Below are 56,821 nucleotides of genomic sequence, written 5' to 3' on the forward strand. Positions count from 1 at the left end.
AGCAGCACAGCCCACCAGTAGAGCCAGACTGGTTGCTCCCAGAGCATATTAATTAGGCTTGAGTCTTTGTTTGTTTATTTATTAGAGACAGTGTCTCCCTCTGTCACCCAAGCTGGAGTGCAGTGGCACAATGATAGCTCATTGTAGCCTGGAACTCCCAGCCTCAAGAGATCCTCCTGCCTCAGCGTCCCAGGTAGCTGAGATCACAGGGACATGCCATCATGTTTGGTTATTTATTTTTTGTAGAGATGGGGTCTCACCGTGTTGCCCAGGCTGGTGTCAAACTGCTGGCTTCAAACAACTCTGCCACCTGGGCCTCTTAAAGTGCAGGGATTATAGATGTGAGCCACAGAGCCTGGCCTGGCTTTAGTTCCTAGATGGCTAGCCTCCATCCCCAGCCTCAAGGCCCCTTTTAGCAAAGCTCAGGCACTAGACTTGTACATCCAGGCTTTCAAACAATGACTCAGTGCAGCCTCAAATCCTACCCTAAAGCTCTGCCCAGATGAAGAGGAAAAACTCAACCACACATTTCCACCAAGCAAGAAAAAATGTTCAACATCACTAATCATTAGGGAAATGCAAATTAAAACCACAGTGAAATATCATCTCATACCCATCGAAATGGTGATTAAATGTCTTATTAAAAAGACGAAGATTACACATGCTGTTGGTGAGAATGTAAACATAGCCATTATAGAAAACAGCATGGAAGTTCTTCAAAAAACTAACAATAGGATTACCATATAATCCAGAAACTACATTGAAGAGATATCTGCATGCCCACATTCATTGCAGCACTATTCACAATAGCCAAGTTATGGAATCAACTGAAGTGTCCATCAGCAGATGAATGGATAAAGAAAATGTGGTATATATACTGTATTAGTCCATTTTCAGGCTGCTGATAAAGACATGCCTGAGACTGGGTGATTTATAAAGGAAAGAGTTTTAATTGACTCACAGTTCCATACGGCTGGGGAGTTCCATAGTCATGGTGGAAGGCAAAGGAGAAGCAAAGTTACGCCTTACATGGCAGCAGGCAAAGAGAGAGTGAAAGCTAAGCAGAAAGGGAAACCCCTTATAAAAGTATCAAATCTCATGAGACTTATTCACTACCAAGAGAACAGTATGGGGGAAGACCCACCCCCTGCTTCAATTACCTCCCACTGGGTCCCTCCCATGAAACATGGGAATTGTGGGAGCTATAGTTCAAGATGAGATTTGGGTGGGAACATGGCCAAATCATATTATATATGCAATAGACTACTATTCAGCCACAAAAAGGAAGAAAATTCTTTCATCTGCAACAGCATGGATGGACCTGGAGAACATTATGCTAGGTAAAAAGTGAGTCTGAGAAAGACAAAAACCACATGTTCTCACTTATATGTGGAATCTGTAACAACTGAATTCATAGAAGCAGAGAGTAGAAGCGTGGTTACCAGAGGATAAGGGTGGTAGAATGGGGCAATGTCAGTCAAAGGATAGAAAGTCACAGTTAAACAGGAGGAATAAATAAGTATTTAAGATGATGGGTATATTCATTCATTTGATACAATCATTGCACAACATACATATGTCGTGACATCACTGTGTATCCCATAATTCTATACAATTACAATTTGTAAAAAACAAAATTAAAAATAATTTTAAAAATATTTTGTTTGGCCGGGTGCGGTGGCTCAAGCCTGTAATCCCAGCACTTTGGGAGGCTGAGGCGGGTGGATCACGAGGTCAGGAGATCGAGACCATCCTGGCTAACATGGTGAAACCCCGTCTCTACTAAAAATACAAAAAACTAGCCGGGCGTGGTGGCGGGCGCCTGTAGTCTCAGCTACTTGGGAGGCTGAGGCGGGAGAATGGCGTGAACCCGGGAGGCGGAGCTTGCAGTGAGCCGAGATCATGCCACTGCACTCCAGCCTGGGAGACACAGCGAGACTCTGTCTCAAAAAAAAAAAAAAAAAAAAAAAAAATATTTTGTTTGGGATTTTGCGTCTATGTTTATGAGTAAGATTGGCCTGTAGCACTCCTTTCTCATGTGTTTTTTAATCTAGTTTTAGCATCAAACGTTATGCTGACTTCATAGAATGAGTTAGATAGGAATCCTTCTTCAATTCCCTGGAAATGGACCCGAGATTGAACTAATCTGTCCCTTAAGTGTTTGCTTAGCTATAAATATACAAGGGGCTGGGCACAGTGGCTGATGCCTGTAATCTCAGCACTTTGGGAGGCCGAGGTGGGCGGATCACCTGAGGTCAGGAGTTTGAGATGAGACCAGCCTGGCCAACATGGTGAAATCCCGTCTCTACTAAAAATGCCAAAAAATTAGCTGGGCGTGGTGTAATCCTGGCTACCTGTAATCCTGGCTACTCGGGAGGCTGAGGCAGGAGAATCGCTTGAAGCCGGGAGGCGGAGGTTGTAGTGAGCCAAGATGGCGCCATTGCACTCCAGCCTGGGCAACAAGGGAGAAACTGCACCTCAAAAAAATAGATAAATAAATAAATAAACAAACAAGACACTGCATCTGGGGCCTCCTTTGTGAAATTATATCTGTCTTAGTCAGCTCAGGCTGCCAGAACAGAACAGCATAGACAGAGTGACTTAAACAATAGAAATTTATTTTCTTGCTATTCTGGAGTCTAGAAGTCCCAGGTCCTGAAACCAGCATGGTTGGCTTCTGGTTGGGGCTCCTCCCTGTCTTGTAGAAGGCAGTCTTTTCAATGTGTCTTCACGTGGCAGGAAGAGAGACAGTGCAAGGTTTCTGGTGTCATTTCTTATGGGGGCCCAGCCCATCCTGAGGACCCCACCTTCATGACTTGATCTAACCCTGACTACTTCCCAGAAGCCCCATTTCCAAATACTGTCACAATGGGGATTAGGGCTTCAACATATGACATGTAAGAGGACACATTCAGTCCACAGCAATGTTAAACAACTTGTAACGTTTCCTTAATAATTGTAAAATAATTTATTATTTCTATTCCTACTTGAATATATTTTTCATTGTGCCTATAATTTTAAATTTTTTAGCATAAAAGATGATCTCCTTAGTTTATTATTATAATCTCTTCTCAATGTGCAATTAGTTCTTCATTCTCATGCTTAATATTTTGGTATATACCTTTGCACCTTCTTTCTACTTTTCTGGATTAATTTTGCCAAAGTTCTTTTTTCAACTTCATTAATATATTTCAGATAGCCAAAAGAGGTTTGTAGATCTTTTCTATAATTTCCTTATTTTCTACTTTATTGATTTCTGCTATTGCCTTTAGTTTGTCCAATATAGTTTGTTCTAAAGAAAAGACATTATGAATTTTTTTTTTTTTTTTTTTTTTTTTTTTTTGGACAGAGTCTTGCTCTGTTGCCAGCCTGGAGTGCAGTGGCACGATCTCGGCTCGCTGCAACCTTTGCCTCCCAGGTTCAAGCGATTCTCCTGCCTCAGCCTCCTGAGTAGCTGGGACTACAGGCATGTGCCACCATGCCCAGCTAATTTTTGTATTTTTAGTAGAGACAGAGTTTCACCATGTTGGCCAGGATGGTCTTGATCTCTTGACATCGTGATCCTCCCGCCTTCACCTTCCAAAGTGCTGGGATTACAGGCGTGAGCCACCACGCCCAGCCGTAAAAATTTTTAATCATTTTATTTCTTACTTTCACACTAATTTAAAGGAAGATAAAAAGATGACGAGTCTCTTATGGGTGTCCACCTGTACCAGTTGTCAGCTTATTGCCTCTCTGCCACAAAACCACTGTTCATTGCCCTGCTGAGGATACTGGAGCTGGAGCTACTAAATAGTCTTCCTTTGCCGTTAGAGGGTCTGGAAGGGATGCTGCAGGAAGAAGATTCTTCCTGTAAGGTGCCTGCTTTTTGTTCCTGTTGTTCCTACAGTGCAAGGCTAGGCTGTGGTACACCCAGTGGAACTCACTGCCAGCTGGTTTCAATGGCGTCCCTATGGATACTTCCCAGCATCTCCTATGGGTGATTTCCCATTGAGTCCTACAGGGACCCAAACCCACTTCCCAGAGAATTTCATCTCCCTCCAAATTCCTCATAAATGTCATAGGCACTGCAGCAGGGGATTTTCTGCCCACCAGCACCCCAGAGGGAGCTTTCCAGCTTCCCAGTCCCAGTCCTTGGCCTCCACCTGCTATAATGGAGCAGCTTAAGCCTGGGGCAACTCCGCTAACTTCAGCCTCCACTGGATTTTAATTTCATCCTCTCCATTGAGATCTGAATCCCATCCTTAGAGAGGGGTCCTCTTCCAAGTTGTTGTCTCCCTTAGCATTAGGTACTTTGTAGAACTCTCTTTTGTCCCCTTTTTAGTAGCTAATCCTCTGCAAAGAGACAATAATTTTTTTTTTTTGCATGAAACCTCCCTGTTCAAATTACTTGGTTGTTTCTGTTTTCTGAGTGAACCCTGACCGATACAAAACCCCCCACAAAATATATATATATATACAAGAATATTTATAGCATCACCATTTAATAGACAAAAATGGAAAGCTACTAAAATACCTATTGTCAGGCCTCTGAGCCGAAGCCAAGCCATCCCATCCCCTGTGACTTGCACGTATACGCCCAGATGGCCTGAAGTAACTGAAGAATCACAAAAGAAGTGCAAATGCCCTGCCCCGCCTTAACTGATGACATTCCACCACAGAAGAAGTGAAAATGGCCGGTGCTTGCCTTAAGCGATGATATTATCTTGTGAAATTCCTTTTCCTGGCTCATCCTGGCTCCAAAAGCTCCCCCACTGAGCACCCTGTGACCCCCACTCCTGCCCGCCAGAGAACAACCCCCCTTTGACTGGAATTTTCCTTTACCTACCCAAATCCTATAAAACGGCCCCACCCTTATCTCCCTTCACTGACTCTCCTTTCGGACTCAGCCCGCCTGCACCCAGGTGATTAAAAAGCTTTATTGCTCACACAAAGCCTGTTTGGTGGTCTCTTCACACAGACTCGCATGACGTTTATTAATAATAGAAAGGTAAATTAATTACAGTGTATTTATACAGTATATACTTGATTTCTGTTGATGTATAACAAATTACCTCAAACAAAGTCACTTAAAATAGCACACAGTTATTTATTTCTTATTTTTTATTTTAATTTTAAGTTCTGGGGACATGTGCAGGATGTGCAGGCTTGTTACATAGGTAAACGTGTGCCATGGTGGTTTGCCGCACCTATCAACCCATCACCTAGGTATTAAGCCCTACATGCATTAGCTATTTTTCCTAATGGTTTCCCTCCTCCCACCGCACCCCCGATAGACCCCAGTGTGTGTTGTTCCCCTCTCTGTGTCCGTGTGTTCTCATGGTTCAGCTCCCACTTACAAGTGAGAACATGTGGTATTTAGTTTTCTGTTCCTGTGTTAGTTTGCTAAGGGCAATGGCTTCAAGCTCCATCCGTGTCCCTGTTATGCCCAGACCCTCTATTCCCCAAAGAAGACCACCAGAGTCCAGAGTCAAAGCCAAGCGGCAAGGATCTTTATGACAAGTTCGAACTTGTCCCTCCATTACACAGCATACAAGAGGGCCCCGAACAATGCGAGTGTTTGCTTTTTATAGCCCGAAAGTTACAGGGGAACAAAGGAATTCTTTTGGTTCCCGCGCTTTCAGTAAAACTTTGAACGGCTGCCTCCTTATCGGAGACTTTTCCAGGTGGTGTCTGTACTGGGCTCAGGAAGTTTGAGAGACATATGGCGATATGTGGTGGGATGGGAGGATGGGATGTGTTTGTACTGGGCTCAGGAAGTTTGAGAGATATATGGCGATATGTGGTGGGATGGGAGGATGGGATGTGTTTGTATTGGGCTTGTTTGTTTTGAGCCCGGGGCTGAGGAATGTGCCCGGCTCCTCTCATCCCTACAAAGAACATGATCTCATTTCTTTTTATGGCTGCATAGTATTCCATAGTGTAAATGTACTACATTTTCTTTATCCAGTCTCTCACTGATGGGCATTTGGGTTGATTCCACGTCTTTGCTATTGTGAATAGTAAAACAGCACACATTATCCATAGTTTCCCTGGGTCTGGAGTCTTAGCACAACTTAACCGGGTCCTCTGCTCAGGGTCTCACAAGATTTTAATCAAGGTGCGGGCCAGGCTGTGCTCTCATCTGAGGGCTGTATTGGGGAAGAATCTGCGTCTAAGTGCATTCAGGCTGTTGGCAAAATTCCCTTCCTGTGGCTGTGTGACTGAGGACTCTGGCTTCTTACCGGCAGCCTGCAGTTCCCTGCCACATGGCCTTCTCCTTGGGGAATTTATAGCAGACCTGGTGGCTTCTTCAAGGCCAGCAGGATGGAAATGGCACTTCATCTTCTTTGACATATTCTATTGGTTAGAGACAAGTCACAGGTCTTTCCTCACTTGAAGGAAGGGGCCATGGCTCATTGTGGGCCTTTAGGGTGTGTCTGCCACAGAGTAGAATTCTTGATTGCAATGGGAATTAACATGGATGAAAAAAAACAATGCTGAGTCAAAGAAGCCAGACACCAAAGAGCATTTACTGTAGATTTCCAGTTATGTCCAGTTCAAATTCAGGCAAACTGATCTACATTGTTAGAAATTAGTGCAGTGGTTACCCTTGGGGGTTGTGTGTCATGCGCCTCCGTGTGAAGAGACCACCAAACAGGCTTTGTGTGAGCAATAAAGCTTTTTAATCACCTGGGTGCAGGCGGGCTGAGTCCGAAAAGAGAGTCAGCGAAGGGAGATAAGGGTGGGGCCGTTTTATAGGATTTGGGTAGGTAAAGGAAAATTCCAGTCAAAGGGGGGTTGTTCTCTGGCAGGCAGGAGTGGGGGTCACAAGGTGCTCAGTGGGGGAGTTTTTGAGCCAAGATGAGCCAAGAAAAGGACTTTCACAAGGTAATGTCATCACTTAAGGCAAGCACCGGCCATTTTCACTTCTTTTGTGGTGGAATGTCATCGGTTAAAGCGGGGCAGGGCATTTGCATTTCTTTTGTGATTTTTCAGTTACTTCAGGCCATCTGGGCATATACGTGCAAGTCACAGGGGATGCGATGGCTTGGCTTGGGCTCAGAGGCCTGGCAGTGTGTATTACTTGAAATGGGGCAAGTAGGGTACTGATAATGGCTTCTTTCTTGATCTAGATGCTGTTATTTGAGCATATTCACTTTGTGAAAGTTCATGGAGTGGTACTGTCAAGCTAATTTTTGTATTTTTAGTAGAGGCGGCATTTCATCTTGTTGGCCAGGCTGGTCTTGAACTCCTGACCTCAGGTGACCTGCCTGCTTCGGCCTCCTAAAGTGCTGAGATTACAGGCATGAGCCACTGCGCCTGGCCACCACTTTAATATCTCTAAATATCTGTCTTTTATTTATTTCCACTGTCACTGCCTTCACTCGAGTTTTCATCTTTTCTTATATATATTTTTTTTATTTTTATTTATTTATTTATTTTTGAGACTGAGTCTCACTCTGTTGCCCAGGCTGGAGTGCAGTGGTGCGATCTCAGCTCACTGCAAGCTCCGCCTCCTGGGTTCACTCCATTCTCCTGCCTCAGCCTCTTGAGTGGCTGGGACTACAAGTGCCTGCCACAACTCCCTGCTAATTTTTTTGGTATTTTAGTAGAGATGGGATTTCACCACGTTAGCCAGGGTGATCTTGATCTCCTGACCTCGTGATCAGCCCACCTTGGCCTCCCAAAGTGCTGTGATTACAGGCGTGAGCCACTGCACCTGGCCTTATATTTTTATTTTTGTAATAGTTTCTCAATAGGTCTAATATACAACACTGCACCTGACACATTTTCAAAACCAGTTACCTACACTTCTTTCAAGGTGATCTAGTTTAAATTATCAGAAGATCCTCTTACCACCTTCAAAGAGCCCTAGAAACCTATGGACTCTGTCAATTAAAATAGTAACTACCGTCCTGGGTGGAGGTGTGTGGGACTATATACTACAGCTGTGCAAAAGTTGTTTCCCAATTGCCTCCACCTCTGAGACTATATTGAGTTCAGTGCCAAATGCTGTAAAATCTACAAGTTAAAGATAGCTTCAGGATACGTAATGATTTCTTCGAAAGCAAAAGAGGTTATTCATCAGCTAGGTGCTCACCTCTGGCAATAGAATGATACATAAGTCAAGTATCACTGGCCAAGCGGCTCTTTCCTTTGAAGCTGTATATTTCTCCACAGCAGTCAAGGAGTGACCACAGGCATCTTCGCACTCACCCTTTTAGTGTCTGATTTTTACAATGTGTATTTCCCCTGCAAGTTGTGTTTCAACTGACATTTTACGTTATCTTATCCTGGAGAAGTGAAGAAGTACTATTATCATCATATTTCTTTGTTCTTCTGTTTGTGTTTTGTTCCTTGGGTGTCTGGATACCAGTGGCTCTTTTATAAAATCACTGAAACTCCAGTGAGGGCTTGATGAGTGGTAAGGCCCATAGTCAGGACTCTGTTCACGTCTCCTCTCATATCACATCTTGCGATGCCTCCCGTTTTGTCTCACCCTTCCATTTAGACATTTCCTTTCTCCATGAAAACTCCTGACATGCTCTCCTAAAAGCAAAGTCCCAGCTCCAGCACCTACGCCTGCAATTATAAGACTATATTGATGATAGGATAAAGTGAATGGTGCTTTGTTTTTTGAAGAAACTGACAAACTCATTCCAAAATGAATATGGAATGCCAAAGTCCTAGACTGACCAAAACAGGATTGAAAAAGAAGGCAATGGTAGAAGACCTCTGCTACATTATTTTAAGACTTATGATAAAGCTACAGTAGCCAAAGCATTGTGGCACTGGGATTAGTATAAATAGCTAAGCCAAGAGAAGAGAACACACAGACATAAAGAGACCCACACATATACTATCCATTGATATTTTTTAAATCAAGAAGCCAAGTCAGTTAAATGAACAACATAATTTTTTTTTGAGACAGAGTCTCACTCTGTTGCCCAGGCCGGAGTGTGGGGTACAGAGTGCAATGGTACGACCTCGGCTCAATGCAACCTCCGCTTCCCAGGTTCAAGCAATTATCCTGCCTCAGTCTCCTGAGTAGCTGGGATTACAGGTGTGTGCCACCATGCCCAGCCAATTTTTGTATTTTTAGTGTAGATGGGGTTCCACCATGTAGGCCCGGCTGGTCTCGAACTCCTGACCTCAAGTGGTCCTCTCGCCTCGGCCTCCCAAAGTGCTGGGATTACAGGTGTTAGCTACCATGCCCAGCCAAGGAAAATATTTTTAACAAATATTAAGGCAACAGGATGTTCAATGGGAAAAAGCCTCAACTACTACTACTTAACTCCATTTATAAACACTAATTTGAGATCATACATTTAACTATAAATGTAGAACCATAAAACTTCTAGATGCAAACATACTCCACAACCTTGGGACAGGTGAAGATTTCTTGGGAAAAAAACACAACAAAAACTAACCATAGAATAGAAAACTAATAAATCAAAGTTGTCAAAATGGAAGTATCTCTTCATCAAAGGACAATATTAATGTTTTCTAACTCCTAACACTTATATCTTAAATTCATACTGTGGCCTTTCCATTGGGAGCTGCCTTAAATTTTATTAAGATAAAATCCTACGTTATACATTTCTATATTTATATGTCTCAGTTCCCCCATCATGGTCTCTCCTGCTTCTTTCATTTACTCTGATTTTTCAACCAGATCTTCCTCTTTCAAGCTGCTCATTACTCTTGAAAGTATAACCCTAATTTGCTGTATGCTTATTCTTAGTAATGACAGTTTTTAATGGAATTCAGGAATCATAAACTAACACCTAGACGTAAATTTGGCCCAAATACTTGGATTGTTTGGACAAAATATACTTTTAAAAAATGATATGGCTTTATATAGGAGACTCCGTCTCCAACAGATCAAAGCTTCTACCAGTCTTATGATAGAACAGTGTGCAGATTCTCTTGCATGTGTTTTAATGACCTGACTCTTGAAATCCTTTGGGTTTGACCCTCATTGTTGGAGGTCTGACTAGTGGTTTCCCTCAGACACTAGTGGGCTAGCAAGAGGTAAGCTGGAAAGAATGAATCTCTCTCTGCATAGGCTGAGGTTAAAAGGGCCTTCCTGCTGAGGGAGGACTCTGGAGGTTCATAAACTTTCCTCAGGGCATGAGAATCTGAGAGAGCTGGTCAGTCCTCTTGTATATGGGAAGGTAGCGATTCCATTCAAGTTGCTGAGGGCACTTAGGAGGCAGTAGGACTGACTTACCTAGCTCAGGGAACAGTGAGAGAGCTGGCTAGGTGAGCTGTGATCTCCACAACACCCCACTTCAAAGCCAGCCCTTCACCACTTCCACCTCTCCTAGGCTACAGAGACCCAGCAATTCAATTGTAGCTTATAAACTACATTCCCCTCTAGTCAAGAAATATGGGAAATATTGTATGTAATTCTACATTCTTGAGTAGCCTCAGAGAGTAATCAAGACAGGCAAGGGGCTTACAGTAGCTGTGGGGATCAAATTATTGCCACAATTTTCCCAACTCCTTTAAATTTTATAATCTCCTCTCTTAATGAACTACTTTCTGAAGGAAGGCTATCATAATCGTCTGAAAAGATAAACAAAGAAAGAGTTTCAACAGTAGCAGTATCCACAGAAGTGCAGTTCTAAATTCTGGTGGGTATCTGGACCAGATAACGAAGTTAAGTAACTCTTACATTATTTTATTGGAATAGGAAGTTTGGAATTTGATGAGGCTTTAGTACACTATGCTGATGAAGGGAACACTGGGTTTTGCCTTCAGTAAAGTGTATTTTAAAAATAGTTTTAACATCTTATTTTCCACATATTTTCCACAACGTTTCTTTAAGTTTTGTCCTAGTAATAATTTAAGAATTGAAATGAGTTTATTAAAATGAGATGGAGCAGGATGAATTCACATTGAGTAATCCAAATTCCAAAACAATTTTCTGTGCTCTGAATCATGGTTACAATTTGTGATCAGATTCCTTTTTATCTGAGCTGAATTCTGAATTTAACTCATGGACTTACTGGTTATTTTTCCTCAAATCTTAATCTGTGATTTCCTTGCAAGCATTTTTGGCATTATAAGTGAAAAATAGGTAAACAAATATGGCAACCGTAAGCACGGAACGGAGACCCATTGTGTGAACTCCTGTAGCTATGTTTTAGGAAAAAATAAGCACCGAGGGTCCATGTGCACTATGCTTTAGTGAATATTGACCCTTCCTGGAACCAGGAAGAGCTATTTCTGTCTCTGAGTTGATCTGTCGGTCAGATTGGTAAGCAACTGATCTTTGCAGTTTGGCGCTTGAGCAGAAATGAACTGTTGACTAAGGCTGAGGCAGGCTCTTGAGGCCATTCAACCCCCTTTAAAGGAGAGATGCTGGCCCTGTACTGGTGAATGGACCGAAGGAAAGAAAGGTCACTGAACCAAGAGAGACCAAAGGCAAACCCTGACTTGGGCAGCTCCTGGGCTACAGAGGGCCCTCGGGACAGAGTCCTGATGCAAACCAGCTACTGCTTTAATACCCTGAGTGTTTGATTCCTGGAAAAGTGAATCTTGCCTCTCAGCCGGTCTGGGACTGTAGATGTACCATGCAGTTTTTAAACACTCAATTCAATGTCCTGAAGCTGAATCATTTTTGTACCTTCCAGGCAGTGAGGCTGATGTCCCTGTGACTCCTTGATTCTGGGGGGAAAGTGAGCCTCTATTCTGTCTTGTAGTAACTCACCAACCATATCAGGCAACAATAATGTAGGTGAAACTAGGCCTCATATAAAAAAAAAAATAACACCAGGTGGCTCTGGATAGGGTCCCACCCTGCCTCGATAGGGTCCCACCCTGATAGGGTCCCACCCTGCCAATTCCGGGAAACAACCTCATGGGGTCCCACCCTGCCAATTCCGGGGGTCCCACCCTGCCTCGAAGTTCCCGGAATCAGCAACTCCAAGAAAAAACCTCATAAGGTCCTGCTCTAACCAATTAGAACAAGACACCTTGCTCAGGCCATAGCTAGACTCAATTACCACGCGCCTAAAGCTTTGTTTGAATTTCGCGCCTTAAGCTGTGTTTGAACTTGTGTTTGCCTATATAAACAACCTGTAACAAGCACTCGGGGTCCCAGGGCCAACTTAGAGCTTGGGACCCTAGCGCGCTAGTAATAAATAACTCTCTGCTGTGAATCTCGTGTCGGTGATCCTTCGCGGCGACCCCTGCCCAGGAGGGAATCGACAGTTCGGTTCCAACATAGGCATGAAAATTGCATCAGCCTATGACTTGCATGTCAACGTATGTGTGGGCACTTCGATTGCTCTGGTGTGAACCTCATCAGATTCTGTAACAGACTTGGGCTCTCAGCTCTATTCTAATGCTACATTTTTATAGTCACATACAGAGGCTTCATTTGCAAACCTGAGAATGAGTTCCTGGGTTCCCATGAGACTGCATAGTGATATTAGAAGTTATGAAAAAGGGAGGAATCTAAACCTTCATCTTCATGCTCCAAAGTCATTCAGTCACATGGGTGACCTCTCCCAGTTCTAGGAAAACCAGAGAATATTTGCATATATTCTTTATTCATCACCCATCCTTTTAGAGTCATGTTTTCTTTCTGATAATACGGACTGTTAAGAAGAGTCACGGCCGGGCACGGTGGCTCAAGCCTGTAATCTCAGCACTTTGGGAGGCCGAGACAGGTGGATCACGAGGTCAGGAGATCGAGACCATCCTGGCTAACACGGTGAAACCCCATCTCTACTAAAAAATACAAAAAACTAGGCGAGGTGGCGGGAGCCTGTAGTCCCAGCTACTTGGGAGGCTGAGGCAAGAGAATGGTGTAAACCCGGGAGGCGGAGCTTGCAGTGAGCTGAGATCTGGCCACTGCACTCCAGCCTGGGCGACAGAGCAAGACTCCGTCTCAAAAAAAAAAAAAAAAAAAAAGAAGAGTCACTAATTAGCAATTTTTCTTATTACAAATACATGATGACTAATGATATTAATATTCTAGTTCATTCAAGCTAATGGTGGACGGAAGTTTTTGGCTACCTACGTGGACAGTGTCCATTGAGAAACAGCCTCTCCTGTTTAGCCCCTGCTGTTTGTGCCCCACTGAGAGTCATGGGACAAAGAAAAGTGATATTTATACTTTGTCGTTTGTTCCAGTACATCTTTTATCATCAATACTTACTTATTACTTCCCAAAAGGAAGTGTGAACCTTGGTAGCTTGAATTACCTTTCCACCTGCAACATCACTAAATTAGTATAATCCATACAATATCACTTCATTACAAATTATTCCCATTATCATTTAGTTTCCAAACATTTTCCAATTAGAAACAAGTTGGTAGTTATGTCCCACAATTTAGTAAATAGTATTCAATTTGGGAAGTAAAATATTTCTATTTTATTTGTAAAAGTCAGTATATAGTTTCATCATAATATTTTAAAATATTATAATTATAACCTCTACATATAACCCAACTTCTACTATCATCGTTTGTTTATTTACAACTGTCCTTTACTTTTCAGGAATGTTCTCAGCCCAGCCTCTCCTATAAGCAGCTGCTCAACAAGAGCTAAGATCTTTTTTTTAAACCAAGATTCACTTCTTTTTCTTTTTTCTTTTTGTTTGTTTTTATATTTCTTTATTTTTTAAATTTAAATAGTTTTGGGGAAATTTAATTTAATTTTGGAGGGTTTTGGTTACATGGATAAGTTCCTCAGTGGTGATTTCTGAGATTGTGGTGCACCCCTCACCTGAGCTGTGTACACTGTACCCAGTGTGTAGCCTTTTATCTCTCATGCCCTCCCACCCTTTCCTCTGAGTCCCCAAAGTCCATTATATGATTCTCATGCCTGTGAGTCCTCATGAGACCTAATATCTTAAAATGGGAATTTTCTCAGTTCTCTTCCATTAGTTTTATCTTCACTACCTACACACAATTTCAGATTTACCCTTCTGTGATAAGCTCTCTTTTTTGGTATATGCCTGTTGCTCCAAATCCTTATTTCATTAATATCTACCCAAATTTATAAGGGTATAGCTAACATTTCTTTATAAGAATCAAGGTAAGGGGAAATGTCTTTGAAGAAAAATTAAGAATAATGGCATAGTAATTTCCTTAGAAGTCAACTACAAACTTACAGATAATGGCAACTTCTAGCTCAAAGATTCTATGTTTTTAAAGCAGAAAGATAAATGAAATGTAAATTGAGAAAAGTACCTTAACAAGTGTGATGCGTGTGTCTAAGATCCCATGCAAAGAAAATTTAAAAGACAAAAGGAAATCTGGAGAGATCTAGATGCATTTTCTGTCTCTGGAACAGATGAGGTTAATATGTAGGTAGGACATGAGACAGAATGAGATACCCGAGAGAATGAACCCATAACTCTATAGAGAACAGAACAGCAAAGGGGGAAGAAGCAAAATTATGAAACGAGGGCGAGTTTCCAAGGAACAAGAAAAGAAAGAGCACAATTGTGTGGGGGAAAAATGAGACAAGTTAAAGTCTGAAAGGAGATGCATCTTGCCAGAGATTTGCAATTACATAAGGCAAAAGAGAAGGACCAAGGAAATGTTTTCTCTCTAATAGTCAGGGAGAAAAAGCTGTTAACAGAGGGTTGTGAAAAGGCAGATGCTTTTCATGTATCCTTTCCCTCTTTCTCCTTTCCAAAAACTGCAGCTGTTGTCAGTTAACCAGACAGGAGACCATTTGAATGTGGAACACCAAACAAGAATAGGGAAATCAGTAATTAGAGTATATTTTTCTAAAATCTAGATCTACTCAAATGTGCAGGTCTAAGGGTCTTAGGAACTCATAGATAGGACTATGGAACTCTTACTCTCTGTCTTTGAGATATCCTGTAGGATAGTTTCTGCTTCTGAAGCCCCAAACCAGAGTGTGCATGTGTACGTGTGTGTATGTGTGTATGTTTAGTATGAATATTAATATAGAATACAATAGTATTCATAGTCATATATATTTTATCTTCTATATAAAAATGTATAGAAGAAAAGGTGTAACTTTGATTACTAGAATGGATAGATTCACCTTAATCCTTTCAGAAGTGTTAGAAAACTAAGTATTTACAATTTACCTTCCCAGGTATTGAAAATATAATCACAGTTAAGATGTCTAGAAACATTTTGAGTTTTCTTAAGTGATTATTAAAGAAAATTTGGTGTCCTTCACTAAAGAATGTAGTTTCCAACTTACAAATTCAACACCTGAAACAGTTAATATAGTATGCAATATACATTCATTCATGAATAAAATAAGCATGTATCCAGATCTCACATGAAGTACAATCTAGGGAAGGTAACATTACATTTCTGATATTTCTTTGATTGTTTTCTCCCCTCTCTTCTCCATTATCTTTTTCTGAAACTTCTATTTATCAAACCCAAGACCTCTATTGATTTTCTATGACTCATCCTTAATCTCTAATTTATCTCTAATACTTTAAGAATTTGTTTCATTTTGGCATACTTTTAAACTAAATTTTATTTTAATTTAGGCAGTTTTGAAGTCCATGAGCTTTTCTTCTCTGTTCCTGAATGTCATGGTTAATACTGAACGTCAACTCGACTGGATTGAAGGATGTAAAGCATTGTTCCTGCATATGTCTGTGAGGGTGTTGCCAAAGGAGATTAACATTTGAGTCAGTGGACTGGGAGAGGCAGACCCACCCTCAATCTGGATGGGCACCATCTAATCAGCTGCCTCAGCATGGCTAGCATAAAAGCAGACAGAGCAATGTGGAAGGACTAGACTGTCTGAGTCTTCTGGCCTTCATCTTTCTCCGGTGCTAGATGCTTCCCGCCCTTGAACATCAGACTTCAAGTTCTTCAGCATTTGGATTTTTAGGACTTACACCAGTGGCTTGTGAGGGGCCTCTTGGGCCTTTGGTCACAGACTAAATGTTGTACTGTCGGCTTCCCTACTTATGAGGTTTTGGGACTTGGACTGGCTTCCTTGCTCCTCAGCTTGCAGATGGCCGTGTGATTTCACCTGCTAATCACGTGAGTCAATACTCCTTAATAAACTCCCTTTCATATATATATATATCGTGTTAGTCCTCTCCTTCTAGAGAATCTTGATTAACACACTACATTAGGTTCTTTATTTTATTTATTTATTTATTTATTTATTTATTTATTTATTTATTTATTTTTGAGATGGAGTCTCGCTCTGTCTCCCAGGTTGGAGTGTAGTGGTGCCATCTCGGCTCACTGAAAGCTCCGCCTCCCGGGTTCACACCATTCTCCTGCCTCAGCCTCCCGAGTAGCTGGGACTACAGGTGCCCGCCACCTCGCCCGGCTAATTTTTTGTATTTTCAATAGAGATGGGATTTCATCGTGTTAGCCAGGATGGTCTCGATCTCCTTACCTTGTGATCCACTGGCCTCGGCCTCCCAAAGTGCTGGGATTACAGGCATGAGCCACCGCACCCATCCTGCATTAGGTTCTTGCTTTATATGTGCAATATTATTCATTTTCGGTTAGACTTTATCTTTTATTATCTAGCATCTATTTTCACTACATATTTAACTTTTTAAAAACTTTGGACTTTCTTCAAGTTTTCTTCAAATACCAGGAGATCCTTGGTTGTTCACTTGTAGACACCGTTTATGATAGCCCCTTCCACCATTAATTTAAAATCTCTTGGACAAAACGGAAAGGGAAAGGAAGGGAAGGGGAAGGGGAAGGAGAGGAGAGGGGAAGGCAGGTGAGGTTAGGGGAGGGGAGGGAAGGGGAGGAGGAGCTAGAAAGTCTGACTACGACATGTGGGATTTCTCCATGTGGATGAAGTTATTTGAAGGCAGGTTTCTATTTAGGCTGAGCAGGTGTAGGAAGCCAGATGTAACCAAGGAGACCCCACATGGAGAAAGGCTTAACTCTGGGTTCCACTCTCACAATTGTCATCCTAGTTCTCCCAAGGCAACTACTCCCCCGGCTCTGACCCCATTTCTTTAGAGAATGACTCTGTAATTATTTTTCTTCTGGGCATCCAGGAATTTCAGCATTCTGTAGCAGAAACAGGAGATCAATAATCTTGTATGTAAGTCTTCAATTTATGCCCCTGTATTCAGGCCCTTCCACAAGCTTGCCCTCAGTTATAGTGTTTCCAAATTCCTGACAAATATTAATTTTTGGTATTCAGGAAAGATCAATCAGAATTGGCAGGAATTCTCAGGAATTTCCAAACTTGTAAGCAGTTTTGCATTTTTCATAACACATTATTTATATATTTTAAAATAATAAAAAAAAATCAAACTGCAACCATGAAAATTTTTCTGTGATGGGATCACACTGAATGTTTCAGAGATTTTCTGTAACAAAAACAGCATAATAATAAATACATGGCTTGTTATTATATACCCATATATTGTGATGAAATATCTTTCAATAACATGTGAAAATAATTTCTTCCTGATAAAGACATTTGATAACACAAAATGTCACAAAAAGGCAACTCCACCGATCAGCGTTTCCTGCTCTTGCTTTTGACTTGACATCAATAGTGCCATGGGCTGAATTGGGTCCCCCTAAATTTTATATGTTAAAGTCCTAACCCTACAGAATGTGACCACAGAATGTGGATGTATTTGGAGATAAGGTCTTTAAAGAAGTAATTAAATTAAAATAAGGTCCTTAGGGTGAGCACACTAATTCAGTATGACTAATGCCCTTATAAGAAGAGGAAATTTGGGAACAGATTTCCTGGATTACATGGAGGGGGGACCAAGGGAAGACACAGGCCCGAAAGAGAGGCCTCAGAAGAAACCAATCCTGCTGACACCTTGATCTCAGGCTTCTAGCCTCCTTGTGAGAAAACAAATTTCTGTTGTTTAAGCTCCCCATTCAATGATTCTTTGTTATGGCAACCTTAGGCAATCAGCACAAGAAGATGCCTCCAAGTGAGCAGCGCTTTTACGTTGATTGTTAAGCTTTAATTCTTGCATTCCTGATTTTGCAACTGATTTCTCTTTGGATTCAGAACTTGTAAAAGGTTATACATTCTCCCAGAAATATCAGGAAGAAATATCCACTTGTATTTGTCAAATCTGAGCTTTCCCATAGGACAGTTTATCTGCTACAAACTGTCCACATTAGTTCAACATTGAAGTTGCCCTATCAATTTCCTGGATCCGCTCTTCAATCCACTGCCCGTCTTTCCCCAGAAATGTATTGCAATCTCTTGACCATTTATGGCTCCTTTCTCTTATTTTGATTGCATGGGATAATATTTCTTTGGCAAGGAAAGGGAGACATGTTCATGAGCTTAATATACCACATTAAACCTGAGAAACTCCAGGAATATTACGTCTCTCCTTTTTTTTTTTTTTTTTTGGTAGATTTTGTGTGTATCCACTGAAAGGAAAGGAGAAGATAGAATATTATTTTCAGATCTGTAGAGAATTATTTCTAATATAATCTTAGTCTCACTTCAAACTCATGTATGTAGCAATAAGGCTGAAATTTTATAACTGAAATTAATTTGTATCCCAAACCGCCCTTATATTAAAAAATACTAAAATAATAATTTCAGTCAATTTTATAATTATCTTAGTCAATTCAGGATTACCCTAGATAATCTAGGTTTTGACACTTCCTCTCTTCCTGGAATTAAACTCAGTGTCCCAACAAGCATTTTATTTCAGTGGTTTGCTGATGCAGCCTTCCCTAAAGCAATGGGCACTAGACTCAAGTTCTATTCTTTCTCACTTCCACCAGTCTAAATCCAGATCTGTATTATCTCACCCTTGATAAATTTAGTGGTCTACATACCATTTTTCCAAGCTGTAGGGTGGTCTCCACATGACTTCAATCGCTACATGATTCTGGAGTAGGGATCTTAAATAGCAGCTGCTGAGCACTGTGAAATTTCATGCATGGGCATGTAAGATTTGGTGAATGCTCTGAAAGTACTATATTGTGTGTGTGTGTGTGTGCATGTGTGTGTGCATGTATACACATATGTATTTCTGGAAAAAGGTCCCTAGTTTTCATTAAATTTTCAAAATAATAAAAAATATTGTACTACTTAATTTGACCCATTCTTCTAAGTTACCTCAGTCATCACTGGACTCTAAGTATAAGAAACATATTTTCCTAGTTATTTACTCTCCCACTCATCCACCAAACTCTTTTGTATTTTTCTTTTACTTTCCTCACATCTCCTCACTTATCCTTACTTTCAACTCTTTCCCTGAGAAAATAGGTGTAATCAGAAGAGGCATTCCATAAACTTCCACCACTTCATCCTTCCATTCATCCACCTTGGAGCCAACCACTCTGCCTGTTACTGTGGTTGAAGAGAGCTTGTGCCAAGCAAAGGTCAATCCCTCTATTTTTGAATCACCCACTTCCCTCTCTTCTCAAGGACATCACTCAAGTAAAACCCCACTTTACCTTCTGCATCACCAATTTTCCCTTTCTTGCATCTTTCCCCTTAGCATGCAAACATGCTTTTGATATTTCTCCCACAGAAAGCCAAAGTACTTGATGGTTTGGCTATGTCTCCACCCAAATCTTATCTTGAATTGTAGCTCCCACAATGCCCACGTGTAGTGGGAGGGGCCTGGTGGGAGGTAATTGAATCACGGGGTGGGTCTTTCCCATGCTGTTCTTGTAATAGTGCATAAATCTCATGAGATCTGATGGTTTTACAAGGGGGAGTTTCCCTGTGCAAGCTCTGTTTTTGCCTGCTGCCACCATTGTAAGACATGACTTGCTCCTTCTTGCCTTCTGCCATGATTGTGAGGCCTCCCTGGCCATATGGAACTGTGAGTCCATAATTTATCTCCTTTGCATTTATCATTTTCTAAAGCAATATATATTTTACTTAACTATGTTTTACCTGACTATTTTATTATCTGTTTCAAATCAAAGAATGCAAGCTCCATGAGGGCAGGAATTTTGGTGTATTATTCACTGCTTTATTATCAGAACTTAAAATGGTGCTGGGTAGATAGTAAGTTCCTTATAAATATTTGCAGAAGAATTAAATAAATGAATCTTAATCTACACTGTAGCAGCATTTGATTCTGTTAATTATACCCTCTTCCTTGAAAGATCTTCTTCACTTGTTTTCCAGATGACATGCTCTCCAATTTTTCTCCTATTTCAATAGCTTCTTCTTCCAGTCCGTTTTTATCCCATTTGTTCCTCAAAACTTCAAACTCTTAATGTTGGCACGCCCCAGAATTATGGGCTGAACTGTGTCCCCAAAAATTCATATGTGAAAGTCCTTAATCCTAGTCCTTCAGAATGTAAGTAACCTTATTTTCAGATAGGGTTTCTACAGAGGAAATCAACTTAAAATGAGATTATTAGCATTGGCCCTAATCCAAAATGACGGATGTCCTTATGTAAAGTGAATATTTGGAGACATGCACACACCAGGGAGAATGCTAGCTGAAGGTCATGATAGAGATAGAAGCGATACTTCTACCAGCCAAAGGTTGCTTGCAAGCGACCTGAAACCAGGGGAGAGGCATGGATCAGATTCTTCCTCACAGCTCTCAGAAGGAGCCTACCCTGTTGACACCTTGCTCTAGCACTTTTTGTCTCCAGAACTGTGAGACAATAGATTTCTTTGTTTGAGACACCTGGTCTGTGGTGCCTTCTTATGACGGCACTCAGAAATAAAAACACTCAAGGATTATGTGTTGAGGTTTCTATTTTTGCTGTGTTTTGTTTTTTAGTAACACTTCATCTCTTGCTGATCTCATCCAGTCTTGTGTTTCTGAATCCCATCTATATGCGAGGTCTCCCACTTGCCCACCTGCAGCTCAGCATCTCCTCTTCATGACATCTCCAACTCCCTACCCAACATCCGCCTTAGTGCATCCAAACTAAGCTCACCTTTCCCTGAAACCTTGCTCCTCCCAGTCTTCTCTGTCTCACTTATTAGCAACCCCATCCTTCAAGTTGCCTCAGGTGATTTACCTTTGATATCATTCTTGACTTTCCTCCTTCTTGAACTCCTGGCCTCAAGCAATCCTCCTGCCTTGGCCTTCTAAAGTGCTGGGATTGCAGGCATGACCCACCATGCTTGGCCTCTCCTCCTTGTTGTCTTCAGTCTATTTGCAGAAAACCTGCCTCTCTTTTCAAGATATATTCAGATACCCCTTCTCAATACCTCCAGTGCTTCTGCCTTGGTGGCACCATCATCTGCCACTTGATTTATAGCACTTGCCCCCTAGTTTGTCCTCCTGCTTCCACCCTTGGCACTCCTTTACTCTATTCCCATTAGAGTATCCAGAAAGATCCTGTTAAAATGCAGTTCAGAAAATATCACACCTCTGTCCAAAACTCTGCAGTATCTCATCTCACTTCACAAACAATTACAGTGGCCTGTGAGGCCCTACAAGGTCCAGTCCTTAGTAACCTCTTTGACCTCCTCTCCTACTCAGTCCCTGTCCAGCTCACCCTGCTCCAGCCACATGGGCTTCCTTGCTGTCCAGATATGCCAGGACTGTTCCCTCATTTGCACTTGCTGTTCCCTCAGCCCAGAACAATCTCTCAAATAGCTACATAGCACATCATAATCATTCAGTGAATATTTCTTCAATGAATTTCTTGAAGCAATAGGAAATACATTGAAAAGATTTATATTAATAAAATAAAATTAAAACTCTTTAGTTTCACTCAAATTATGGTTCCATTTCATCTTTACAAGTCTTACGTACACTTAATACTCAGAAATTGTCTGTTTTCACTGCAGTGCTTCTCATAAAAATGTCACTTAATAAATATGTAATAATTTGAAGAATCAGATAAGAACAAGAGATACAAGGAGCTCAATTTACTTCAATTTGTGAAAACTGCTTTGCAATTACTGGTAGTTCTAGACTAGTTCCTCCCAATGTAGCCATTTGTCCTAATTGCAGCAAACAAAACCAAGCAAAACTTTGCCTTCTGGGAATAATGCTTCTTCATTAATGGTAAGGCTCTGACTCTCACTCTCTTTATTATTTGTTTAAGCTTTTTGGATGAGAATTTAAGATCCAAGCCTGGAGTTTTTTTTAATCACTGTATAAATTTATTCTTTCCTTGTTTTATATTAATAGAGTCTTAGTTTTAAGTTGGGTACATGATTACCCAGAAAAACAAAACAAAACAAAGAAAACATACTACATTTCCCAGACTCTCTTGCAAATGACTGGCCATAAGACTATGTTCCAGTAAAGGGGATGTTAGTATAAGATATCAGTTCAAAGAGAACTGGCATATACTATTTGCTCCCTTTTTCCTGTGCCTCTTCCTATAGCCTGTTGCCTGGAATGCATACATGATGGCTGGAACACTAGCTGTAATTTTGGATCATGAGGAAAAGTGCCACACCGTTGGAGATGAGGGATGAGCTGAAAGGGGTGTATGTTATTGAGAGTTTTGCTGAGCAGAACCATCATAATAACCCTGACACCTTCTTCTTGACTTATGTGTGAAAGAAATTTCTCTTTTATTGAAGCCACCATTATTTTAGAACTTGCACACAATCAAATACCACAAAAGCTATCTAGTGCCAAGAACTTTAGAGCTAAAATGAGTTACTGCTGAACCATATAAAATAATCAAACAAAAAAATTATCTGCAGTGATAATCAAAAGTCTTTATTTTCTCTATTTGAGTTCTTAAAATTATTTTGGAAAAATAGTTATGTCTTTAGATGTACTTTCACAGAAGGAAGCTCATATGACCAAAGCAATATTCTGAGTAATTATGGCAAAAATATTTATTATTGAACAACTGTTTCATTCACTTCACATTTTACACATACTTAACACAAGCAGAAAGGGAAGGTTCAATGTCAGAAGCAGGGGTCGTTCTCCTTAACTGAAAGACTATCAGGAGAGAGCCTTTGGTGATTAGCAATCCAAATTTGAGATTTTTAAAAATACCATTAAAAATAAAGGTTGCCTATAAAATATGGGGACACATAATATTTTCTGAAAATCTTTTTGGAAGAATATATTTTTATCTTCATTGTTACTATCTTAGACATTTTGAGGTTTATTTAACACAGCATTCCATCTGCTTAACATTCAAATTTAGCCACACTGATTATCTGTTCTACTCTCCTGAATAGTTAAGTACACTCTATAAATAAACACATCAATTTTGCTCTATTACTACTCTTCCAAAAAAGTCTTATATAATTGGAATTAACCTAGCATTTACTTATCATTAAATATATTTTTTTTTGTTAGAAAGGATATACAGCATATGAAATTGCAGGCTTTTTATGAGTTAAAGACAAAATGTAGAACTCTCAAATAATATTTACAATGTAAACATCACAGTTATTACATTAGCTAGAATACGTCACAACATTCACAACACAATACATTTTATTTGGTTTGGATATTGAAGTTTTTTTCTTGAATTAGTGATGTAGAACTCAAAATTTAATTATGTTGCGTATCGTTTTCCTTCAAGAATTCTGAAAAAGAAAAAATTGTTGCTTTAGGCATAAAATATATTTTATTTCTAGCATCTTAGTTTCATTCACTGATTTACTTATCTGATAAACACTTATTTCTCTTTGTCCCTTGTTAGCAGCCCGTAGCAGGGGATCATGTCCTGGGACGTATCAAGAGAGCAGCTTCTAGAGGACTGATTATCAGAGAGGAACTGGAATGTGAAAAGACGTCTAACTAACCATTATTAATGATTCACTTGTAATTTTCACAAATGGACGACCCACATGATTTCCTCTTCAAAGAATTTGTCCAAAGTCACCCATTTAAAAAAGAAAAGGATGGAAGATGGAATCTCATAAGTGATCTTATCATTTACAAAGCACAGTGTGATTAATCAATTCTCCTTTATATTTTAGTGCCTACTCTCTTTCTTAATTTGATGGAGAAGGCTTCTCATAAACACTCTTTCAAAAAGCTGTATGTAATTAACGTTCTTCTTTGAGCAAAGGGACTTGTTTCTCTGAAATGTCTATAAAAGATAAGGAGTTTATGTGAGTCACATTCCTGCCTCTGCCTTTCTCTTAGAGGTCGAAGGGTAATTAGTGGACAAAAGCAGTCAGTTAGTCTTCCCAGACACCATGTCCACTCTTGATGACACTTGAAAACCTTAGATAACTCCATCAGGAACTGAGGTAAGGCCGTGAATTGCCTTTAGTTCGAGCATGGGTGATTTTAATCTCCTTAACCTAGTCAGGGATTGGAATCTGGCTCGCCTTCAGGCTTTATGAATAAAGTTTTATTGGAACACAGTCACTCTTATTCATTTTACATCTAACTGTGGCTGCTTTTGTGCTACGATAGCAGAGTTAAGTCATTATAACAGAAACTAGATGGCCCACAAAGCCAAACATATTTTACTCCATAGCCCTTTGAAATCCGCTAATCTTTCATATGGTGACAGCATGAAATTTCTTTAAGCACTTGCCCAGTATTATAGATTTTTTATGAGCTAATGTAGATAATAATGTGACATAACTCAGGAAAGAAATATGTCTTGAACCCACATTTATATAAAATCAATTTTGATAGCAAGCTTATTACTTCACAAAGAAAAAAGTCTATCCATGTTTTTTCTGCTAAAAAAAAATGTTTACAGAGAATGCTATTGGAGTCATGTAGGTAAAACAAACTTACAGGTAAAACAAGCTAAATTTTACTTTTGCTGTAAGAAGTTTGCCATGTTTCAAGGAATATAGTTAGACCCAGAATGCCCTGATATTTTCATGATAATGGGCCATGCTCTAATTAGGTGGTATTTCCCTGTACTTACTTAAGTGAGGTGCTAACAGTCAATTGTGGGACTAAACCTTCAATTAATAAAAGTAGCATGGGTTGATCCTCAAAAGGAAAGCCCATTTTTTTCTTGTCAGTCTGAGTCAGTCTCCTCTGTTTTTTTTTATCTTGATACAAATGTAGAAATAACCCCAGGTGAACCAGGAACACTATTCAGATCTCAAAACGTTTGCTTATTGTGAGTGTGCTCTTTTATGAGATCAAAAAATTGCATGAATCATTCTAAGCTGTTTACTGGGTTGGGGTCCACTGTTGTAGGAGTGTCTGTCTTGGATGAGGTCTCATGATGAGAAACTCTTTAACCCTAAGACGTTTCTTACTAAGCGACTCTTAGCTACTTATATAATCAGAGACTGCCATAAGAATACAGAAGGAATGAACAAATATACCCACCACTGGGAAGTTGTCATCAGCTTTGCTCCAAAGGGCTTTTTCATCATTTTTCTAGCACTTCTGGAAAGTCAGGGGATTCTCCCTCACTGCTGCAGAGCAGAAAAACATTGTGCATATTAAGGCTCTCAGATGAGAAAGGTTCTAAAGAAACTATTATGACATAATGGCTGTGCTGTTCTCTGTGCTCTGAAAGTGTATTGGGGGCTAAACAATTACCTTTGAAGTTTGTTAGTACCTATGAATTATTTATCCATCTTAAGAGTTTCTAAAATTATTCTTACAGAATTATCATCTGTAACGGACAAAGAAAGTCATCTTGTCTGATCACACCCAAACAGAATTATCCTTAATACTCATCATTTAAACAAAAACAATTGGAATAAAAAGACAGAACACTACACTGTTTATGTATTGTGTCCGATGTTTACACACCACAGAGAGATACCGATTTTACAGAATCTAAATATACAAAATACCTAATGGTTTAATTTGATTAAATAAGAGTATTGAATATGCACATGAAGTGAGTTTCACATGTTACCAAATTGCAATTGACTATGCTTTACATGTTTTAAAAATCATCACTTTTGATGAAACTTGCTCCTAGATTCAGACTAGATGTCTCTATAGTCATCATTTTTAACACTGGCAGCACAGTAACATCAACTGGGGAACTCTTAAAAGAAATGAATGCCTAGGGCCACACCACGGAGGACACTGATTTCCTGGCAATTGGTTTGGGGAAAGGCCCAGACATCGGTATTTTTAAAGTTCTGCAGGGTAGTCTAATGTCAGCCAAGGTTGAGAATCACTGCTTCATGTAGTATAGATAGTGAGATAGAGAGGTCTTCATGTGCAGCTTCTATTTTGAAAGTCAGTCATGATTTCTCATTTTAGCAAGTTCTTTTTCTTTACCTCCTCTTTCCATTCAGAATTGAGTTCAAGTATTTCTTTACAGCCATTTGTTTTCTAAGGCGGGTATAGTTGTCTGTGAAGACTGCATCTGAGTGACGTTTGACTGGTACAGGGTCTTCTGAGATGTTACTGCTAAGGAACATGAGGAAAAGGAAATCAAAGAGTTTTCACAAGAAATGATAAATACACACATGTTCCAAGTTTTTTGGAGCCACATAAAAAGGAATTCCCACGGCCAACTAATTTTCTATCATAAAAAGACTGAAAGAAAAATACAACTGAACCTAAGGATGAAGGCGAAGCAAGGAATCATCTGTCATATTTTGGCACGACCTGGGACTGTTTTATGACACATTCTGTACAGCTGAGCAAAAAATTCATCCAAAAATAAAAATTTGGGGATAGCTGAAGTTGTGCTCTGCCACTGGGAGAAAACCTTTTTAAAAAAACATAGTTACTTCTTTAGAAGCTATGCTACCCTGAGCAACGTCATCTAAATATTTGACTGTTAACCATTTGGCATTCTCCATTTAGTTTGAGCAGGAAGTAAAAGGAATATTCTATGGTTGACCTTAACATTTACCTCAGTCTATTCTATGTCTTCTTGATTGTTTTACTGAGTCTTGTTCAATTTGATTGCAGATTGGTAAACGATTGCTACTTGAGAAAAACGTGTGTCTGGAGTCAATGAGTACGATATTATGAAAAAGTCTTAATCCATGGGCTTGATAGATATTATTGAACAATACAAGTTATTTCATTTAACTAAATTAAACATTATCAATGAGTTTTCAATTTCAAACAAGGTAAATAGCTTGTTAAGAGTGAAAATACAACATTCAGGTTGAATAAGAACACATTTTATAAAAATAATAAGTTTCTTTACCTAACACGTTTTCCCATAAGAGACTCAAGGTACTTTTTGGCAGAAAGTTGACCCAAGAGTTTACTGAAGTCACTGGTGAAAACTCCATCAGCATGCCTGGCATTTCTAAAACAAGGAAGAAAAAAATAGCTATTATTTTGTAAATGGCTTTCTAGAATATTATTGTGGCTCATTAAATAACAAAAAAATTATGGGTTTATTATGAAAGCTTCTCATTAAAACTAAAGCTCAAAAGGAGATTTCTTAACTCCCTAACAAAAGAGATCTAGTCACTTATATCAAGATATACCCTGTATTTCTAGCCCAAGACACTGAAAAATTAAAGAAACAGGCATTTCTAGAAGCACATTTCAATATTCCTTCATGGTTGAATCTTTATAACTACTTTTTTCTAAGAAATATTGGTGTAAAAATATGATCTATTTAAATAGGCTGCTATTTGTACATGGTGCTTTGTGTCTGCCCCACTGAATAAAGACATACACAATGGGAAAATATTCTGATTTTGGAAAGTTCATAAACCCCAGTATAGCTTTTTTTTTTCTTTTTCCAAAATACTTGGAAACAATACCTCTTAAGATAGAGAAGGCATTAAAGCCTATCATTCTACCTTTTCTCTTTCAAATGAAGAACCTTTTATACTTTGTCTATACCAAGTCCTGTAGAGCTACTTGGTCTGTACTTGAAATGATGCTCAGACAAGCAGTTCTATCAATGAACAGCTCTAACTATCAGATACCTTTTCTTTATATAGAGACAAAACTCCTCAGCAACTCTTCATCATTGGAATGCTAAATGCTGGAGTTTTATCAGAATTGGTACAATCTGTAATGTTGTAATTATGTGCAACAGAATGGAAGTGAATGATGTGTTCATCCTGGCTTGTTACAACCTTTCAGTATGAAAATCATGTACAGCTGTAAGAGCTGCAATAAATCAGGATGAATGAAGCCATGACACATGGAAACCTCTAGTGTTTTGCTATTGGAATAGCTTCGTGGTGAGATAAAATTAGCACGTTTGTAATTCTTAAATACATTTGCTAAAATAAAACTCACTGGATAGTTTTATAAAAAATAAACTCACCTGGATACATCATAATAGGGTGTGTCATTTTCAGCTAATGCATTTTGCAAGATGTCCATGTCTTCTTTTAATGAAACTTGATCAGGTTCATTTGCTCCCTCAAAGGGTAGTCTGTCACCCAACCTGATAGGGAAGGTTACACGAGAAGTATAATACATTCCTTTTTCAGAAGACAGTGCGAGCGGTTCCGCAACCATTTAAAATAAGATACTTAAACTCTTGGGAAGTATTACCCAGTCACAATATGAGAATAACATAATTTGACTTAATGGCTCACATAGTTAATGAGAGCATAAATAGGAAATTCCTATTGTCCTACAAAGTAGATGTCATATGACTTTTATAAGCTGAATATACAAAACGTAAGAGCTACTTAATTCAATCTTATCGAAGCATTAAGCAAACTATACTTCTTTGGTGTACTTTACTATGCCAAGAATATCTTCACTTTGCAAAGTCAAATTTCACATGTAGAAAGATTTTATGCAAAATAGAAACTTGGAAAAAACTAATACTGAATGAAAACTGGTAACAATTTATGTATTTGGTGATGTTCAGTATCACCTGTTCCAAACATCTCTGAAGAATGGAATATTAATTGCTTCTCTCTCTCTCTAGACCCTCAAGCTTTGCTTCAAACATTTACCTTGGCATGATATATTTCTCTGTATTGGCAAAATTCAAAGAATGTCTCCATAGATGAATAGCTCATCTATGAAGATGAATTTGAATTCAATAAATTTTATGGGACCTTCCGGTTTCTAATCTTATGTATTAACACAACTTTAATAAGGGATGTACAATGTTACACTGAAGGACTAAGAATAGTCATATGCATACATGGAATACGACTATATTTGTAGATGCCTGCATATTTCAATTACTGACAACTCTTATACTTTTGTGTGTACAGATTTTCACTGTTAGGGCAAACCTCCAAGAAGTGTGTCAGCTCCTGGACACTGCGTATCTTTCAGTGATTTGGGAGTTGGGAGTCACTAGCAAGTAGTCCTCTGTGGGTCTGAAGCTTAGCAATCAACAGAAATGTCAGCATTCTTATGATTGTTCATCTGCTGTGATAGAACTTCAGATGAAACCATTTTATTTAGTTATCGAAGCAACACAGGAGCTGTATTTAAACAAATTTCACAGAGAACACTAATAGCTAAGAGGTTATTCTCTCTATTGAGCATAAGTCTACCTTAATCAAAAAATCAAGAATGAGCAAATAAGCAAAAAAAAAAAAAAAAAAAGCCAACTGAATTATTATTTTTCCTTTGGAGATATAGCGGTGCCCGTAAACCGAAAAGAAAAATTCAAGCTAATGTAGTTTTCATTTACTGTTTAGTTCTTTAGCATACATTAATAAAGTTTTAAATATGAGTTATATTATACTTTCTAGATTTGAAATACATAATATAACATATAGAACAATAAAACTAAGGATTTATGGTTCAAAGTATATCAAAATTTACCCATTGGGGGAGTGTATCTCAATAGATCAATTACCTCATATTTAATATTGGCAAATTGACTCTGCCTAGATAGATTTCTGTGCAACATGATTTTATACATGTTTCACTAATCAACTGCTAATCTTATGATTATTTACTGATTAATCTTGAAAAATAAACTAAAATGTGGTTGGCAACTAAACTGCTTTTTCTCCACCAGAAATTGAACTGACTTAACAATGGATAAAAGCTTATTATTCATCTAAAATTGGTGTTGAATAAAAAGAAAGTCAGAGCCTCCTTTCACCATGTTTGGGAATGTGATCCACTCAGCCCATAAAACTAATCACTGACAGTGTCTCTCATGCCCTGAAAGTGAATTCCAGGATTCAGAATGACCTGACGTTGACCTCTCACTCAACACATCAAGCAAAAATGTAAATTAATAATACATAATTTATACTATTCAGTTGTCCAACAAAACATATAGGAAATTCCCATTTAGATTAAGAAGGAATGCTCAGATGTCTGAATTGAAAGGGAGCTTACCCGAGAGCAGAAGGTGCCCTGTAAAGAGGCCACGCCGACGTCTGTGAGAACAGCACACTGAGAAGGGTCAGAAGCACAAGGAGCTGGGCCTTATTTCTGGTGTCCATTTCTGTGCCTCTAAAGAGAGAATCACCTTAGTTCTTCCAACCACAGATGTCACCAGCAAGGTAATTCTGAGTGCCTAGCAGTAATTTTCAATGGCTCTTGAAGAGTTTGTAAAGAGTAATTTTCCTCTTGTAGAAAGAGATAAATTGCAAGATGATACATTCAAAAATCAATATTTCTCTCAGTGACAGGTACTTGAATAAAAAGTAGAATCCTTTTCACCTGCTGTCTGGGCACATGGTTGGCCCCAGTATCTATTGAATGCCATACTTCTATAGTGCTGGAAATAACCCTGGGGACAATCTTTTCATAACAGGGCTGTACCACCCAGGCTTAGTGTATTTTTTGACGAAGGAAACAGCTTCAAGACATTGATTTTCTTCTCTTTAAGATTTCAGTATCTGATTAATATAAGACTGGGGTATCATCTATTTAATAATTCTTCTGCTCGTGTTTGTACAAATGTATAAATATAATATGTATATATACATATAATTTTTTAAAAGATTTTGGATCTACATTACTTTTTCCTCTTTCAATTGTAGATATTACTGGAAACTTATTTCCTTACACCTGAATTTGAACATCTTAACTCAGTAGTGAATATTAATACTCAAAATATCACTGAATCATATATTGTCACTGAAATGAATTTTTCCATCAAAGGAAAATATATGTTAAAAGCAAAACTTGCATTTCTTGCATTTAATCAACTTACACATTTCATTTCTAGTTTCTAGATTAAAAATTTAGGAGTTCAAGGTCTGTTTCTCTTGCTGCCTATAAAAATTACAAAATTTAAACTTAAGGCAAAAATTAAATGCATCTTAGATTCACTTAACCAACATATGAAATAGGAAAAAAAAAGCACTGTAAAAATAAGTTGAAAATTTCAAAAGCAAATGTGCCCACTGAAATTTTCAGTCAAAAATCTACATACAAGTAAACTTGATTTGAATGAATTATTTTTGAAAATCAGTATTCAGTAAAAGAGCAAGCAGAGTAAAGCATCTTACAAACAAAAGAATTCAGAAAATCTATCTATATGAGAGAAATTGAAGTATTTCTATCCTTACCAGGTGACTTGAGAAACTTGTCTAAGCAGAGCACTATCAAATTCTTTTCAATAGAGAGAAAAATTCAGTATGTTGTAAGAAAAGTTTCAGAGGCAGGAGGGAAAAAGAAGAGGAAAGGTAAAGTTTTCACTTACCTTGCCCACTCGTGCTCCCCCGGAGCTGCCTGTTCTGGTTTGTTTTGGAGCTGTCTTAGGTGCTGAAGTCCTGGGAGTAAGAGGAAGGCTCCACCAGTTCTCTGCCCTTAGCAATGGCTAAGGGTTGGCTGTTACTGCCTGCTGGTGCTTCTCACTCTACCCTGACCAGCATTTCAAAGCCCATCATTTTATAGGGCTTATACTTGGGACTGAGCAATCACAAAGCGCTCTGAAAGACGTCACAGTATGACGGCCATGGGATGAATAGTGCTTGAAGTTCTTACTTAATTGTCATTATGTCTAATTTATATAAGTTTATAGTGAGTAACTTCAAGATGTAAGATAAGAGGAAATTTACTTTTGTTTAAACAAACAAAGTAGCAAGCTCAATGTGAAATGTTTTAACCTTTACTTAATTGTAGTGAAATAAGAAAATGATTGTAGTGTTATAGCCATGGCCACTGGGATTCCTTCAGAAAATAAAGACTTCATGTGTAGAAACAAATGCAGAAAGCAACAAACACTTATGTTCATTATGCTTATAAATGTGTAATTATACTTTATTACCTAATATCAATTCTGTTAATATTTTTAATTTGTATGCTATTCATATAGATCCAGATTTAATCTTTCTTGAAATCTATCCTAACTTTAAAAGCTCTAGAGATAACTTTCACCTTTCTATTATTACATTTCCTTTTTGTTGAAACTAATCCCAAGATAAATGTTTCAGAAAGTCTCTAAGATAGTAAGATATACACGCTGTTGTACAAAGCAGTAGAAGTAGTGCTATTTCATATTTGTATAGAAAGCAGTAGAAGTAGTGCTATTTCGTATTTGTATAAAAAGGCACAATTCCCAATGCACTTTTACATACACTGTGTCAAATGATCCAAAAAATAAATTGTTGTCAGACTATATACCTCAAGGAATTTAATTATCTTTTCTTTTTAAAGGTTTTCCTCATCACTTTTATAAGTCTTTGCATAATGTAGAATTAGTTTTCTACCCTCACCCCCAATGCACACACACATACTCAAACCAGTTTGGAACATCTCTGATTCAATCACTTGACAGGTGGCTTCAAATAATTAGTTGAAAAACATTTATGTAGTACTTTGATAAATACTTCACTTCTATTTGTGGATTTGTAACTAAAGGTAGCTTAGTACGCATTCAATCAGAGTTTAAGGTAAAAAATGCAGCCGCATGAAAAATTTCCTAAACAACAGAGTAAAATGTCATTTTTCCTTTTGTGTTAAAGAATTTCTGCCATGTGTATTATTTTTACATTTTGTTTGTAAGTTTCATTAGAAAGAATGACTTTACAGTCCTCTTTCTTCTACTTTAAGATTTTAGTATCTATTTGCTTCATTCAAAGTCAGACTGATCCAGTAAAAGACTATCCTGCTATGCTTAATCATATTTTCTAATCCAGTTACCAGAAAAATTAAATGAATTAAATTTCAAAATGTCTGGAAATTTGTTTCCCAGTTGACAGCTCTGACTTAAGCCAGAGTTCCTGTGGCTTAATTCCAGGAAATCTTTTTTTACCTGATTATTACAAACTAGAGGTTGAAATGGCTCTCATATGGAATTTTTTTATCCTTAGCTCTTCATCACCCAATTCTTAGTGAATCAATTTTATTTAAGAGCAGCAACGGCAAAGTAACTTAATTGAGGGTCACAGACAAATTACTGCTGAATGATAAGAAGAAAAATTTTAAACATAAAAGATGTAAAGCTGATTATTATTTGGCCTAGGCAAGCACTTAGCATTTACAAAGAGTAACTATAGTGGCTTTTTTCAATAGAAAAGACAGTTGCTTCTATTATAATAATAATAAACTAAAATAAAAAGAAATAATTCAATTTTATTACCTCTGAATAAAAGTAAACTTAATCAAAGAACTGCATTTTCTCTTACAAATTTAAACTAGAAAGCAAAACAATTTGAAAATGGAACCATAGCACCATCTGCAGGTTCAAAGTTTTAATTCACAGATTTTATAAAATTGTGTTTATTTTTTTCTTTTCTTTCAAGGAAATGAATTGTAAACCAGAGGTCCTTTAACCGGCTTAACTTATGGATGCTTACAGAAAAAATAAACATAAAAAAAAGTACTGCAGTTGAATTTATCCTGAATTCTCGGTTACCATAAAACTTAGTAAATAAATACAAAAATACAAATGTGAATTTACTCTTTAAATCTGTCTTTTCCGTACTTTGACATATTCTTCCATAATTTGCCTACATTTCTGGCAACGTTTATTTTTGCCTTACGCCTTCTTAGTAAAGTGGTGTTTGTAATAAGGGGAACTATAATTCATTTGTATGGGTAGAAAAATCTTCAAGATCCTTCTTTTACAGATAAGTAAACTGATCTCCAGAAAGTTTCAGTAATTTTTGCCACTCAGGTGGTTAATAATAAATACGAGACTGGAAGATAGACTGTCTGATTTTGAGTCAGCACTCCTTCAGTTTAGAATTGGTAATATTCTGTAATTGTTACTATCACCATTTTGATGCTAGCAGGTCAGATATGGACATTGACAGCTCATAAAAATACTGGCATCTCCTCTCCTCTTTTTCACCAACAGAACCAAGAGCAGGGAAATAAAACTGGCATTCTAAATTCAAACGTAGTGGATGCAAGGGAATTAGATGGAAGGGATTTTTAAGCTCAGGATATTAGCAGAAATCCAAATTTGCCTTTTTTTCTTTAGTGCAATATGCTAATAGAGGGTCCATATTCTTCTTATGGATTAAATGCCTAAGCTTATGCTCTTCTGCCTCTTTGTATGATGGTTTTATCTGCCTAATTTCCCCTGTTTCACCTCCAGTCCTGAGACCTAGCCAGTGTCTACCATGGTAATCCTGAGTGGGTGAGTCTAGATCAGAGGTCTGGAAACTACAGGCTGTGAGCTAAATAGACTGACCCCTCTGGGTTTTGTTTGTTTGTTTCTTCATTAATTTGTTTTTGTTTGTTTATGTCTTTCAAGCTAAGAAGGGTGTTTATATTTTTAAATGGTTAAAAAAATTAAATGAACTTTTTGTGACACATGACAATTATATTTTATGATTTTATTTTATTTTGAGATGGAGTCTCATGTACTCTGCCATCCAGGCTAGAGTACAGCAGTGCAATCTTGGTGCACTGCAACCTCTGCCTCCTGGATTCAAGCGATTCTTGTGCCTCAGCCCCCAGAGTAGCTGGGATCACTGGTGCGCACCATGTTGGCCAAGTTTTGGTCTGGAACTCCTGAGCTCAAGTGATCTGCCCGCCTCAGACTCCCAAAGTGCTGGGATTACAGGTGTGAGCCACCTTACCTGGCCAAAACTTATATATAATTTAAACATCAGTGTCCACAAATAAAGTTTTATTGGAACATAAAACATTTCATCATATATGTATTCTCTATAGTTGCTTTTGTGCTACAACGGCAAGGTTGGATAGTTGCAACAAACTGCACAGCTCTCAAAGGTTAAAATAAGTACTATTTGGTCTTTCACAAAAAAAGTTTTTCAATCCTCTAGATCCTCTTCTTTGGTAGATATTTAAGATGACATGTTTGCTTTAATATTCTTAAATCCAGTATCTTTCAATAACTTGTATTAGGAAATACACATTAGTGTATATATATATTTTATATACCTAATGTATAATGTATTATGTGCTGTATATATGTATATATACATAAATATATCCTATACAATATATTATACATGTATGTATGTATAACATACAGAATGTATACATACATTTAATATACATGTATACTTTTACTAAAAGTATACATTTGCATAAGATGTATATACATACGTATATTTGTATAGCATATTAAAAGTTTATATATTTAAAGCATATATATTAGAGTATATATAAACACTTTCAATTCTTTTAACTTAGAAAATTTGAATTTATTTTCAGGATTTTGTATTCTTGTCATATTAGTGATTTGATGAAAATAATGTTACAAAAAAGGTCAATTTTCCCTTTAAAGTTACCTATTAGAATTCATTCTGGAATCTAAAATTATATCAGCAAATATAAAGAAAAACAAGTAATGATCTAAATATGATTGAGGACAACTTCTCCCTTAACTCCAGAACCTTGTTATCTGTCCCACTTACTGATGCTGAGAAGTTTAGAGAAAATTATTCCTTTGTCTCAGAATTTTCTTGCTTCAAATCGAATTAGATGTAGAAAGAATAATGTGTAAGTGCTGCAAGTCATTTGAACTTTATTAGGGTTGTATTTATCAGATGATTTCCTGAAAATAGATTTCAAAAAGAAGGCTGTAGAGAAATCACAAGAACACAAAATACTAGGATGTGGAAGTTGAAAAATAGAGTATTAAAGATTTTAAAACCAATTTTATCTACTTCACAATGTCATCTCTTACATATGTGTTCCCCCACCACGTAGAGTAGTTCTCCCTTATCTATAGTTTCTCTTTCCGTGATTTCAGTTACCCATGGTCAACAGCAGTCTGAAAATATTAATGGAAAATTCCAGAAATAAACCATGTATTCGTTTTAAATTGCGTGCCATTCCAAATAGCATGATGAAATCTTCTGCCATCCTGCCCATTCCAGTCTGGGATGTGAATCATCCCTTTGTCCAGCATATCTATGTTGTCTATGCTACCTCCCAGGTAGTCACTTAGCCAGTTTGTTGACAGATGGAAAATATATGGTTTATATAGGGTTAGGTGCTATCACCGGTTTCAGGCATCTGTCGGAGTGTTCGGAGATGATTGTACACATTTCATGTAACCAACCTTTAACTTAATCACACCCTCTGTTTACTGTATGGATCAAATGAAAAACAACTATGTCTAATTTCTGGCTTTTAACCTTAAGAAAGGTGCAGTCTAGATGTTAGAATGAAGATTTGGCAAGAATATTTTCTGAGTGAGTTCTTATGGCCCCTCTACCACTACATCTTTTCTCCATAGGCCAGGGAAGCACCTCTGAGATGGGGAAGCTGGTGTGAGTTTATGGTAGAGTGGAAGGGGTGGATGACAGAACCCTGTGTTATCAAGTGTAGGGACTGAACAATAGAGGTTAACTTGGCTTCATTTCACATCTGGTTGACATAAGACAAAGCAAATCATGGAGAAACACTCTGGATAATGGTACAGGAGACAAACCTGGATGACAGTTGCACACCCTGCTTGGGAAAACCTGAAATGCCATCCAGGGAACAAAGAGTGGAAAGGGCTTAGCAAGGGACAGGTTTTAAACACCCTACCAAGAGCCAGTGTGGGTGTCCACACCCAGGGACCAGATGTCACTGAATATTTCAATCAATGACAGCCAGCCCTAGATCATCTCCGAAGTGACCAGAGGAAGCCTCCCAGGTTTCATAGTGCTCTGTCCTCCCTCAGAACCTTAGATGCTGCTCTGAGGGAAAAGAGGAGACAAATCCCCTTTCCAAATGTGGAAAGACAAAATTTGAAATGACAGAAAATCTGAAATGACAGAATTTTAAATCTGAAAAGTATTGCCTTTACCTAGAAATGATTAAGTTAAACTTTTTTTCCCCCTAGACTTGGAGTCTCTCTCTGTAACCCAGGCTGGGAGTGCAATGGCACAACTGTAACTCACAGTAGCCTCCAAATCCTGAGCTCAAGTGATCCTCCTGTCTCAGCCTCCCATGTCGCCAAGATTACAGGTGTGAGCCACTGCACCTGGCAGAGGTAAACATTTTTAAAAACAAATTTTTATGTTCATTATATTCTGTGGCCTGAGAAAATATATACTCACTGTTACTTTACAAATGGCCTTGAATAGTGTATGGTCATGGTTTGCCTGGGAAGAGCCTGCTAGGGACCCTATACCCTACTTAGTGTTAAAACCAGTTTGAAAGAGGCCCTGGGACGAAAGCTTGGTAACTTTGAGCTCTGTCCTAGAATGGAGCACGGGGGCAAGATGGAGGCCTGCCCTGACCCTGGAGGCCACAAGTCTCACTCCCTCTCTTTGTTCTTCAGTTGTTCTAGCTGGTCTCCAGTTTTGCCATCTGGTTCCTCACCTTAGGCTTCTCCAACCCATTCTGTGGACCTAATGCTAAGCCTGTTTCTTTCAGTTTGCCTCAGCCCTAGAGGACCTCCCAAGAGCCCTGAGTTTCGGCTTACTCTTGGGCGAGATCTGACGCCACAGGCTCTCCCCCCAGCTCCTGCCTCTGCTGGGCACCCTCTCTGCTCTTCTCCACTGTTTTTGCTTCCTTGAAGGTGACCTTTATGGACTACATCTTCCACACCCTGGTCCTCTGGCTGCTGGCTGGGCTCAGCAAAAAGAGATGCGCTGGTTGGAAATGAAAGGACCAAAGAGGAGAGAAAGAGAGCTCTGGGTATTTATTCCCCTAGGCCATGGCTTGGAAGAGGCTACATTCCTCCGACAAGATCCAGTTTCTGTAGGGTGGCCTCTCTCCTGCAGCCCTAGAGGGGCCAACGGCTTCCTGCTGAGGCTCATTCATGGATTACTTGCTACCTCACTACTTCTACCTCTTTATTAAACTCTCCTCAATTCTACCTCCTTATTAAACTGTCCTCAATTCTTCTTTGAAAAGAGCCTTCAGAGTCCTTCCTGGACCCTTCCTGTTGTATTCCCACTCCCACACCCAATATTTAATTTTAGGATTGGATAGCTTCAGAAGGCCTGCACGTTTTAAAATTTTTGGTAGTTTTCATCTGAGTTGGAAGAATTCTTAAAATAATCAATGTGGGAGCTTGGAGGAAGGGCCTCCTAGCCCCAGGCAGGTCTGTCCAATTGGTGAACAATTGATTTTTGAAGACTAGCTGAAACACAAATACATTAGAAGTGCATTCAGACCCTTGACGCTCCTCCAGTCCCTCCAGGAAAAGAAGCTGGATCCTTTGCTGACACAATTCCAGAGAAAAGGTCAATGTGCTGCCAGAAGCCAGACACCAAACCATCATGGGGTCTTTGTGAGGAGGTGTAGAGTAGCCTTGGGAAGGAGACTTGAGGCAAACTGGGCCTTGTGTCTCCAGGGCTGCTGGCGCCTGACCCTCAGGAAAGAAACTCCCTCTGTCAAGGAAGCAGGAGCTGCAGCTATTTGATAAGCTTTTAAAATCACCATTCTTCTTAATCATCATTCTAATATCCTGTATCTGTAGTCACTTCCCTGTACTTCCAAGTCTGGAACACTAATGTTTTCATTTCTGACTCATAAAACCATCATTTTCAGCTAGAAAGAATTTAAGGTAATTTAGTCCTGTCACTTTGTTTTGAGACATTTTAGCAACTTCATAACTGAAAAGAGGCAAGTGACTTCCAACGAGTAACAGAGCTGAGATCTGGACCTTTCACCTTTCTCTTCAAGTGGGTTGCGAGGACAGCAAATTCAAAACCCACAGAATAGAGCATGGAGAGTGGGGAGGGCGGCGTGGTTGCCTTGCTGCTGTGACCCTCTGGATTTACCGGGATGCTTGAGCAATGTGTAGTGATGATGTTAACAGGTAGTTCAATCGAGTGATTTACATTTGCTTGGAAATAGTTCTTATCCCCAAATGACAACCAAAAGAAATGTTGCTGAGATGCACCCTAACGGGGAGTCGCTTCCTAGGTCCACACTCCTTTCTGTGGCTGCAGTGCCTCTAGGGTGTCTCAAAGAAATCCCACGCAAGAGCCAGGCGCAGTGGCTCATACCTATAATCCTAGCACTTTGAGGGGCTGAGGCAGGTGGATTACTTGGGGCCAGGAGTTCAAAACCAGCCTGACCAACATGGCACAACCCTGTCTCTACTAAAAATACAAATATCAGCCAGGCGTGGTGGTGCATGCCTGTGTTCCCAGCTACATGGGAGGCTGAGGCAAGAGAATCAAGCAAGAATCGCTTGAATCTAACAAGCAGAGGTTGCAGTGAGCTGAGATCATGTCACTCCACTCCAGCCTGGGTGACAGAGCAAGATTCCGTCAAAAAACAAACAAACAGAAACAATCGAAATACCATGGAGGGAAAGAGAGAAAGCCACTTTTTCTGTCAAAATAGGGCTGAGTCTAAGTACTAGACAGAGAAGGCACAGGGTGCTTCTTTCTTCTCTGCATTCACAAGGACTATTCTTGGCATTTTTCTTAGTAAGGAAATGAGAAACTCTTTTTGCAGTCATCAGAGTTTCTAGAAACAGATATCCATGACCTCTTCCTCTGACCATCATACTTATGTGTATAAACAGGTATCAACGACCTCTGCCTCTGACAATCATACTTACACGTATACAATCATACGTTACGTGTGATGGGGGAAATCAATGTGGGACTTCAAGTTCTTTGGATGACAAAACTGAGAATCCACTAAAGAAGGCCCGCCCTCCATTCTCCCTCTCCTGTGCAACTTCTACAGACTCAAATAGGGTTCCACTAGCTCCAACCTTTTTTCTTCCAAGCTCTTTTCCATAATGCAGCTAAAGTGATCTTCCCCCAAAATTTCTCTAATCATATCATTCACTTGTGTAAAATCTTTCTATGGTTCCCCATTGCTCTTGAAGGAAACGGGCTTGCAAGCCTGGATCGCGCTATTCTCATCAATGGCCCCTCGTTGTCCCCTCCCCATCCACCCGCAATCTATTCTCAGCCACTTAGAACAACTTTCAGGTTCTCAAAAGTACCGTATTCTCCCATGTTTCTGGCTTTTCACACATACCATTTCCTCCCTCAGAAACACCCACTCCAATCTCTTTTTATCCTTCGGGTCTCAGCTTACAGTAGAACATTTTTTTCCAGGAAGACTGTAACCCATTCTCCCATCAAATTTGGGTGAGGTGCTGTGTTTTTGGGCTCTCGTTTAACTCCGTATTTCCCCCAGCTTAACACTGAGCATGTTGGATCATTACAGTGTATGCCATATCCTCCACTGCCAGACACTTTTAGCATGCAAAAGCTTGTTGCTGTCAGGTAATAGGTGCTCAGTAACTACTTCAGATAAGAGAATGAAAGAGATTGAAATTGTGCTTATTTCAGCTCTATTTGATTTGGACCTCAAGTCTTTTAAAAAAACTTTTATTGTTTTACTTTTCAGTTCTTTTGGTCCAGTGTTCAATACTTCTTTCCCATCCTCAAATAACACTTAGTCTTAGTACAGGATGGCTATTACTCAAATCCTACCAACTTTGTTTTTAAAGATTCCTCAGCCATGTCTATTTTTTCTCTAGAGCTAAGTTTCATTCAATGATGGTTGTTTTCTTAGTCCTTTAAGTCATCTGAATAATGCTTGATTCATATATTGGGATGTATTTTTAAATGCATAAATGTTGGTCTAGGTCTTGTTAGAAAAATAGTGTAACTTCACAAAAGAAAAGGGAGTATTTTCTATTAAAAAAATCATACAGTTTTTAAATTCTATGTTTCATTACCCCTCTAGAATGCCTTTCTAGCCTTGTTTTTATTGCATTTTATCTGTATTTTTTGTGATAATATAATTTACAGCACACTTACGTAATCAATTGATTTAATGATGCCTCTTACTGAAACCGTCTTTTGTATCATTATATCCCCAATACCTGGTACATTATAAGTTGCCCCCAAATGAGTGCTGATCAGAATAAATATTCAAAGGTGGAAAAGTGGGAAGGTTTTTGTTTTTGTTTATTTTTGCAGCCAGTATTACTTAATCTTAATGTTGAATCTCCTCCTTTTTGCTGAAGCAAAAAGAAAACAATCTGGAAATGTTCTTAAGTGAAAAAGGAAAAAGAATTCCAATTAATGTTTTTAACTTTAAAGCCTTTAGAGTAATTCCAGGATCTAAAATCTCCACTTCACTCAAAAGCAAAGGGGTTCTATTTAGACTGTTTAAGAGTTTTCCTTAGCACGAATGGACATATTCGATGTCAAAACTTCATAGTCACTTTACCTAGACTGGAAACATTGCCAAAGTTGGGATTTTTTTTCTTTGTTCTATGAAATAATTTCAAGTCAATGCATCACACTAGGGAAAAATTATTCAGCAATTCACTGTTCTTAGAACCTTGGTACACTTATGCCGCCCTTTTTCATTTCTATAGCTCCTATACATTTATCACAGGAAAAAAAAGTGACTGGGGTGTTCCCAAAACTCCTCTCTCAGCTTCGTTAACTGTCTTTATAAACTTGACCTATAAAGACCTTTCAAAATTAACTTCATGTTTCTTAAATTATTCTTATTAAGAATGTGCTTATGGCTAAAGAAAAATAGATCTATAAATCAAATGTAACTAAATATGCTGTAAATTTTTGTATAAAAAATTAGTTTTTCAAAAGTAAAAAATAGTTGCCCTTTTGTTCTCACTTCCTAGCAAGAGGGCTCCATCTAAAAAGGATTTCATCTGGGAGAGGTGTACTTGTTTAAAACAAACTGGAGCCTCTTTTGGAAGAGAGTAACTTACTGAAATGATGTCAACTAATTATGCATTTACGTCAGATGTATACTTTAATTTCCATCACTTCATAAAAGTTAGAACTATTTTATTCTTATTTTTCAAGTTTAGATTTCTATTTTTGTACAATGTCTACTTTTGGTTATTTAAGGCTCTTTTGTCAGTTTGCCAAAAATTCTATATGATTAAACAGTAAGAAGCAAATTTCTAAGCACTTTCAGAAAGTGAAATGGAAATTATCATGCTTTTTTGATAGGAATAATGATTATAATATTTCAGGCCAGGTGCAGTGGCTCGCGCCTGTAATCCCAGCGGTTTGGGAGGCCGAGGTGGGCAGATCCCCTGAGGTAGGGAGTTCAAGACCAGCCTGACCAACATGGAGAAACCCCATCTCTACTAAAAATACAAAATTAGCCGGTCGTGGTGGTACATGCTTGTAATCCCAGCTACTCAGGAGGCTAAGGCAGGAGAATCGCTTGAACCTGGGAGGCAGAGGTTGCGGTGACCCAAGATTGTGCCATTGCACTCCAGTCTGGACAACAAGAATGAAACTGCATCTCTCTCTCTCTCTCTCTCTCTCTCTATATATATATATATATATATACACACACACACACGCACACATATACAGATATATATATATATTAAAAATGTTTAAGAAGGAGTCTGTATTTTTATATTTTTAATTTTTTCTTCTTACTCTGAGTCAAGAATTCTAAAGAGAAAGAAACTTGGAAGTGAATATAAACACCTTCCTCAGATAGATGAACAGCCAGTTGGATTCAATTTTCACCAGACTAAAGAGTTACATACAAATAAATGAAACTGCCTAACAACTTAGTATTTTTAAAAACATAGACTTGAATATTTATCAAATTTATGACATTAAAAATATTTAAAATTTCAAGTAAAATAAAAAAATGCAAAGGAAATTATGGGTTTACTCGAATACATGTACATGTAAAACTTCTGTTTAAAAATATTAAATTTAAAATGGAAAAAGACACAGAGGGAACCCTTGAAGAAAATATAACAGAAAGTTAATATTTTCCAAACCTAAAGCATTCATTACAAATTGGTAATAAATATTAAATGCCTAAAAAAAGGACAAACAATATGAATAGAAAATTCATGCAATACAAACTTAAAATGATCAATTAACATAGTTAAATGTTCCATCATAAATTGTTGCCTTTCATCAAAAATGAAAGAGGCTTAAGTTAAAATTATGGAAACTCTCATGTTGCAAAATTTTTAAATTACCTTTATTCATTCTTTGCTGGCAATGTGGTACATCAATCTATATCAAAATCATTAAAAATATTCACAATTTAAACCAATGATTCTAGCTCTAGAAAACTATGCTAAGGAAGTAATAAAAATAATCCTAAAACAAAAAAATTTTAAAAAAATTTAGAATAGTTTTATTTTTAATAGTGAAAAGGTATACTATTCATTGCAGATTATAATTTATTAAAATATTCTAAAAACTACTTATTGTAGAATATTTTAATAAATTATAATCTCCGATCGATATAAAATAATGTAGCCATTTTTTTTAGGGAAACTATTTGGCAATGAAGAAACCACTTCTAGTGTTAAGTGTAAAGAGAAATATAAAACTCCCAATATAATTTTATTTTTTTAAAAAGTATCCTTCGTGTATTAAAAAAAAGGCCTAAAAATAAACCTCCAAAATGTTAACAGGAGCTGTATTTTGGATGAAGCCATTGATAATATTTTCTCTTTTTCATTCTTTTCTGTATTTTGCAAATTTGTATTATTTATTTTGAGCTGTATTTAATTGAAATACCTTTGTTTCTAAAAGACTAGAAAAACTGTAATTGTGCCTTATATTTAAAATTCTGTGATGCATTATATATTTTTTATCAACATGGCTTTAAAAACAAAACTAAATTTTGTTCTGACATGTTAATTACATTTTTTTCTTTCACCATTAAAACGGTAATGTCTCACACATTAGTCCAAACTTCTGAATACTCAACAAATGGTAGCTAAATGTGCTAATCCATTTGGGTTATTTGCTTTGTTTCTTTTAAGCACACACTATGTGCTGGGAAACACTGTAAACTTAAGGATTAATTTACATTATCTCACTTGATCTCAACAAGTCTATGAGGTAAGCGTTATTCACTCCATATTCAGCAGGCAAAAAAATATGGTATAAAGAAGTTAATTAACTGGCACACAGTCATCCAGTTAATGAGTGGAGGAGCCAGTATTTGAAAGGTAGGAATTCCATTAACGGTTGGTGAAATCCTGAAAACCTCTAGTGAAAACCTAGGAACTTGTCAAGGAATTGGCAATGTCCGCTGGAAGATAAAAATCACAATATTAAGGAAAGAACAACAAAATAATTGTAAGTTTACTAAAATATAGCTATTTCCATTTTCTCCATATTTCCTTTCACAAGTATACATTTTAATTGCTGAAATTGTAATAGATGTTAAACATGTCTACAATATATGTTCAACATATGTCTATATATGTTGTTAAATATATGTCTATGATAGTTGTTAATGCTGTTTTTCCTTGACATTTAAGCAATTTCCATGATTTTACAAAATTTTTATAATTATTTATATTTGTGTTTATATAGCTGTCTTTATGTCCCTTGATATAAGACCTATGGTTTTCCCCACTAATGTTTTCTTATTTTCTGTTACAAATAAAGATACTCTAGATGTCTTCATGAATATGGCTTTCGGCTTTCTTCAAATTATTTCATTGGGATAAATTCTTAGAAACAGAATTGCTATGTCAACTGGTTCAAACAGTCATAAAGCTGGCTGGAGAAACTGAGAGAGGAAAATAAATCACTTAAATAAACCCTCTTAATTTTGTACAAGTGAAACAATACTTCCTACACTTCAACAGCCACTGGCTAAAAGAAGAGATACAGCTATTATATTAGCTGCTCTGTACGCCTCTTCCTTGTGAAACCTTAAACAAGATATGGATTATACCAGGTCTTGAAAGAGCAGTTACTAATTTCTAGTAGTAAATAAGAGGGGGTTATTCTTTCTTTCACAATAACTTGCTCTTTTATGACTTAATAGCATTTTGAATGAAATAGACGATGCCTTGTTCCTCTCCTAGATCCCTTTTACAGCGTGGAGAGTGAACATTTCTTCATAAGCAAGTAGTATGATCATATTATCGTACATAGAAGGAGCATAGTGTAATGGCTAAGACAGGAGCTCTGGAGCTGCACTGCCCTTGCTTGAATCCCAGCTCCACCACATAGATACAGTATAAGACCTTATGCAAGTTATTCAATCTCTCTGGGAGACTTTAGAAATAGATATAGATATCTCCAATATTTTTCTTAATATACAATATATAATACTAAATCTTAACTCATATATAAACACATACATACATAAGAGGCATAGTAATTTTATCCTCATGATCTAGTCAAGACCTTAAGAAACTTCTGCCCCAACTCTGTATTGCCAGAAAAAAAAAAAATCTTTTAATTTATTTATAGCTAACAACCCCATTCACAAGGTACCTCATTCAGTTAAAGAGAAGTACATTTTGAAAGCAATTTATCTTAGCATATTGTTCCAGGAAATTACATTGCTCAAAGCCAGACAGTCTATGAGTGACTTACTCAACTCTTTCTTTTGTATTATTCAAGATAAGCTTTTGGTTATACCTGCTTTAAAAATACTTGTGTTAAACTTATTAACACACTGCATGATAAAAATGCAAAGTTTCATAATTTCATTTGGAACGTTCACAACATCATTTTCTGTTAAGATCTATATCTTTCCTAGGAATATATACCGTGCTTACTTCCAAGCATATATGAAGCCAGGTTCTCTACCAATTAGCACTAAATCAGCATCTCAACTTTCTTAAGAGGAAGTAAAAACCACCCTTGTTGACTGATTCTTAGAGCTTATGTTTGTATTCTTTAACGTGTCATACAGAATTTTTTTATTCCGAGAAGTAGGCATGGAGTACACTCTCAAAACTAAAGATCATGCATGTTCATGAATTTCTTTTTTTTTTTTTAAAGATATTAATAATGGACGTGCAGCCTATTCTTTTCCCTCAACCTTTTCTAAGGCAAAGTTTCTTTGTTAAAAACTGCAAACCCTGTTTTCAGAAAAATGCATCCATGGCCATATACACCCACCGATGTACACAATTTACAGGATTCCTAGAGCTCTCTTTCAAAATTTATCAATTCCCTTTGGGGTCTTGAACCTGGTCAGGAAGTTCTCTCCAGATACCCTTACAGGACCATGGAAATGAATCCTGCCTCATTGATATGGTGGGGTTTGCCTCAATAGGATTATTTTCACTGATTTTTTTTCTGTCATGATGACAACTCCCTAAATTAAGACACACCCCCATAAAATTCCTTACTGTATTTATCCTAAGGGTATTACTTAGCAATTTGTTCATTGCATCACATAGGATCCTTTTTATGATAAAATTCAAATATTGTTAGGACCTAAAATCAGAACTCACTGTGCTTCTCTGGAATGAAAAATTTGTCTTTATCTTATGAGCACTGTGAATATGTATCTGTTCCTATTCCTTTCATTAAGTGCACAGCTAAAAAGCTAAGAGCTAAATCCATGGCCCTTTGCTGGTTTTTATGATGCAAGACTCTTTTTTTTAGCACTAACCTTATTACTGGCTCCACCTTACTTCCCCTTGGCCCCAACTCTATCACCTACTTTATATTTATGTTATCTTGTTTAGAGACCCTTTTATAAAAGTTGTATAACAAGGCAAAGGGGAAAGAAATAAAAGATGGAATGAAAGAATAAAGGGCTTTTTTAAAAACTGTTATATTCCTTTACATTCAATTTCATTCAAAGTAAGCAATTCATCCATGGCTATACCACCCTGAATGTGCCTGATCTCATCAAAGTAAGCAATTAATTAAATACTTAATTCTGAAATTAAGTAAATAGTTAAATATTTTAAATTTTCTATTTCAAATTGTTATAATACTTTAGAAATTTTATATTAAAACAGAAAAGAGTAATAAAAATTATTTCATCAATTTGTGTGATCCATTGGTGATTGCAAAATCTCAATTGCCAAAACTTCTAAACTTTAGAATGCATGAGGTAAGCATATTTGGAGTTCCTCTTCACCTCTATTTAGACATTTTGTTTACCTCTAAACATCAATATCCATGGATATAACTAAATGGTTAATATAAATGTAGTGACAGAATTCATCATTTGGTGATCCAATTCAGTAGCAAGAATTAACTCTAGACTACTTAAGTTATTAATAAAAAGTATCTACTAGGAAAACTTCAACTTTCAATATTACTACCAAATAAGATCTTACTTATTATGAAATATCCAAAGGTTCTATTAATTCAAACCAATACGCATTTATTTCTTAATAAAGGCTCACTTACCAAAAAGTTTATCTATTTATAATATTTACAGCTTTGAAATAAAGACAATCTTCTCCTCCAGTTCTTTCAACAATGCTAAACATTTTTGCCTTTTTAGCATTTGAGCCTCCTCTCTACCTGCTTTACAAAAAAATTCGATGGTATCCTTATAATTTACACCCTTCTTTGTACATTTTCTTCTCCTATTAAAGAGTCTTATTCTTTTATGTGCTTTAGAAACATTGGAGATAAATTTCCCTTTTAGAAACCTTCTTTCAGCAGCATTACCTCATAAGCATTGCCTGATTTTATAAATCATCTGTAGATCAGGGATCTGGCATATGTTGTTTTATTTTAAAAAACAAATTTCCAGTAAATGCATTTTTCAGTTTACACTTAAGAAGTCAAAATGTCAAGATGACTCAAAAACAATACATTAAATTGCCAGTGAACTTTACAGATTTGATTTGGTAAAGATAGCACAAGATTCAATGAGACCGAGAGTCTACAATATGCCTGAGTGAGCAATCAGAGATCATTCAGGAAGATAACGTCAAAGGCCAGACCCACGCCACTTATGCAAATACCTTGGGGTGGAATTAACCTAATAGAATGAAACATTTTTCGGAAAAAAAAAAATGTCAAAGCATGTGGGAAATGTTACTGAAGTGTCTTTTCCAATGAGAATTTCCATGAGGTATAATCTGTGGAAAAGCATGCATGCACATAGGGAAAGAAAAAGGACAAATGTGTCACTGCACACAGTTCCCACCTCTTGTTTCCACCAAGAAAGAACACTGCTCATGACTATGTTCCCTTCCAGGCAGGTGAATGGAAGTGTCTAAACACCAACATTGCAGTTTTGCCAAGCAACACAGTTGTCTTTAGTGTTTAACACACATGAGCATCTCCTCACTTCAGAATCTTTTAGGGAGGAATTTGAACCATAAGTTTTGCACTTAACCAGAAATAAGTTTAATGAATTCGGAGATTTATTCTGAAGAGTTGGAGGATTGAAATCCTTAGAATAATATAGTTACAGTTTTAAAACTGAAATATGATGTGGGAACTTTTTTTTTTTTTTTTTTTTTTTTTTTTTTTGAGACGGAGTCTTGCTCTGTAGCCCGGGCTGGAGTGCAGTGGCCGGATCTCAGCTCACTGCAAGCTCCGCCTCCCGGGTTTAGGCCATTCTCCTGCCTCAGCCCCCGGAGTAGCTGGGACTACAGGCGCCCGCCACCTCGCCCGGCTAGTTTTTTGTATTTTTAGTAGAGTCGGGGTTTCACGGTGTTAGCCAGGATGGTCTCGATCTCCTGACCTCGTGATCCGCCCGTCTCGGCCTCCCAAAGTGCTGGGATTACAGGCTTGAGCCACCGCGCCCGGCGATGTGGGAACTTTTTAACCATCAGTAGGAATTCCACAATCTGGTCTCACAAGGTATTTATGATTGAGGAAGAGTATGCTCTTAAAAGCAATCATCTACCTCTAAAGGAAGTCTTGAATCCTACATTTCATTTCATAGCATAAGAAAAGCAGAGACAGGAGAAATCACCACAGTATTCTGGTGAAGGATTGATAGACTCTCTTTTTAATTTTTAGGACCTGGCTCTTTATGCAAGTAGACTTTATATGTCAAAATGTTAACAAGCAGAAGCACTTCTGGAGTGATGGGATAAGGTCTTCTGAACATTTTCTCTGCCATAAAAACAGTGGAAATAAATGGCAAAAGAAAAAGCAACTTGTTAAGTACTCTGGAAATTAACCAAAGACTTGTGACAACCCCAGGAGCATTTATTCAAGAAAAGCAACTGAATTTTGTTAAGAACAGAGATCTAAGTGACATTTTAACTTGCCTAAGTCCTTGCACAAGTCCTTCTTGCCAGCTCCAAGGTAGCCATGAAAATCAGCAGGCTTATAGAAACCAACAGCCATTTAATAGTCATCAGAGAAGTCAAAATGGGTTAGAGCTTCTCAAAAAGCTCCATGCCTCAGCAGTAGTCACTATTTGACCTGACTGGCAACTTATTGAAAACCTCATTCACCGGGCTTGTCTTTATATAACTTCATTCAGAGCTCACTAGGTGGAAAACTCCCTTTTTCCTCCAAGGCACTTGTTAAAAACAATCAGCAGCAACTGTCTGATTTTGTAGCTGCATTATAAAGAGACACCAGTTGGAGTAAAAAGAGGCTGAGCAAAAAGTGTTTAAGAAAACCATGGAAGACCAGGCATGGTGGCTTATGCCTGTAATCCCAGCACTTTGGGAGGCCAAGGCAGGCAGATTGCTTGAGCTCAGGAGTTTGAGACCAACCTGGCAACATGGTAAAACCCCATGTCTACAAAAAAATACAAAAATTAGCCAGGAATGGTGGCAGGTGTCTGTCATCCCAGCCTCTCTGGAGGCTGAGGTGGCAGGATCACCTGAGCCCAGGAGGTGAAGGTTGCAGTGAGCCAATATCATGCCACTGTACTCCAGCCTGGGTGACAGAGTGAGACCCTGTCTCGAAAAAAAAAAACAAAAAACCACAAACAAACAAAAACAAAAAACAAAACAAAACAAAACAAAAAAATAAAAACAAAACCACACACACAAAAATAAAAAATGAAGTGTCTGTAGGAAAAAGCTCTGACATATTCCTGGGGATCTAGAAATCCACACACATGTGAAGGGCCATGCGTATGTCCAGGAAGGCTCTGAGAAAGCACTAATGTCTTAACTTTAGCTCACCTTACGGTTCTGCATTAAGAGCATCTATTCCTTGCATCTTCCATGTTCTGACAGGGGCTGACATTCCTTGGCTTGTGGCTGCTTCACTCCAAAATTCAAGATCAGAATTTCCAGAAATCTCTTTCTGTTCTATTTTCACATCACCTTCCCCTTCTTTGTGTCTGTGCCAAATCTTCCTCTGCCTTTCTTATAAGGCCACTTGCTATAGTAAATAAATACTACACACTTATAATAAATCTGAATTATTTTGAATCTATATTTGAAAACTTTAGTTTTTAAAAAACTAATTTCAAAATTTAAAAAATTTTGAAATCACATTGTTCAAAGACTAGCTTAGAAAAGTTTTTCCCATGTAAATATTTAAATATTTATTTTTATTGCATGCCACTATTTCATTTTCTGTTTACATTCTTTATTCATTTTGAATTTATTTTGAATCAAAGAGACTTTTCTCTACAGCTAATTTTCTCCCAAACATTAATTAATCAATTGTTTTCATTTGTTGAAAATACCACTCCCATCATAACTAATTTCCCATATATGCCTAGTTCTATTTTAGTATTATTTATTTTCTTCTGTTGATTTGCATGACTTTTAATTTTTATTTTAGCTTTAAGACCAGTTTGATATCTGCTAGGCCAAGGATATTCTGTTACTTTTCTTTGTCAGAATTTTGATGACATTGTTTCTTATTTCCACATGACATTTTATCTTCATCTAAGTTAAAAGACAAAAGCAAATATAAAAAAGAAAGTCTGTATGTCAGGATTCTGGCTTTCATCACATTGAATTATAAATTAATTTGGGTATAAACTATCTTAAAATGCTACACTTCTTATCCACAAATAAGACAAGGCTTCCAAACTTACTCGTATATTCTTTTGCAACCTTCACTCTGTAGTTCGTTTTTTAAAGTCATTTCTGCAAACTAGGCCACATGGTGAAACCTCATCTCCTCAAAAAATATAAAAATTAGCCAGGTGTGGTGGCATGTGCCTATAGTCCCAGCCATTTGGGAGGCTGAGGTGGGAGGGTGTCTTGAGCCTGGGAGGCAGAGGTAGCAGTGAGCTGATATCGTGCCACTGCACTCCAGCCTGGACAACATGGAGATACCCAGTCTCAAAAAAAAAAAAAAAAAAAAAAAAAAAAAAAAAAAGAGGCATTTTCTGGTGCTTACTCATGATGCTTTACACCTCATTCCTCATTGGGAGTGTGCTCTTCATTAACTTAAAGTAATATTCTTTGTCCTATTTCACATATTTCATCTTGACCAACTTTTTTTCATGCTAGGTACACACTAGCATACTTTTGCCTATCCTTTTACTTTCACATTTTCTGAGCCACTTCACTTTAGGCAAGATTTATTGACTTGCAGTTAGAATTTTGGATTGAAAAGAAGTCTTCTATCTTGTGTATATGTGTGTCTCATTGTATTTATTTTTATAAAGATTATAATCTATTTTAATTCTGATATCTTATGGTTTAAATTTTTGTTTTCATTATTATTTTCTGTTTCTACCATTTGTTGAATAACCTATGCTTTATTTGTCTACATGCCTATTTTCCCAAAAGAGATCTTCTATATTTAATTTCGCCAGCAGTTGCTAACATAGTTTCAGATAATATGCTTAGACACATATTTCTCAATTTATCAGCTTCAGAAATAAAGCAGTATGTATTGAATCCCTGTATTAGTTAGAAATCTTTCTGGCAAGTTATTGTAACCTAATCTAATGTTGTTTATATAAAAATGAAAATTTGATAAAATGCGATTGTGGTATCTAGTAGATTCCAATAAAGGTTTCATTACCTATGAAGGAAAGAGAGATATATCTAGACTTCAGAGACTGCAGGGACCAACGTAACTAAATGCAAGTCGGAATGCTCCCACTCGCAAAGTCCAATTAGCAAGAGTAAGGTCTGGTAGAAAGTGATTTTATTAAACAAAAGTAGCAATGGAGACATGGCCAGATTCCCATCCAAAGCAACCACTTCAATTGTGAAGGGCAAGGCAAGGACTTAAAAAGGGAAAACTTGATATGGATGGCATGCAAGACTTGTGCAGAGTATAATGTCTATGTGTCTTGTTCCAGTGGCTATCTTGGGTCTCAGTCCACTGGGGAGCGTGGGCTAGTGTCGTTTCGACAATGGCCAAGTTGTTGAGTAGCCACTTTGAAGTAATCTCTGGAATTTTGCACCTGAGTCCACATTTGGAGTTTCTGTCTCAAGATTGGCCCCTGGAACTTCTAAGATGGCACATAATTAGATGCTAGAATACAGTTAGATAAATGTGAAGGGAGTATATACGGTGAGAAAGGGTGGAACATGGAATCTATTTTAAGGCTAAGGAAAATGTCTCTGCAGTTTGCTGCAAGGTTATATCTTGAAATCCAAAAAAAAAGAAAAATGCAAGTTTTAAAATGCATTTTGAAGTTAAGCTGCCTGGTTACACTAAGAATTTCAATGTGATTGGCACATCTACTTTTTCCTGCCTCTCTCTGAGGGCTAGTTTAATTCCCTTCTTTCCATTTTGAAGAAAGGGGCCTTTAAATTTTACTTTTTATAGTTTGAGCCATCTGGAAGATATTTGCCCGACTCTGTCTGGATCCCTACCCCAAAACACTTTGCAAAGGCCACTGGATCTACCCAAGTCTGCGATTTGCCCAATTAGAATGTGGTGGAATCCCTTGTTTCCCTCAGACCCTTTTGGTCTGCTGAGCACCTGTGGTGTAGGTGCTCAGCAGATCACAAGGTTTGAATATGTAGGCTTGAATATTCAGCACACCAAGTGGGTAAAGCAGGGGGAGTCTGCAGTCTGAGTTTTGACTCTGCAGTTTCTTCCTTAATTTGTGTTTTTCTAACTGTGGCCAATTCCATCCTACTAGGAAATGTTCCTGAATTGTGTGGCAGCTGTACCTTGGATTTCAGCTGGGTTCTCTGCATTATACTTAGATGATTTGGTGATAAGACATTCAGCAAGCTACTTTGGTGATAAGACATTCATATTTAAGAGCAATCATTTAACTTTTGAAATTTTTCTTACGTACATATACAGACTTAGGTGTTTATGTTTTTGCTGTAACACTATATATGTATTCCTCAGGTTGTACGAAACCAAGAGCTAAAAATAGCAGGGCTTATAGTAAAATAAGGTTAAAGACAAACCACTTAAAAAAAAATGTGGAAATCTGTCACTGGAGCACTAACCAAAACTAACGATCCTAGTAATAATATTAGCATAGTTAAATTTCCAAAGAATATTTGCACCTAGCATCAGTGTGAGTCAATCCTTATAGCTCTGCAAAGCATTTTTATAGCGGTTTTCAGATATTGTTAGAGTTCTTTTTCTTAATTTGAAAAGTTATATTCCTAACTGCTTCAAAACATGAGTGTCTCTCCAAACCAGATATTCACAGATACAACGGTTTTCTCCAATTAACTCATTCTCCACAAATCATACTGTGTCCCTAAGCTGGAAAGCACATGTTGTTCTTGATTCTTGATATGCTTGTCAATCATCAAAATTCGACTATATTTTGTGCTATTCTTTGTGAATTATTTTTAGTTAATTAATTATCTATTTATTTGAGACAGGGTCTCACTCTGTCACCCAGGCTAGAGTACAGTGGCATGATCACAGCTCACTGAAGCCTCAACCCCCTGGGCTCAAGCTATGCCCCCACCTCAGCCTCCCAAGTAGTTGGGAATACAGTCTCCTGAGTAGCTAGGATTACAAGCCTGGCTAGTTTTTTTAATTTTTAGTAGAGATGAGGTCTTGCTATGTTGCCCAGGCTGGTCTCAAACTCCTGAGCTCAAATGATCCTCCTGCCTCACCCTCCCAAAGTACTGGGATTACAGGCATGAGCCACCATGCCCTGCCTCTTTGTGAATTCTTAATAGGAGTTTTTAGTGTTTCCACTTTCAGTGTTGTTGAGGGTTTTTTTTTTTTCTACTTAGGATTCTTTATGTTCATTTTCACCAGTGAATTTCTTAATTTCTTTCTTATAATGATTTTTCTAATTGATCCTGTGAGCTCTTTATGTAAAAGCATTAACTCCTTGTCATGCATTTTGTCAATTTTTTTCCCTCAATTTGCTCCTCAGCTTTGAACAAGTACCTTAGGCTACTCCCATCATACCCTACAGTCCTCTACTCTCAGATTCACATTGACCATTTGACTGATTTCTGTTACTTAATGGCACCCATTGCCATTCCTCCTGCCCAACTGTAGTCAATAATCTAATTTAACTTTCAGCCCTCTTGTTCTCTATTTTAGCTAAGCAGAGGCTTAACTATGAAGCCTGCTTTTTCCTTTTCTTTTTTTTTTTTCAGACAGAGTCTCACTCTGTTGTCCAGGCTGAAGTGCAATGGCATGATCTCGGCTCACTGCAACCTCTGCCTTCTAGATTCAAGGGATTCTCCTGCCTCAGCCTCCCGAGTAGCTGGGATTACAGGCCCACACCACCACACCTGGATAATTTTTGTATTTTCAGTAGAGGCGGTGTTTCACCATGTTGGCCAGGCTGGTCTTGAACTCCTGACCTCAAGTGATCTACCCACCTTGGTCTACCAAAGTGCTGGGATTACAGGCATGAGCCACCATGCCCGGCCTGAAACCTGGTTTTTCAATAAAGACTCTTCTCAGTCTTGAAGTCTCTGAGTCCCTGGCACTCTGAGGACCCCACAGATCATAAAGGTGTCCATTTCTGCTGCAGATTTTCAGTAGTGTCAGAGTGACGGCTATTGACAGCAGGGATTTGTCACTGGCAGCAGTGCCACCTACTGGCCCTGCAGCTGTAGCTCCTGGTCAGGCATTTTGGAACTAACATCTCTCCTTTCCCCAACATACCTTACAAAGCCACCACATATGCTAGAGCACTTTCATGACCGTTCTCTATTTTACTTACACCACAATGAAAATCTCATTAAATCTATTCTTCCAGCATGGCTTCAGCTCTCGGAACCACTCTCAAGCTATAGCTACAATATTCTAAGCTCTTCTGTGGTTACAGACACAAAGTCTATACAACAAGGATGAGAGGCCGGGCGCGGTGGCTGGCTCAAGCCTGTAAGGCGGGCGGATCACGAGGTCAGGAGATCGAGACCATCCTGGCTGACACGGTGAAACCCCGTCTCTACTGAAAAAATACAAAAAAAACTAGCCGGGCGAGGTGGCGGGCGCCTGTAGTCCCAGCTACTGGGGAGGCTGAGGCAGGAGAATTGCGTGAACCCGGGAGGCGGAGCCTGCAGTGAGCTGAGATCCGGCCACTGCACTCCAGCCTGGGCGGCAGAGCGAGACTCCGTCTCAAAAAAAAAAAAAAAAAAAAAAAAAAAAAAAAAAAAAAAAACAAGGATGAGAGATGATCAGCATTTTACCACAACAAAGCATGGACGACTTGCTTTTCAAATCAGATTAGGCTCACGCTTTGTGTCTCCCCATGTCATCTCAGCACAGGGACAGAGCTACAGTGTGTGAGGCCCTGGACAGGGCCTTATCTTGTATTTTAAAAATTGGTTAAAAATGTTTTACAAAATTCACGGGCACAAATGAGGTATAGTGATCTTTCCATAATTTTTTTTTTTTTTTTTTTTTTTTTTTTTTTTTTTTTTTTGAGATGGAGTCTCACTCTGTCGCCCAGGCTGGAGTGCAGTGGTGTGATCTTGGCTCACTGCAACCTCTGTCTCCCAGGTTCAAGCGATTCTCCTGCCTCAGCCTCCTGAGTAGCTGGAATTACAGGCTCCCACCGCCACACCTGGCTAATTTTAATTTTAGTAGAGTCGGGGTTTCACCATCTTGGCCAGGCTGGTCTCAAACTCTTGACCTCGTGATCCACCCGCCTTGCCCTCCCAAAGTGCTGGGATTACAGGAGTGAGCCACCGTGCCCAGCCTCCATAAATATTTTAAGTGAGTTGAGAAGAAGTACTTAGACAGTTATTATCTACAGATTCTTCATTCTGAGTTAAAGTCACCCCAGATCAGCATGTCAGTACCATTCTGGCTGTCCACTATCATGTGATTCTGTGAAAGAAATACGCTCCCATCAGCAGCAGTGACCTGATTGCCAGGCTGTCCTCCTGAAACTGGGCTTCAACCCTGGAGACCCCATAGATAAAAGTCCTGCAGAGCTCCTGAGACATCTGGTTGACCTGACATGCTAGATACAGGGTCAAAGATCACCTGAAAGGGACAGAAAAAAACAAAAAAGGACTAGCATCCACGCAGGTCTTGGTCTAGGTTCATGTGCCCTGTCCAGATGGCATTGCCAGCCCTGGCCAGTTCTACACACTGAACTGTGATTTAGAAAACTTCAAAGAAGGTATTCTGAAGTGTGGGGCCCCATGAGACATGGGTCCCGCTTGCCTGGGTGAGGGTAGAACTATCCCAGTGTCTAGACTATACGGTCTATTTCTCATCAGCCATTTCTTTTTTAATTTTTTATTATTATTATTATTTTAGACGGAGTTTTGCTCTTCTTGCCCAGGCTGGAATTTAATCGCACAATCTCAGCTCACTGTAACCTGTAACCTCTGCCTTCCAGAAATTGCACAATCTCAGCTCACTGTAACCTGTAAACTCTGCCTTCCAGGTTCAACCGATTCTCCTACCTCAGCCTCCTGAGTAGCTGGGATTACAGGCATGCGCCACCACGCCTGGCTAATTTTGTATTTTTAGTAGAGACAGGGTTTCTCCCTGTTGGTCAGGCGGCTCTCAAACTCCCGACCTCAGGTGATCTGCCTGCCTCAGCCTCCTGAAGTGCTGGGATTACAGGTGTGAGCCACTGCGCCCGGCCATCACTCATTCTTTGAATTGGTATTGGGATGAATTTATTTCAAGTTGTAACGTCATAAAAAGATATGAGTAATCTTAAGTAATGGAAGTTTATTCAAAAGATACTGCAGCCATTTTACTCCAGGTCTTTATTATTTTAGTCTCTCCTTTCCCTTCGAGGTTTCTCAGTGGCAGTTCTCC

General features: G+C 38.3%; 1 protein-coding gene across 2 annotated transcripts; it reads right to left on the reverse strand.

Annotated features, from left to right (window-relative positions):
• Positions 1-22,566: 22,566 nt before the first annotated feature.
• On the reverse strand, positions 22,567-31,619 carry VIP (vasoactive intestinal peptide). Of its 2 annotated transcripts, none has more exons than XM_050789735.1 (7): positions 31,354-31,619; positions 30,039-30,155; positions 28,036-28,158; positions 26,950-27,054; positions 26,064-26,195; positions 25,149-25,237; positions 22,567-23,422 (listed from the first exon to the last, which is right to left on the reverse strand). In XM_050789735.1, the coding sequence occupies exons 2-6, from the start codon at positions 30,143-30,145 to the stop codon at positions 25,192-25,194; spliced, it is 513 nt and encodes a 170-aa protein (XP_050645692.1). In that variant the 5' UTR covers positions 30,146-30,155; positions 31,354-31,619; the 3' UTR covers positions 22,567-23,422; positions 25,149-25,191. The 2 variants fall into 2 exon arrangements, with proteins under 2 accessions (XP_050645692.1, XP_050645693.1); XM_050789736.1 differs by having other exon boundaries at positions 26,064-26,192; positions 31,354-31,544.
• Positions 31,620-56,821: the final 25,202 nt, after the last annotated feature.

The sequence above is a fragment of the Macaca thibetana genome, chromosome 4 (genome assembly GCF_024542745.1).
Source record: "Macaca thibetana thibetana isolate TM-01 chromosome 4, ASM2454274v1, whole genome shotgun sequence".
Lineage (NCBI taxonomy): Eukaryota > Metazoa > Chordata > Mammalia > Primates > Cercopithecidae > Macaca > Macaca thibetana.

Coding starts and splice junctions, on each gene's coding strand:
- VIP (XM_050789735.1), bottom strand. CDS start 30,145: ATGGACACCAGAAATAAGGCCCAGCTCCTTGTGCTTCTGACCCTTCTC. Junction 27,055..28,035: donor CCCTATTATGATGTATCCAG/GTGAGTTTATTT, acceptor TCCTTGTTTTAG/AAATGCCAGGCATGCTGATG. Junction 26,196..26,949: donor CTTATGGGAAAACGTGTTAG/GTAAAGAAACTT, acceptor CATGTTCCTTAG/CAGTAACATCTCAGAAGACC.